Source organism: Balaenoptera musculus, chromosome 2, assembly GCF_009873245.2.
Source record: "Balaenoptera musculus isolate JJ_BM4_2016_0621 chromosome 2, mBalMus1.pri.v3, whole genome shotgun sequence".
In the NCBI taxonomy this organism is placed as follows: Eukaryota; Metazoa; Chordata; class Mammalia; order Artiodactyla; family Balaenopteridae; genus Balaenoptera; species Balaenoptera musculus.
Genome location: NC_045786.1, coordinates 158775977 through 158848065, shown reverse-complemented (window position 1 = coordinate 158848065; position 72089 = coordinate 158775977).

Sequence of the window (72089 nt, the reverse complement as noted above, 5' to 3'; positions counted from 1 at the left end):
CTAATCAAAACTTTTTCAACATATATACCACCCTTCACATCTAGATTTCTATCTGCTTATTCTCTGGTTCAATACACCTTTTCTCATTCCTCATATTATGTCCATGAAGTCAATTTTATTCAATAATAACTGGAGCATATATTAGAATCATGGACAAAAAATAGCGCCATAATATTTTTAACAAAATCTTTTTTGAAGCATAGCATACATACCAAAAAGTGCAGGAATCATAAGCATATAGACTTCTTTAATTTTCACAAAGCAAACACGGTCATGTAAACAGCACCCTGATCGAGATACTGTCATATTTTTACACCTGTAAACATATTCTATTTATATTTAACTTTGTAAGTTGAACTGCATTTCATGATCACATCAGAGTGTTCTTGAAGAGAATTGACAAAGACCTAAATTGTGTGAATAATCAAGCCTGCATTCAGCTTCTGATTACTAACTATATCATTCAGAAGCTTTCATTTGAGGCTGAACAACAACGAAAAAATGGATTAAAATCCATTATGAACCTAGTTTTTTCACATTTCCACTCCCTCCTTCAATAAATAATTATATTAGGTAATCACAATCCTATCAAGTTCCTATCCAGAAATATTTATTTAGAGCCTGGACATATGTGGTGCTGTGCTAGTAACTATAATTTTATAGTACACATTTGACTCTTGACCTCTTTATTATAATTTCTTAACTCTGCAGACCTCAGATAATCAAAATATTGAATATTATCTGAAAGTTATTAATTAGATACTGATTGCCTTTTCAGAAGAGTCATCACCAAAATTTTTACTATGTCTAGTTTTCAATTAAATTTATTTCAGTAAGTTCATGTCTCTCTGCCTTCTGAACTACCTTAAGATTTGCTATTAATAACAAGTTGATTAATTCCCTACCCATGCTAGAGAAAAGATCTTCCTCTGTACCACTCATCTCTTCTACCCATGAAGTAGAAGTAAAGTTTTATGATATTCGGATCATCTCCATGAATCAGAAGGTATCGCTGGATTATGACAATTAATGCCACAGGGCACACATGTAGAGGAACTACACTTAAGCTGCATGCATACACCTCCAGAACATCCTGTTTAAATAACAAGTTTTACTTAGAGAGGCAGCTAAGCTGATCGCCCTCACAAAGGGAAATTTCCCTTTTATCAGTATTGTCAGTTTTTTGCAGTGCATTTATTTATTCATGCATCTGTCATATATATGTCTGGATTATAGGGGGGTCTTAATTAAGGTTTAATGAACCATCATACTACCATTCTGCTTTGCAGAGAAAGTGAGTCTTGCTTACCCTCTTCCTCAATGATAACTCCAAGTAAAAGTACCAAGATACCCATGGCTTTCATGATCTACATGTTGAATGATACTGCTCACCCAAATTGTAACTGTATTTCTCCCAGATTTTTATTCTATGCTATGCACTATCATATTGATTATTTTATTTCCCCATTACAAAATCTTGGAGATGAAGGTTAAGGTGTATTTGAAGTATCTGATGTAAATATCACTCTGATTGAGTGTGCCAGCTGTTTCCCAGTCCTAGGACTTTGCAGATGTGGAAATATTTCCCTGGAAACCAATTAGCCCCTTTAACTCAAAAGCCTAAAATTTTTTCTGATACCATTCTTATGCTCCCAAAGAACTGTGAATATCTGTATACATTATAAGCATTATTTCAATTAAGAAAAAATTAGAACTATTTAGACACAACAACATCACATTGACAGCAGGAAACGTATCCTGCCTACACTCAACAGGCCAGTGTTTAATACATTGTCATCTGTTTTTAATACACTTGTTCACCTCTCAGGCTATACAAGAGGACTCCTTTATCTGAATCAATCTCTCTCCTTCCATAGACTGATCTCAATACTTTTCTACTTTATGTCTGTTTATGTGTGTCAATCCCTCTTCACTAGATTGAAAGCTCTCTAGTGATAGAGATTTCAGCCAATTCATGTAGAAATCCCCTTCTCTATGACGTCCATCTATAATCAACAGGTGTTCATTCAATTAATGCTGCATCTATATTCTTTCACCCTTACATTTTATTTCAGGTCGAGTGGGCAGATATATATCTTCTACTGAAAATGATGAATATAGAGTAAGAATGGTTCCAGAGGAAATGAAAGTTATAGAAAATAATATTTTATTTCCAGGACTACATGGATAGTGTGGGATAATACTGAATATTTTAAAATTATCAGATGGATTAAATTTTGTTTGACACTAAGATGGTAAGACATTATTAATACTAGTGTTTTAATTTAACTTATTAAGGAATAGATTTTTAAAGGGTTAAGACTGAAAGTTATGTATCAATCTCAATATCTCATTAGGGGGCAGTCTAAAGGAAAATAGGATTAAAGGATCACCATACATTGTCTAAAATTCAAACTTTAAGTCACAATGGTAAGCAAGGTTAGTGGTCAGTGTCAAGAATATAACAGTGTTTGTTAATGGCATTCAGCACCTCTGATGCATTTATATTCTTCAAAAGAAGATGAATGAGTGATGCAGAAACAAACAAACAAACAAAAACTAGCCACAGAGTCACTGTGAAAATAATCTATTACTACTGTCAATATAAAGTCAGGTCACTGTGTAAAACAGCATATCAATTTTAAAACTAAAATTGGCCTTATTTTGTATGGAATGCCCAACAAATGTCCAGGATCTGATACGAGTAAATGAAAAGTCAGGAAGCACTAAGCCATTGCGACCAAATCTCCTCCACCATAATTTTCAAGACTTCTTCACTGTTTCCAAAGTGACTTTATAGTGTTGTCTTTTATCGCCGAAGAGTATGTTTCTGTCTTGCTAGGAAAAAAAAAAAATAGTATGTTAAGCCCATTTATTAAATGACTTTCACTTTAAAACTAATGATATGTCACTTTCAGAAAAATTATAATAACAAATCATTATATAATTAGAGGTTAGGAGGTATGAAATCAGGTATTTATTTTGTTGCTTTCTTGATGAAGTAATTATACATAGGCTGTAAAAAAAGCAAATCAAAATTACAAAATATTTATAGTGCATAGAATGTTTCATAAGTGTATTACAAAACAGCAGAGTGCACTGAAAAATATCACAATTCTTTCAAAACTTCTTTCCAATTATGAATATTGTGAGGATCTGTACTGTCTTCTCCCTTACATTCAGTTACTATGTCATGGAGGGGATATATTTAAAGAACAAAATGTAAAAATTTAAATGAGACTGTGGACTGCAACTTCTTCCACATAAAACTATTATAATTTAAAAATTCATTGACTTACAATTCTATCATTTTGGAGAGCTTATATGCAAAAAACAACTTGAGCCACAAAAAAAGCTAAACAACATAGATAAAATAATAAGATACAAGTCCTCAAATACACAGCTGAGCCCTGGGAACAAAAAACTCAAACATGAGAGTTACCAGAAGCAATGAGTCTTAAGCTGCTCTGTGATTGATTGCTGTCTTCAGTAATCAGGGAGTTTGAAGTACTAGGACCATGTACACATAGGATATCAGGCTTGGGTCTCAAGATGATGGATGGTAAAATAAAATCTCTGAGAATTCGTGGCTATGAATTTAGTGTACATGAGCCCCCTATGAAATTAATATAAAATACTCCTGGACTAATCACTATGTAGTGTTACTTTGCAGCAGCAAAAATATGTAAAATGTCTTCAAAACAGTACAACTTCTGAGGAGCAGATGGAAGGTCTAAGATGCAAGAAAGAATGGTGGTCAAAAAAAGTGGTAAATATGTAGTTAATTATGGAGGAATATTAATGGTACAGAAGAAGAACACTTCATTAGTCTAAAAAAAGTTTTAAATATACAATAAGTAATTATTAATTGGGAGAACAAGAAATAGTTGCTAAAATGTTCTCAGTTTCTGGTACTATACAAGAGAAAGTAAAGATAATTTTGGCTTTGATACGTTAAATATGCCTTTCATAAGCCATAGAGGAGTGAAAAACAGAATGATAAAAATAATCAAGTTAGAAAGGAAACACAATAGAAAACAGGTGGGACTCATAACATAAGATCATAAAATAGCTAGCTAGTGGGAATTTGTGGTATAGAACAGGGAGCTCAGGTCTGTGCCCTGTGATGACCTAGACTGGTGGGATGGGGAGGATGGGAGGGAGGTCCAAGAGGGACGGGATATTTGTATACATATAGCTGATTCACTTTGTTGTACGGCAGAAATTAACACAACATTATAAAGCAATTATATTCTGATAAAAAAAAAATTAAAAAAATTAAATATATCATTAATTCCATTAAATGTAAATGAGCAGCATATATATATATATATATATATATATATATATATATATATATATAACAAAGACTGAGATAATCAACTGCATTTAAAAAAATCAACTATTACAAGCTATTCACAAGAAACACAGTCTAATCTTAAATATACAGAAAAGTTAAAAGTAAAAAGATAATGAAAGATAAAAAACACACTTTACAATATAGAAAATATTTAAAACTAAATCAAAATGAAAATACACAAATTTATGGGATGTATTAATAGCTACAGCAGGATAAGAGAGAGAGAGACATGTCATTGTTTATACTACAAATAATAAATACAGCAAATTGAAAGTTCAATATCTCCAATGATATTTCCTGTATTAAAGGATCCCAGCACATTTTTGGCTGGCATAGCCTAAAATCAAATTCAAAGTTCTATTTGTTATATGCTAATTTGAAATCACATTCTCACCAGGCCTCTTAAGTAAAGCTTCAGATATTAACCAGAAAAATAAAAAAGAAAATTGGACTATAAGAAATAAAAGTTGCATACAGTTGAGAATGTAGTTGCATGACAGAGAATCTGAACCCTAAAGCCAAGCTAAGTGATGCTGGCCAGAAGACGCAGCCTGTCCATCTCTGCCTGATGAGACTCTCCCTGCCTCACCTAAATGACCTTTTACTGGGAAGTCAAATGTCCTCAGGTCACTTCCCCATTGCCTCCAGACATATAACAAGAGCTATATCTCACTTGAGGTGGAAAGTAAGATCTCAAAGTCTAACTTCAAAGAAGAAAGCTTAATAACTGGAACAATTACAAAATTTTACTAATTTATATTGGCAAATATATGGAGAAAATATATGGGAATATATTCTGAGGCTGCCAGACCAGGAATAATGAATCACGTCTGATCAGACTGAATGTATCAATAACAATGCATTTCCAGAGACAGTTTTATGTACCAGCTCAAACAACTGGGATTGGCTCTAACTGGTTACTCGGTTGATTACTGTCTTTTGATCTCAAAGATGTCCTATGCTGAGTAAAGATGAACAGGAAAAATTTTTTTTTAAGATACTAGGGAAAGAAGGTGGTTGGAGAGTATTTAACAAATAACAAATAATAAAGTGGTATGACAAATAACCACTTTCCAGTCTATGAAATTATCCAGCATGAGCAACATCTAATTTGACCTTTATCTTTAATTGACCTATCACTTTTGATAGTTTTGAGTATTTCTATTTTGAAACATTTCCCTTGTAGTTTTCATGATGGAATGGTTTGAAGAGTGTATATAAGAGGTAAAGATAGCAAATAAAAACAATTTCAAGAAGTGTGGCTCTGGATGAGGTTGTGAACAATGGTTAGCAGAGAGATATATGTTTGTGTTCAGTACAAATCTTCAAATTCTGTATAGGTGAAGAAATAGCATTTGACATTTAGAATATACTCAATAATTATGGATTAAATTAATGAAAAAGTTAACAGAAGTAGTGCTTTTTTCACAGGTTGTAAAGAATCATAATTGGTAAAAATGATTTGACTCCTTCATATTAAGCTTTGACATTTAATTAAAAGGAATTGGCTCTAACTGGTTACTTGGTTGATTACAAGTAACCAAGTAAAGTAAAGGAGTGTAATATTCTCCAATTTCCTAGTGTCCAGTCTGATCTTGGAGCTTGGTTCATTTCATTCATGGAGCTCATTGATATTAGTATATTATAACAAACTATCTGGAGAGGTTATCTCTACCGAAGAATTAGAATCCCACCTGAAAAATTCCTCTAATTGTGAAAATTGGTTACCTTTTACTTGATTAAAAAAATATATCATGATACTTCCTTAAACAAAAACAACAACAAAAGAGTGACTTCATTTTAACAATGCAAAAAGTCTTTTCCAATTCAAGGTGAAATGTGAGAGCATATGAAATATAATTCTTTCTTCATCTGTGAATCATTTATTTAAATTCATAAATTTCTTGATATGGATACCATTAAAAACCTTAGGCTAAACTGCAAAAGGCAATAACTTGAAAAAATACTTCATTGTTGGAGATTTTAAATTTACACCATCTTGGGTTAGGGTTAGTTATCATAGTTAAAATTCAATTTGTAATATTTAGGCATCAATTTGCTCTACAATGCTAAAAAGCAAAAGCTAAGATGCAAAGTCAAGAGGCTGAAAAGTGGAAATGAATTTATAATGAGTAGTTATGTTCCATCTGGAAATGGCATAAATAAAAATGAATGAATTGAATGGCCTTTCTTATCTGCATAAAGACTAACAAGAAACAGAGTGCTTTAAATTACTTCCATTTTAATAAATTGTATAACCCGAGAAGTTTGCATTTCAGAGCCCTCCATTTTATAAGATCACACCATGAGACTTATTTTATTCAGATATTATATTACTCATCTTGAATAAAGCACAGTCTGGGAACTCAGTTATAGCTCAAATGAACATTAATAGTACCTTTAAGTATATACTTATAAATTGCCATATTCACATGTCTTTCAAATAACTACACTCATGTTATTTGGTAGGTGCACATGGAGAATGCTACCAGTAATCATTTGTGTTTGCAATTGTTTTTTGTGCAAAAACTCAGAGCAGAATATGATATATAAACTGCTGTTAGGTTATCAGATTGAGCAGACATAGCCATTTTTATGTGTATCTGACAGTAAAACAACTATGAATAAAAACTAAACTAGTTTGAATTAAGGATGTGAGGGCAAAATAATCAATCAACTAAATTTACTGGTGATAATTCTTGGGAGATAACTATTCAGTCAATATAATCAACATAGCCATTCTGATAGTTTTACATGCAGAAAATAGCATACGCTACCACTTAAAACAATATATAAAGAACACGTAAAGATTATTGTGACTTTGCAAAAAGGCAAAAAATCTGCTTTTAAAGCAGCTTGTATTAACCAAATAAAAAACTGTCAATTTTTTTATAAGCCTCAAAGCTGAATACACATTGAAAAATTTTTATGGAAAAATGTCAGAAATTACAAGTTTAACGATTCTGATTAGGGATATTTCTACTTTCTCAAATTGTGTTCGAATTACTACAAAGATGAAAGAGAAGGAATAAGACGGGAAGGAGGAGAAGGAAATCTATACATGCCCAGGAAAAATAGAAGGACCATGAATTATGGGGGATTTCTCTAAGAAAGAATGCCTATAGGATTAGTTTGATAGAGAGGCCACAGGTAAGAAACTATTACCCAAGCAGACACAACAATGGGTTTCTCCAGAGGTGAGCATTTCTGTCCATTGGGGAAACTTTCAAGCCCAGAGGGAAGAGGCACAGGAAGCATAATTAAACCATAAGGAATTATCAAAACATTTAATTAAAGACTTTCTATGAAACAATTTTAATATTACGTCCCAACTTACAGAGATTCTTAAAAACTGATATCAAGAACTCAAGCAACTTGTATTCAACAATGAAAAAAGTTGTGAGTAAACAGTCGTGTGACTTATGTTTATATAGAATGCTTTGCACTTGTTACAAACTGAGGAACACCAACATGGTTAATAGTAATAAGGATAAAGTTAGCCTTATCTGGGCAGTTGTATTAACTGTAACGGGAAATATACACAGTAAAATGTAAATATCACATTTAACATTTACAACTGCCTAATGATGAAGTTGCTAGAGAATCTCTCCATTCACAGATATTGCAATGTTAAGTAACTCTCTCTAAATCAAATAGCTGGTTAAATAAAGAAGTCAGGATTTGAATGCAGCATTCTGATTCTGGAGCTGGACACAGAGCCATTCACTATACTTCAATAACTTTGAAAGATATAGTTGATATACTATTAAAGGGGAAAAAATCAATTTACAACACAGTTAATATAGTATGAATACATTCTCATGAAACAAAATTAAAAAGTGGTAGGTATGAGCATACCTATCATGGTTAATGTAATGAAGGAACTAAATTTTAAATTTAATTTAAATTAAATTAAATTTAATTTAAATTTGAATAGCTACATGGGGCTATTGGCTACCATAGTGCAGAACACAGATCTAAAGACTAATGATGACAAAATTTCATGTAATAAACAAGTTAACATTGAAATTCAGAAAAATTCATGACCTTAAATGCATACATAACTAAGTAAGAAAGAATTAAAGTAAATGAATTATTGTATTGATATTTACCTAGTGTTCAAAAACACCACATTAATTAATGGAATATATTAGTTAAAGTGAAAGCAGAAATTGATAAAATTGAAAATGAAGCAATAATAGAGCTAATAAATAAAGATAATAATTATCTGGGAATTCCCTTGTGGCCTAGTAGCTAGGATTCCCGGCTTTCACTGCCATGGCTGGGGGTTCACTCCCTGGTCAGGAACTAAGATCCCGAAAAATGCATGGTGAGGCCAAAATAATCATAATCATAACCATAATCTGATTTAACAGAAAAGCAGTAAAAGAAATAAAGAACTAGAAAATCTATTCATTAAAAATGGAGAAATCACAAAAAACAGTGATAAGAATAAACATAAATATGAATGCAGGGTATCATAAAATAATTATGAGTACTTTATTCAACTCTGGCAAATATATTGGGAATACTGGATGAAATTGTTAATATATGGAGAAAACATAAATTATTATTTTTGATGCAGAGACATTTACCAAATCTAAATATATCATAGGCCTTAAGAGAAACTGAGTTGTCAAAAACCTTTCCCTTTTCTCTTAACTTTCCCCACATTATTTAAAAGCAATAAACTCAGTAAAATTTCACAGATAAATTAAACTGTCAATGAAACAAAAGTTCACTTCTATACTGTTTAAGAACATAGTGAAAACTTCTAAATTCTTTTTATAAAAATATTATATATAATAATTTAGGGATAAATTGATCGGTTCAAATACAATCATCCTAATTCTCCATGGGCATTAATATTTTGTTTCATAAATATCATGACAGTTAATTCTCAAATTGTTTATATTATGCATAGGGATTTGATTACTTCTGCATATTTCTCTAACGTAGAGATACTTTTATTTGATTTATCTTATGTCTTAAATAATATCAATTTTAAAAAATATTTATTCCTCTTGGAAGCTGTGGTGAAAAGAGCCAAACCTGGGGAAGAAATAAAATTATATTATATTTCAGTAGAACAGGAAATGACCAGTTCACACTGGAAAGTAGTTTGTAAGCAAAGGCTCCATTGCTTTGACACTTCAGGAGAGTCTGTATATCACATTAAACCTTAGAGCAGCATGCACCGCCTGGGGTCTATGGAGCATAGCTTTTTATATAATTGGAGAAGCAACTGTACTGTATCACATATGTCAGTGGAGTGTTACAAGTTGCAATAGAAACTATTTCTTGGTGAAATTAAGAGAAGAGAATATAGTTGGCTGTGTAGCTTTCTGGAAAATTTTGTGGTTAGCAGGCTAGTTTTGCAATCAGCTTGGTTAGCAAGTTTGGAATATTTGTATTTTTTTTTATTTTAAAGACGGAGAAATATAATATTTGAAATGTTTTTACAAATAGTAATGTCAGCTAAAATGACTTTTCCCAACAGTAATGGTGATAGGATCCTGTTCTTTTCTAATTCTTATTTTAAAAAGAATACCCTGTGTTTCTCCATGAAGTAAATAGGAATTACAGAAATAAAAGAGATCTATTTTATTAAAGAATATCTTTAGTACTGTTTTAATTATGTTTTGGGGGAAACATGGATTTTATGAAATGCACTGTAACATTTATTAAAATTATAAATGTGTATATAAACATTTTGTTTGTATTTACTGTGTATATTTTTCTTTCTTTTTTTGTTACGGAGAAATTTAGGGGTTTTTTTGTTTTGTTTTGTTGTTTTAATTATTTATTTATTTTTGGCTGTGTTGGGTCTTCGTTTCTGTGCGAGGGCTTTCTCTAGTTGCGGCAAGTGGGGGCCACTCTTCATCGCGGTGCGTGGGCCTCTCACTATCGCGGCCTCTCTTGTTGCGGAGCACAGGCTCCAGACGCGCAGGCTCAGTAGCTGTGGCTCACGGGCCCAGTTGCTCCGCGGCATGTGGGATCTTCCCAGACCAGGGCTCGAACCCGTGTCCCCTGCATTGGCAGGCAGATTCTCAACCACTGTGCCACCAAGGAAGCCCCAAAATTTAGGGTTTTAATAGACTTATTTACATTACATAAATCCTTGCATGCCCAGAGTATTATTTAATGAACTTCTAAGATTGAGGGGCCATTTTTAGACAATTCCTTAAGCAGATATCATATTGGTTAAGACTTTGGTTTCTGGCTTCATATTTCCTAGGTTGGTATTCTGGTTCCTTCCCTTCACTAGTCATGTAAATTTAATCAAGTTGCTAATCCTTATAATGCCACAATTTTTTTTTATCTGTTAAAATAGATACAATAATATCTCACGTTTGTTGTAAAGATTTTAAATGAAATATGTGTAAAACACTTAAAAAGATGCTTGGAATGTAGTAAGCTCTATCATGTGTTCTTATATTATCAATTTTGGTAACCAGGATTATGTTTTTATCATTTGTAACAGCTTGAACCTCATATCTGTTGAATATTATTGGTATATGAAATAAAATCCAAACCAAATTTGTAGAAATTACTTTTCTCGAGAGACCAAGTACATACCTTTGGCTCAAAGGGAGTGAGATAAGTCAGGTGGGGCAGGTAGCAAGTGATTACACATCCCATTGTCTTCTAGCTCAGCCCTTAATAATAAAGTAAGGAAGGTACAATAATTCATTAATTAATTAGAAAAAAGAACTTTTCAACAAGAGATCTAATGATTCATCAGGGTCCCCTGTAATGAAAGACAGTACCTTCAAAATGCACATATGCTTGCAAGCAAGCACACCACACGTGTACTCACAAACACATGCAAAGACTGTTGCAAACCCTGGCTGACACAAGCAATGATGGTGTTCTTTGATTGACCCTAACACTAGTGGCATGTTCAGTGGTATATGGACTGCATATTTGTGCCCCCCAAATTCATATGTTGAAACCTAACCCCCAATAAGATGGTACTAGGGGGTAGGGCCATTGGGAGGTAATTAGTTCATGAGAGTGGAGCTCCCATGATGGAATCAGTGCTCTTAGAAGAAAAGAACTAACTCTCCCCCTCATCACTGTGTAAGGATGCAAGAAGATAGCTGTGTCTGTCAGCCAAAAAGAGGACCTCCAAGAGACCTCAACCATGCTGGCACCCTGACCCAGAGTCCAAGAATGTAATAAAATATATATTTGTTGTTTAAACTACCTAGTCTATGATAACTTGTTATGGTAGCCCAAGATGACTATGATAAGGGCAGAGTTTGTTTGTTTGTAAGTTTCTGATTTGGGCTGGAATGAACAGAAGTAGGAAATAAACAAGGGAGTGCCAGTAAAGGCAGAAGCATAAGTTAGCCTAAAGACTTATCAGATAATCCTAGAATTATTGGAAAGAATTGAGAGAAGAGGGAAATTTCACAAGCAAAACTATAGCTGTACATTTTTTTCACAGTGATTTTTAGCTCACTTTTATTCCTGAAAGTTTATTTGACTCAGGAAAAATGAGTCATATTTGTACTTATAGTATATACATCTGTGTATGAATGTACTTGTCTGCTACTCCTAAACTGAACTAATGCTTCACTTGCACGCACTCCTGACAGCTAATACAGGACACCTTGGGAGCTGAAGATCTATTGCACTTGACATTTAGCTTTTAGTTGGCCTAACATTTGGGTTCCAAGTACTACCTTTATTCTTGGCACTCACTTTGAATCCCATCATTCATTCCAAAGCACAATCTTAAGAGATGCAACATGAACTCATATCTCTAGAGACTTTCCTTCATAAAGAATGGGGGAGGAGGTAAAACTCATCACTCTCTGCAGGTCTAATAAAATGGAGAGCTTGAGGAATCCTCTCCAACTTTACTTCAAATAAAGTTGTTCAGATGCTCCCTGTGACCTATGGTTTTTATTACAAACAATACCAGAAAATTTAGCATGGATTTTCCCCTGAATTTCTAGCTAAGGGGAAAAATATACATATACTTGCACACATACTGCACACACACACAAACACACTCACATTATACTGGGATTAAATTTTTCTCTTTGCTACTACTTTCCAGTAGTACTTTGCAAATTTGCTGGACTACAGTAGGCATTTAGTGGACAATTATGAAGCATTTGATGTGCAAAATATCAACGGTGGTACACACTGTGATCAAACAAATGCACCCTACATTCTTAAAGAATTATGAGTCCTTAAAATCCTAGTGACGTTTTTCATTTGACCAATAAAGAAAAACATGAAGAAGAAAACTTCCACTTTCAACACAGTGGCAATAAAGTACAAAATAATCAATGGATTTGACCCAGGGATGAAAATGTGAATCACCTAGACCACTCTCACTTTTTCTACTACAACACAAAATTATTTTCTTGGATAAAGGCAGTTATCCTATCGCATACTCAAATCAATATCAACTGTGTGGTTGAGAATCCTCTGGCTAGAATTATATATCAGAGATGCTAAAAGCAAGACAGAAGCATTTTTATTTCATTTCCTTGACTTCTCTACTCTCTTTTAGTTTATGAATAATAGCCAAGACATTGGGATTTTCCTCAAAACTTTAGCACTGAGACAATCTTTAAATGCAGTTTATGATCTCATATTATTCTTAAAATATGCTGGCTTTTTAAAAAACTCAACTTTTGCCCAACTCAGTCATCTATTCTGAGATAAAAATCCAACAGAGAATCCACAATTAAGTGAATTTTTCTTGGTTAGTGATATAAAATTTCAGGAAAGCTGTGAAGAAATATTCCTGGTAAATTTATTTGAAAATTATTCAATCAATGATAAGTATATCTATGGTGTTATATTTATATTTCTGATTTATAAATATTTTAAAGACAAAAGAGATCACTGAATTTCAACAATAAGCATTTCTCATTTTTTAAATTTTAAATGCTAGAGAGATAGAGTAACACAAGGCTTTATTATGTCATTCCCTCAGGCTACCAAAAAAAAAAATAGCAAAACACTAGAAAGACAAATACAGATTTGTATCTATTGCTCATTATTAGGGACCACTGAGAATATGTGTGAATGATTTTGATAACCTCAAATAAATAGGAAAAAAGAAAGCCCTACTGGCCATTTCGTGAAACTCTCTTTCCAGAATTGTGAAATGCAGAGAACATTGTCAGGAACATGCACATACTGACTCTTATTTCATTTTATTTTTTATTTCCACTGCAAAGGAAGTGATTTCACCAAGGCTAAGTTTTATTTAGGAATCTGCCAAACATTTTAAATTTATGTGTTAAATGCATGTGTTGTTTTTATAAGTCTTCCTTGGCCATGGTACACTACGTGCAAGTATCTCTGATAGCTACAGGTCCCATTAGATATCCAAGAGTCAATAAAAACCTTTCCAGGCTTAACATGCCTTTGATTTATATGTCTTCATCTCTCCCACTAGATTTTGGTGGCCTTGACTACACACACAAAAACTTAGAGAGAGAGAGAAGGAGAGAGGAGAGAGAGAAAGAAAATAGGGGGAGAAGGGAGTTCAGGGAGAAAGAATGTATATGTATCTGAGTCTATGTTTGCGAGGTAGAAAATTTCTTGTCACCAATTTGTAATCCAACTGAAATGGTGGAACAATAAGTCAATTAAATAATTCAAAAGCAAATAAAAAATTCTAATATTAGCTCAGGAAAATATTGTGTCTTTAACAATGTAATCAAATAATACTTATGGGAGATTTTCCATGTAACATAATGGAATGAGTTGGTATGCTCCAAATCTACCCTGGCTCTGCCACAAACACATATAAGGAAAAATTTTAAAAAATAAATTAATAATAGCTGAGATAAAGTCAAACAGATGGAGGTGGAAGTGAAGGGAAAGAAGAAGGAGAAAGAAAGGGGAGGATAAAAGGGAAGAGAAGAAAAGAGAAATATCTAAGTCTTAAGATGAAAAAAAAGGAATCAAACCTGGAATCATTAGCAAGTATCTTGGTTTGACATTACTAAAAGGCACTAAGTCTGGAATTTTAACACCCATACTGTCATTAAAAGCAAGCGGTTTAGCCAAAACGGAACTGAAAAGTTGGAATTTATTTTCCTTCACACACCCAGATTATGCATATAGTTCCAACAAGCTGTAAGAAAATAGACCTAAAAATACCACTTAATGGCCTAGAGAGTCAGAGAGAGTTTGCCAAAAAAGAATGTCTGTGTGAAAATGTGTATAGGGTTGAGGGGGGAGGGTGTGTGTTGTTTCCTGACATTGAAAAACTAAGCCCACATCTCTATTCAGAACAGTGTCTGAATTTATACAATCTGTGTGCTCATGGGCATCATTTGAGTTAAAATAAACACATAAAAGATAGATAGATAGATAGATAGATGATAAAGCTGACGTGAAACTGTTGATATTTCTTGGGCCTAGGAAGAAACAACAAATAAACATTGGGTAAAGTCATGGAAGGTAGATGACTTTAGATGGGTAGATGTAACCACAATGAAAAAAAGGCAAACCAGGCAGAAGATGAGCTCACAATATATTAAAAAAAGGACAATAAATTTAAGTAAAAATGATCAGATTAAATCAACAGAAAAATTTGTTTTCCAAGGACAAGAAATAATAGAAAATCTGAAAAATTTGGAAGATATGCCAAAGTAATATGGTTCAAATGATTATGAATAAATAGTATATATGAAAAGGGGTCAAATGTAATTTATATAAATTAAAATATAGTCTTTATTATTAAAAATTCAATGGAAGGTTAAAAATAGCATATCAAACACAACTCTGTGTGAATTAGTTAATTAGAATCTGGATTTGTGTAAATATTTGTATATACAACACAGTTAAAAACAGATGGAAGATATGAAAAAATAAATGAATAGACCTGGGGATAAATTACATGATTCAAAGTTTGTCTTATAGTAATATTAGAATGAGAGCATAGAGAGAATGGTGAAGAAGCAATACTCAGGAAATATACAAAGATGAAATTTCAAGAAATGATAAATCTCATAACCTGAGATGAAATAAACATACCAATTCAAGAACTACACCAAAAGCATAACCACATCTAGACACTTTGGAATGGAACTAAAGATACCAAAAACTAAAAAGAAAATATTAAATAACACCAAAGAGAAAAGTAGATGATAACTGAACTATATCCATCTTTTTCAAAAAAATTTGAGGTCAAGAATCTAGTTATTTTCAACCTAACCCAAAATGAGGGGGTTTGCTTTTATTATTCATAACTGAAAAATATACCAATTCTCAACTTCAGAAAGAGCGAAATTAAATTCAGAGATAATGAAAAAAATATAAAAAGCAGTTTGGAACAACAGTTACATAATAAACATAAGTAATTATTGACAGTGATATACGTAATAAAAATAATGATTAATTTTGGATGGGTAAAGAATACAAAGCATGTCCTGCATTCCCAGGTAGAACTTCTGGACAGTAGAGCTAGGATGGGGAAGAACAAAGCAGTCTTGGGCTAAAAAATTCCATAGTCCCCAGTGGATTTACTGAGACTCAGTTCTTTTCCTTAAACTCATGCCTCTCATTTATTGTATGATTTTGGTCAATTTCCAGTCTTTAAATGGACTTATTCTCGACAGTTTTTCCAGGTTTTATCATTGTTTTGAGGGAGAGAATTTGTCAATTTCTTCAATTTGCCGTTCCAGAAATCCCACATTGTTCTTTTAAAGCTACTGTGGATTAAGATTGCTTTTCTCTCTCTCTTTTTTCTTGGTATGAAATAGAAGTGTTATTTGAAATTTCTCAATTATATTTGAATCCCAGCTGTTATCTACATTGTAGCACCTACACTGACAATAAATATATTTAATTTAATCTAATAAAAAGGTATTAAGTTCATTTCTCCCATATACCTTGTATATAGAAAAGTATTCAAACTCTTTTGACTGAATTTCAAGGTTCCTTCACAATTGTTTTTTGCTTAAACGTCCAATTTCCTTTAATAAAAAATGCAGAGGGGGCTTCTATATAAATATGTACAAGATCATTCTTTATCATACTATTTGAAAATTGTAATATGAGATAGTTATCACAGTTCTTAGATGAAAACTGGAGAACATTCACTAGCTGTTTTAATTTTCTAGTGAAATTTCTATCTTTAAAAAATGCCATAGGGAAAAAAAAATGCCATAGGAACTGGAGAGAAGTGTGTCTTTAATAACATAATTCATTAATCAAATGTTAATTTTTGCTAATGTGGGTAGAGAGAGATCATATTATGATACTATGGCATATGTTTGATATATACAAGCAGGAGTGCAGCACAGTTCTGCCTGAAACTCTATGCTTTGTTGACTAAAATAATCGCAAAAAGCCTGGTAGTGACTTAATAAAGATTGATGTCACCTTGATGTATGCGGTGTCACTCAAATTGATTTACACTGTCTTCTTTCTCAAATTTATTTATTTTTTCTTAAATAGATTCTTATGCTATTATCAGAATATGTAATATGCAGACTTGTAGGAATTAGAACCCAGAATGGTTTCAGTAAATGGCTAAGAATTTTACAACTAATGGTACTGTCAAGTTCACTTTTCAGGCTCAGTTATGACACTCATCCAGTTATGCGGTCATCCAGTTCTTCATGCCTTTATTGGATTATGTATAACTTTTAAGATATAAATTGAATAAAATTTCATATTTAAAATTAAACACTGAAATATCTGGTGTATTTCAGGGCATATAAAATAAGATGAATCATTCTGGAAGGCATTTTGTCTCTAGTATTTTTCTCAAAGCCTCCTGAACTTATCAGAAAACAGCTTCCTAAACCCCTACTACCATCCCTCTTCTGAGGTTGTCTTTCCATATTGAAAACATGTCAGCTTTGCTACCATCTCCAATAGACTTCCTTATTAATCTGGCAATACTATCAATAATAGCTAACAGTTGTTTTTGAAAGAATTTCAGCTTCAAAATTATTTATTCAAAGATAAAAAGGGTTAATGTGGCTATTTTGTGTAAAGTATAATTTTAGACTCTTTCACATGTTAAATTCCTTATTTCTCATTTTCTTCACTAAAGTAGATTCTCTATTATAAGTGCAGAAACTGACAGATAAAAAGTTTAATAGCTATGTGAGGTCTAATAAATTTTGCAATTGAAATTTTATTCATGTTTATCAGATTGCTATCTCATACTCTCCCTGTATTCATGTTGCCTAATAAGAATTAGTTAAACATCTATTATGTCCAAATCGATATGCCAAACTTTTCTGGGTTTTTTTTTTTGTTTGTTTGTTTTATGGGTAGAGATTTCTTACTACATCATTTAGATAAAAATTCAGATAAAACAGGATTTGAGGTGCATTTTGCCCAGTTTCCACATTGGGAGCTACTTCAAGGAGGCAGCCCTGAGAGACCACTGTAGTATTGAGATCATCTGGAAACAGTATTCCAGCTTTTAAGTAAAATGCTGATTTGTCATTAAATGGAACATCCTGCATTTCAAAAAACTGAATAAAATGAACATTCGAGCCAGTTAATTAGGGCATGGAGGACAGTTCAATACAAGAACATTCTTTGGAAGTACTGCATTTTTATTCGATTATGAACAAGATTCATTTTCATTTAATTTGCCAACATGCCTCTCAGTGTTTTATTCTTAGATAAACAAGTGACTACAGACATGTTAAGCCAATTACTCTCATTCTGTCCCTAAATTGGCATTAATACGGTAGCCGGATGGAAATGGTCTCATGCATGCTGACATATAAACAATGACCAATGATGCAAAAAATAGTGCTATATCCATACCTCTTTGTTTCTGTGCTTGAGACCAAGGGACTTGATCAATCCTATGCTGCATGTTGTTTTTCCTCTTCGGAACCCACTTGTCAGCACACTTTTACAAACAGGAACCTCAGCTTCATATCTTTCAGCTCTGTTGGAGGCTGAGTTATGGCACAAATGTAACAAAAACTTTTTAATAATTCTGCATTTGTCCTGGATTTCCACTAGACGTGTTTAATGCTTGGGACAGCATGCTAACTGTAGTGTATTGTGACTTTTTGTGTGCGAGGAGAGAGTCTTCATATTGGATATATTCTATCAACAGGCCATGTCCTTAAGGAACTTAATGGTCAAGTACTTGATGATAATTCTTTCACAGCCCTAAAAGCTTAAGACTAAAATTTCAGCACTGAAGTTACGAACTCAAGCCCTGAAGTTAGAAAGATCTCGAATTTAGTCACAACTGTTCCACTTAATAGATGTGTTAATTTGGACATATTATTTAAATGTCACCTAAGGTTTATCATATATAAATGAGGATTAACCACATTTTTATAGGGTTGTTATAAGAATTAAATGAGATAACTCAGTCTGTGTCATCAAGTTAACCTTCATGTTCTCTCTACTCTTACCTAAAACTTTGCATACAGCAATTAGAATTTTGTCTTGTACTTGGCTTTAAGTTCCTTCTTGATATAATTGACCATGGGATTCAGCTGCCTCTACTCAAGGAGTGCTTTGAGTCTGTGCCTCATTTTCACATATTTTTCTCCCTGAAACTGTTCCCATGTTGCCTCCCCAGTATTACTAAAGATTCCATTTCTGCTTCTCTTGGCCTTCACAGGTGCTGTTCCCATGAGTATTCCTCAGTATATGCAAATCAGCATTTCAGAGTTTGCTACCTTGGGAAACTACCTAAGACAGTCCCCATCTTTTTGGTTAAACTCTTTCATAACAGCTATCTGCCTGCTCAGGTGTATATTTTTTATTACTTATATTTATTACTGACTTTGTGGGTCCTTAAAAACAGATCTTATGTTTCAGGACGTCTATCAATTAAAGTACCTATTACCAATCATTCCTAATATTTGTTCAAGCCTTCTGACCCAAGCATTGTTCTAAATGATTTATAATTTTATTGCCTCATTTAATTCCCATGATGATTCTATGAGGTGAGTGCTATTATTATCCCCATTTTTCAGATGAGAATGTTGATGCCTAGTAAGTAGAGGGGCCAGGATTTACAATTTAAACCTCACCTCTCTGAGTCCTAAGGTCACACTCTTCACCACTTTGAACCCCTATGACCATGAAGCTGACTGCTCCCCTCTCTGGATTCCTGCAGACTTCCCATTTCCAGACACCATGAGTCTCTTCCAGATCACTGGCTGAAATACTCTTCAATGTATAATTAATACTTCTGTGCTTCTCTGCAGAATCTGGCTGAGGCTGGAATTTTAACTCACTTGACGTCTTCTCCTTCACTCTCCTGATTCCACAACCTTATGGGTCTCTCCTAAGAGAACTTCCTGAGTAAATCACTTGCATACAATCCTCACCTCAGGCTTCACTTCTGCAAACATAGGCTAAGAACAAACGGTTAATTATTAGAGGGGATTTTGAGGGAAATTAGAAGACATTAATCCCAGAATTGTGAACTTCCTGTTGGTTAGTGATAAGCATCTCTAGAGATGCAAGTATTGGCTGTATATTGGTACCTGAGGACATTGACAAAAAATTGACACAGTGGAAGAAACCCAAGAGAAACAAATAATTGTTGAGCATTTCAAAAGGTTCATATGAGGTTGAATATTATGTATATAATGGGAGTTCATCTAATTTCACAATTTTATTACACTGTGCTCAGCAGCTTAACAAAAAGTTTCAACAACAGAAAAAAAATCTCAGTAGGTAAACAGCAGAGAATCTGCCTGTCAATTGGCATCTTGAAGACGTAGCAACAAGGAGATTTTTATTTTCCAAACTAAAATTTGATAAAGTCCCTTTACATATACTTTATTTAATTTTCACTGAAGCAGCAAACAAAAGTGGAAAAAGCCAAAGTATATTCAAGAGATAGTGTATAGACTTATTTATTGGAAAAAAATGGTTTGGATGGGGAAATGTTGGAAGATAAAGATAGAAAATGTGGCTGATTCCTGATTCCAGAGGATCATGCATGCCCACTTAAGGAGTTTTTCATTTTCTTTGAATTTTTATAAAATTCATTTCAGTATGGAAATGACAATGAAGAAGGAAGATTATTTGTGGGCTGTGTATATTTAGGGATATTGGTTAAGGGACCTCTTTAGTAATTTCAGTGGAAAATAGTAAAGGCTTCTTTTACACTAGTGTTACATGGGTAAGAAAGATAAGAGGGTTCTATTTTGAAGAAAGACAATTATAAAACTAAACAAAAATCCCAATTAAAGATATATGCTTACTTAACATTAGAAATACTACTGAATACCTCTTATGGAAAGGTCTCCAGGAGTACAAAAAAATTATCAGAAAAAAAATTTTTTTATTTGTCAAGGAGATTACAACCTAGTTGGGGAAAGGAAGGAAAGCTATAAATATAATTTAATATTAAATTATATATTTTATTTGTAAGTTTTGCTCTTTCACTGTTATTGTTTTTTCCTCTCCCCCTTTCTGCTTACACAAACTTATGGGTCTCTCCTGAGAGTGTTTTCTTAGTATACCACTTGCACACAATCCTCATTTCAGCCTCTGCTTTTGGCAAACACAAGCTTAGCATATTAGATAAAGGTTTTGAGGGAAAGAGAGGACGTGAATTGTGAGGAAAATATCAGACATCATATGATTTCAACTATAAATATTTTAAGAGATAATGATATTCACTTATCCTTATCACACGTAAGATAAATTAACAATACATTTTAACAACATCAAATATCCACTCTGTTCACATTTCCATTGCCTCCTTATGTTTATGAGTTTTTATTTGTTTGAATCAGGGTCCACATAAAATCCACACAATGTAACCAGTCAATGTTTCTTTAAGTCTCTTTTTTAAGTTCTGCTTAATTTATTTATCCTGTGATTTACTTGTTGAAAATACTCAGTTGTTTGTTCTGTAAATTTCCCCCAGTCTGCATTTTGTTGATTACCTTCCCATGGTGCAGATTAATTAATATGTTCCTCTGTAAACTGGGTAGCTGTTTATAGAGGCTTGATGAGATTCAGTTTTCTTTCTTTTGGCAAGACTACTTCATTGGTAGGTAGTATGTTCTTCCATTGGGAAACACATAATGTCTGATTATGTCTTTTTTTTTTTTAATTAACGGTTCCTGATGATTGGTACCTAGATTAATTAGTTCAAAAAAAAGTTTCAAAATGATAACTCCTAATTTTATAGTGTTTTCTTCATTTATCAGATGGAAATTTCTATAAAGGGAAAATTCCCTTCATCTCATATGTGGTTCACTAGTTTTATAGTTAGTATCAAAAAGTCAATGTAAATGCCTGATTCTTCATTTATCAGTTTCAAAATAATGAGCTTGTTCCCTAGTATCTCTCAATGATGACCAGTTTCTTTGCTCATTTTGTTTTCATTATGAATTCATGTATATAATCATATTTAATGTGTTTTACTCCTTATTTATTATTCTTTTTAATGTACAAATTGTCTCATCCTTGGTCAATGGGATCATCTTCAACTACTTTTTGATAGCATGGTTAATTTTTGGTATGGTAGGATACTCAAGGTACATTTCCTGCCCCAGAATTGGAACTGGCTCTCTTCCCCGGTTCCACTTAACTTTTAACCCTTTTATGAGTTGCTCGCATCCTGCTAAAGATTAAAAATCTCCTCTTAAAGATGACTGATGACCTTACGGCTTTTAAGCCAGTGTCTCTCCCTTAGTCATTCTCTGGGGTTTCCTTTAAATTTTCTCTTCTTTTGGTACCTCTTAGTGTTGACACTTCTCTTTCTTTTTTCTTATTCTCTCCTTATTCTTCTCCTTTTCACTGTTTTTTGTTACTTTTTCTCTTCTAGCTGATTAAACAGAAGTTATATACACACATAAACATATGTGAGATTATATATATATACAAAAGATTATGTCTTAGGATATATGTGTGTGTGTGTGTGTATCTTAAAAGAAATACAATAGTAATTGATGGCATCTCTGGTGGTTATTAAAGGGAGTCATTCCTTTAACAAATGCGTTATATGTATTGAGAACATAATATATATGACACTTTTAGGTGCTACAATAAATCAATGAATAAAACAGAAAAAGTTTCTGTTTCTGTTTCAAGAGATAGAGGATTAAACAAAATAAATACACACACACATATATATACATGCTTGTACATTGGAAGTTGATAATTTCTATACAGATAATTTTAGTTGGAGAAATGGATTTTGAGTACCAGTGAGGCCTGTAGTGTTAGTGATTGAAGCCCAGAGACCTCTCTGAGAAGCTGACGCCTTAACCTTAGTCCTGAGGAGGTACAGAAGCCTATATATACCTATTTAAGAAATACATGCCACAGAGAGGGAGCTGCAAGTGCAAAGGCCCTGAGGAAGACCTGTGCCTTGTATGTTGGAGACATAGTGAGAAGCCACCTGTGATGGGAGGGAAAGGACTCAAGAAAGGGAAGTAGGATTTAAGGTCAAAACAATAAGGAGTGGGGAAAGCAGAACATATAGCACCTTATAAGCCATGAGAACTTTGGCTTTCACGGAGTGAGTGGGAACTATTTGAGTTTGTTGAGAAGAAGAGTGATGTAACTTAACAAATTGAAGGGATATCTTGGGCTGACATATGGCAAGTAGATTGTAAAGGGGCAAGAGGAGTAGCAGGGGAACTTGTTAGGAGGTTATTGCAATAATCTCGGCCAAAGACCAGAGCGTGAGCAGTGCTGCTGGTAAGAAGTGAATAGATGTGCCTAACTGAGAACCCACTCCCTGCCAACACCAGCACCTGGCACATGGCCTGATGTGCCAGTGGGAGCCAATTACACTGCGTCCAGGAGGCACTACATTTTAGATAATTTTATTCTTTCCAATTAACCCATTCTTGCCTCCTCCAGCAAGCTGTATTCTGATGAATGAAAACATGCCCATCATCGCTTGTTTTGGCCACCACACTGCATTCATCTTTTAAACACACCAGAAGACAATTCTGCTCGTGCCATATGAATGCTGCAATCTGCAGGCATAACTCTTTTTTGCTGCAGCCCCCACGTCCTACATGGTGGCCAGCCAGCTCAGCTTGCCATCCATGTCTACACTCAAGATTGTCTATCCATCCTTCCTCCTCCATCCTCTCAACCCATAGTAACTTCTCCCACATCTTATTCCTCATCTTTGATATTTCCAATCTGTTCCTGTGTTGGGCTTTGCATTAGAACCTGCCAAATTATTATCATTCATTCAACCAGCTCATTCTGTAATTCAGAAAAAGTGGTTCACAATTAGACAAAAGTTCAGAGTAAAACACAAGCTATATCATGAAGATCAGGGCATGTGATGACCTTTATTATTCAGTCTCCTTGACCTTGGCTTAAGAGTCCTGGAATTGAAACAGTTTGATGGGAATCCTAGAAAAGAATTCCCTGAAGAGAAACAACAAACTAATAAACAAAGGCTTTTTGCCCTAAGATGATTACTAACAGGTTGCAAAAGTGTCTATTATCACCCAAGAATGAATGTCATTAATTCAAAATAAGATGAAGAAGAATAAAACTAGGAGTTGTCAAGAATGCTTTTTATCTGAAGTTAACGGTTAATATCTTAAATAAATAAATAAATCCATACAACATGTAATATAATAAATTACACATATACACACATATAGTCACATACATTAAGGTAAAGTATACTAAATATTGTCATCAAACAGCCCACATTCAAGAGTTTTATTAACCAACTACCATAAGCCCACTCTATCTCTAATGTAGACAGAATGGAAATGAGGACTTGCATATACACTTGTGTACCTTAAGCCCATATCTAAGTCCATAGATCTTGAAAGTTGTACTCAGCTTCAGAAAATCCCAGATCCCTACTCATTTTATTTTAGTTTATTTTTTTCATTTTCCTGACTAATAATATATAGGGAAGGAAAGAATGCTACGTATTGTGATAACCAGGCCTGGGTCAGTAAAGAGAGGGGAACAGAGGGAAGGTTGCTGAGAGGGACATAGCTGAATAGGGTAATACAAAGGTCAGCTCAAGGGAACTTGCAAAAAGTCAATCATTTCAAGCCGGTGTTATTCAGTCTGCCCTCTGTCTCATTGGTTTCTGTTTTTGTGAAAGAAGTGGGTGTCTGATGTAGTCTGAGTACCATTTCCTGTTTCTTCCATAGAGGGCGTCTTGAAGTTTGGAGAGCTTAATCATGGTCCAGAGAAGTGGTTGAGAATGCAGTGGCAGCAGAACAACAGGGCCAAGTAATTTGGGTTAAATCCCTTGATGAAAGAGACTCTCACAATGATGGCTGTTTTTCCAAGTATTAGATCATGATCTAAACAACACATTTGTGAGACGATGATGGCCAGTCCACCTTGTTGCACTTTTAGTACAGCCAACTCCTCAGTACCATATAGTATAGATAACATTTGTTTAGTTAAAGAAAGAGCTACTTGATTCATACTGGCTTACTCTAAAAAGAGTAAGATATAAAGGAGGTTCTTGGATTCAGAAATCAGTGGCAGGAGTGTATCTTGGCTTCAGAACCAGTAAATTCAAGGATTCAAACAACATTAGGACTTTTCTTTATCTTTCTCTACTCCTTTCCATATACCTCTTTCTTCAGCCCCTTGCATCTGTAGAACATCTTCCTCATTTCAGTTTATGAAGCAGAAAACATAGCTGTTGTTGGCTCCATTATCGCACATCTTATGATTCAAGTACCCTAGGAATTAGTGTTCTAGCTCTCTTGGGTCCAAGTGAGAAATCTTGACAAAGTGTTTCACAGGTTTCAGCTTAGGCTTGGTTCCCAATCACTGAAACAGCCATTTGGGGTATTTCAGTGATACTGTTGTCCAGGGTATTCTTATTATCAGCCAAGCGAACCATGTGTCTTCCTAGAAGATAGATCAACTCTGGCCAAGAAAAAAAAGGCATGTTGTGGGAGTTCCCTGCCTACCTAGTGGTTAGGATTCCGGACTTTCATTGCTGTGGCCCAGGTTCAATCCCTGGTTGGGGAACTGAGATCCCACAAGCCATGTGGCATGGCCAAAAAAGAAAAAAAAAAAAGAGAGAGAGAGAGAAAATTGAAAAAAAAACAAAAAAAAGGCGTGGTATGACATGTCTGCTCCTGCAGCAATAATGAAATTGGGGGAGGGAAATATAATTCTTAGAAAAAGAGGTGCTAGAGGTAGATTAAAATAAATACATATCCTGTATTTTCCCCTGTGTCCATGTTCTCTTCCCCTTTGCATATTACATATTATAGCCTCCCAATATCTCTTTGTATATGTACAATTGTCACTATACCTTCCCTACATATACACTTAGCCATGCTGTCAACCTGAATAATTGGAAAATTTTATGTACAGAAGAATTTGGAATGATTTGATGCCATTGTAGTACAACCTATCCTTTATTCTTTTTACATATAGAAAAGAACTAACTGTACTTCAAAAAACTTATGTAAAAATTGTTTGTAATAATTTTTTGTTAAAAAAATTGTTTGTAATATCAAGTTATCCTAACTTGATAATAATTGGTTTAAGCAGAGAGTCAAACAATAGACAAATGGGATGCCTCTTCAGAAAAATAAATAAAACAAGGGCTATAGAGAGTAACTTACCATTTTTATTACTGTTAGATATACTAAAATGTACGTTAGTGCTCTTTAACATATCAGTATTGGCTGGACATCTCTTTCCGCTAAAATTAGTTTTCCAAGGACAGGCACTACAGCATTATTGAAAGTTGCTTTTTTAACATGGATTCTCCTCCAAAATAATTTTATAGTTGCTAAGCAGTTCAATTGCCAAACTGCATACTAAAATATACCTAATGTGAATACTGGCAAGAAACAAGAGTAGGCAAAGATGAGGAAGAAACACAATGATTTATACTCAGTTGGAAAAAGAATTGATAGCTGGCAAAGTGAGTATGATGTAAAGCTACACCATCACCAGCAAAAAATTGTTGCAAGACTATTTTCTGTGTATAGCATTTTCATCGTGCCATCTCGGGAAAGCTTTTAGCAGCAATATATATGAATTTTACCCTGGCAATTAGCACAGTTATGATGGGCTCATTCAGGCCAAGAACTGGCTCAGGTGTGCTATTTTGAGGCTGAGATGTTTCCATGTTTACAACTGTATTTACAATATAGAGGAACACCCAATATTTCTACTAAGTCATAGATAACACAACAAATTCCCTGGGGATGAGGCATAAAATTATGCAAAACTCTGTATAAGGTTGGCAACTACATGTCACCTTCTGGCTGATCCTTACTTCCAAGAGTCATTAATAGATTGCTTCCCCTTGGTTCCGTTAATTGTGGAAGTCTGAGGCATCGATTGTTTTGGGGGAAGACGTAATGGAATGTTTTATGACCCAAAAAGGGCAGATCTAATCAAATCCCCTTTGGTTAGCAGAACAGGTCCCTAAGAAGGAGGTACACCAATTTCTATGAGTGAGAGAGTGACAAAATACAAAACGGAAATGATAGCAAGAGAAGAGGAGTCCAGACTGGTGGTGACTGGTGATTCAGGGTCAGACCAGGATCTATGGTTTCATAGAAGAGGCTGGATATGGTCCTGAATGTTGCTGATGATGAAGCCCTTCTGGAGATAGACACACTAGTGCCGTTGGTTGAGTTTGTGGTTTGATAGATAATACATGTGTATCAATATGTTCACCGTAGCTGAAAGAGTGGATCAGGGAATTTGAGTGTGCAAATGAGAAACTTAAGAAAATATCACTGCATGTTCTATGCACAGATCCCTAGTATTTTAAAAATCAGAAGTTTTTGAGAAAAAAAATATAAACTTTGGAGTAGAAGATTAAGATTTATGCACTGCTCTTACAAACTCATGGCAATTGGACAAATTACAGTTGACATTCAAACAATGTGGGAAGTGGGGAGGGTTAGGAGCACCAACTCTCTGCCCAGTGGAAAATCTGCCTATAACTTTACCGTCAGTCCTCTGAATCTGAGGTTTCTCATCTGCGGATCAAACCAACCCTGGGTCATGAGGTACTCTAGTAATTATTTACTGAAAAAAATCCCTAGGTAAGTGGACCTGCAAAGTTCAAACCCAAGTTGTTTAAGGGTCAACTATACTTAAACGTTTTGCCTTAATCTAACCCATTAGTTTATAGTGAGGTTCAAATTTGCTGTCATAGGACCACATAGGAATATAAAAGTACTCAGTACAATGGATTGTGAATTTTTGTTTATCTGTCTCTAGGCTGTAAACTGTATGAATAAGGATTTACCTAATTTATTTTTGAGCTCCAAAGCGCAGTAGCCTCTCATTGGTTATTGAATAAATGAAAGTGCCTTCTCAATAGCAAAGAACAGCACTCATCCTTAATATACAAATTTAATTAAATCATGGTCAGTTAATTTGTTGGTGGTTTAGTAATGTGCTTGTCAAGAAAGGCTTGCTGAGCCTCAGGGCATTATTACAAATATTCAATATTTCTGTATTATTGATTCTTGGTTGCATTAGATAAGAAAATTACAGGAAAGAATGATAGATAAGCTAAACTTTCTTGTTTTATCCTACAAAGGAAGTGGACCTTAATTTTTCTGTTTTGAGGGGAAATAAGCATTTTACATCATAAGATACTTTAAAACAGAGTTCAAATATGTAGTGTTCTTCTTGTGAACAAATAGTATCAAGCTTTGCTTTTTTTTTTAATTAATTAATTAATTTATTTATTTATTTTTGGCTGTGTCGGGTCTTCATTTCTGTGCGAGGGCTTTCTCTAGTTGCAGCAAGCAGGGACCACTCTTCATCGCAGTGTGCGGGCCTCTCACTACCGTGGCCTCTCTTGTTGTGGAGCACAGGCTCCAGACGTGCAGGCTCAGTAGTTGTGGCTCATGGGCCTAGTTGCTCCGTGGCATGTGGGATCCTCCCAGACCAGGGCTCGAACCCGTGTCCCCTGCATTAGCAGGAAGATTCTCAACCACTGCGCCACCAGGGAAGCCCTCAAGCTTTGCTTTTAAAACTTAAATTTGTATTATAATATTGATTTAGCATACATTGAACATAGAAGTGTCAGAGATAATGAATTTATCAAGAAAATCTGCTTTTCTCCCAATCTTCCCATCTCTGTCTATGATACCGTTATTCCGGCAACACTCAGGATCTTCTACTTCTGAAATCATCTTTCCTCCATCTTCCCAAATTTATTCATCCTTATCCCCAGTTGGGTAAAACTATTTCCAGGCTTTTAATTATGTAAAATAACATGAGTTAAGTTTAAGTTATTATTTTTTTCGCTCTCTCTTCTTCCTTCCTTCTCTCCTTTCCTCTGTAGAGAAGGAAAAATTATTTTTCCTCTACTCTTCCAGGCTCTTGGCTGATACACCCTTTGTAATAAAAGACAGATTAACAAGAGAAAAGCAAACAGAAGTTTAATAACAAGTATACGTCCTATATACATGGGAGATACACAAGAAAACTGAGTAACACCCCAAGATGGCCCAAGCCACCACCTTATACCATCTTCAGCAAAAAACAAAAGATATTGAGGGGAAGGAGAAAGTCAGTTATAAGAAGTTACCAGTAAAAGCACTGTAAACAAGGATATGGTTGTTATGCAGCTTTAAGTCTTGCCTTCTCTGTTGATAGGAGTTTCTAGAGATTTAGCTATCCATCTTCCTAGTTCAGAGAGGGGGACACCATTACAAATAAAGATTTACTTTAAAAATTAAATTTTTTCTTACAAAAGAGTAACTTCTACTCAGTTTTCAGAGCTTTTCCTAGGTCTGATTTTTTTTTTTTTATTAAAAATAACCAACTAAAAATAATCAATATGCAAAAGAGGCGTATATTGGGGTGGTATATTCTTCTCCCCTTCACTTCCCTCCCTCTCTTTCTTCTTTCTTCTTGTTTCCATCCTCTTTTCATTTCTTTCTTCCTCTCTTATAGCTGAAAGCATCCTAAATTACTTTGCCTTCAATAATTCTGTATTGTTGGGGAGAAATAATTTTTCCCAGCCCTCTAAATGTTCTTTCCATTGGTCTAATAATCAGATTGACAGGAGAAAATCATCCTCATCAGTTTATTTAGTCCCATGGAATTATTCTTGTTCTGTTTGAACCTAGTTTTTCATTAGTTTTGGAAATTTTAACCCAGTTCATTTTTATAATCTTAAAGATATCAGAAACTTGCATTTGTCATAAGTCCCTTCTGTGAATCTCTCTGAAGATGAAATATATTTGAAACTGCATCAGAGTAAACAATAACTGTAAAGAGATTTAAAAATGGCCATGGTTAAAGATCTGATAACAGTTTATTGTAATTCAATCGGCAAGGAAATTTCATTATTTCTGTGACATACAATATTTTAAAATAATAACTAGACTATGACTGGTAACATTATACCAAGACACACCAGATTTCTAGGAATTTCATGTTATTTCTGAAACACTTACATTAATAACATAGATTGACACCAATATAATCTAAGAAGGATTTAGCATCAGTATTTGACAATACCTCCACATAATTTAACATACCAAATAAGCCTAATTAATATACCATCTCTCTTTTTATAAGGTGAGTGAGCAAATCTTTTGAAATGCTTTAGGGTCCCTCTGAAAAATCCCAAAGTTAGCTAGAGAGCAAAAGGACTTAATTAGGAATTTGATTTGGGGATGTTTGTCAAAAATATCAAAAGTTTTAGATACTTGACTAAATAGGATCATAGATCATTATGAAACAATACTTAATTATATATCTGACCAAAGTGACAATAAAAGATTTCAAAGGCAAATACAAAAGGTTGCATAGTTATAAGCAAAACTTAGCTCTTTTAATACTAAGAAGATTCAGTTTCCCAAAGTAATCAAAGACCTAATAAAGACAAAATTATTTTGATAAAGCACAAAATCTTTCCTTTCTAGGCAGATTACTTAAAAGACAAAAAAAAAAAAGAGAAAGAAATAGTCACTATCTCTTAGCAGAAGCACACCAAGAGTCCAATAACACTTGTGCTTTAAACAGATGAACAAAAATTAAGTTCTGGTTTCACATAAGTCCACTATTGATATTAAAGCTTAATTTCATAATGCTTATGATAAGTTCATCAAATTTTAGTCAGCTTAACCACCCAAGACTTTCTCTCTCCCTCTCTCTCTTTTTCAGCAAAAACACATGTCCTTTTTCATAACTTCTCTTAGCAAACAAAACATCCTACTTTTTTTGCATGAGCTGTTTCCCCTATTATTTCCCCTTAATTTCATACATCAGTAAGAATTCTTAATTCTTAGAAACCTTAATTTCCAGAGAAAACTAAGAAATTAGTAATTGTAAACTGTCTGCTACACATTAGATTTGCAAATTTATGAATACATTTCATAATTTCCAGAAACATTTGCCCTTTTTAATATTACACTCTTACAATGTGGCACAAAACATGTTTACTAAGAGATGCAAATTTATTTTTAGTTTCCCGGTAATAGAAAGCCAAAAGAAAATAAACCTGTGTTCAGAAATCAATATTTCTGTTACATTAATTAATTAATTAATATTTTACTTAATTTAGTAAAACACTAAAGGTGTAAGTTACCAAAGAGATTTGGTAAACTATTTAATTAGACATATCATGAAACAATCATTGCTAAAAAGTTTACCTAAAAACTCTTATTTCATTTACATCTATTTGATTAATTTGTTCTTCTGTTTATTTATTTATTTTTTATTTGTATCTTTTTTTTTAAAACATCTTTATTGGAGTATAATTGCTTTACAATGGTGTGTTAGCTTCTACTGTATAACAAAGTGAATCAGCTATACATATACAGACATCGTCATATCTCCTCCCTCTTGCATCTCCCTCCCACCCTCCTTATCCCACCCCTCTAGGTGGACACAAAGCACCGAGTTATCTTTCTGAGCTATGTGGCTGCTTCCCACTAGCTATCTGTTTTACATCTGGTAGTGTATATATGTCCATGCCACTCTCTCACTTCATCCCAGCTTACCCTTCCCCCTCCCAGAGTCCTCAAGGCCATTCGCTACATTTTTTTTTTTTTTTTTAGATTTCATATATATGTGTTAGCATACAGTATTTGTTTTTCTCATTCTGACATACTTCACTCTGTATGACAGACTCTAGGTCCATCCACCTCACTACAAATAACTCAATTTTGTTTCTTTGTATGGCTGAGTAATATTCCATTGTATATATGTGCCACATCTTCTTTATCAATTCATCTGCTGATGGACACTTAGGTTGCCTCCATGTCCTGGCTATTGTAAATAGAGCTGCAATGAACATTGGGGTTCATGTGTCTTTTTGAATTATGGTTTTTTCAGGGTGTATGCCCAGTAGTGGGATTGTTGGTCATATGGTAGTTCTATGTTTAGTTTTTTAAGGAACCTCCATACTGTTCTCCATAGTGGCTGTATCAATTTACATTCCCACCAACAGTGCAAGAGGATACCATTTTCTCCAAACCCTCTCAGGCATTTATTGTTTGTAAATTTTTTGATGATGGCCATTCTGACTGGTGTGAGGTGATACCTCACTGTAGTTTTGACTTGCATTTCTCTAATGATTAGTGATGTTGAATATCCTTTCATTTGTTTGTTGGCAATCTGTATGTCTTCTTTAGAGAAATATGAATTTAGTTCTTCTGCCCATTTTTGGATTGGGTTGTTTCTTTTTTTGATATTGAGCTGCATGAACTGCTTGTATATTTTGGAGATTAATCCTTTGTCAGTTGCTTTGTTTGCAAATATTTCCTCCGATTCTGAGGGATGTCTTTTCATCTTGTTTATGTTTTCCTTTACTGTGCAAAAGCTTTTAAGTTTCATTAGGTTCCATTTGTTTATTTTTTTTTTCATTTCCATTTCTCTATTAGATGGGTCAAAAAGGATCTTGCTGTGATTTATGTCAAAGAGTGTTCTACCAATGTTTTCATCTAAGAGTTTTATAGTGTTTGGCCTTACATTTAGGTCTTTAATCCATTTTGAGTTTATTTTTGTGTATGGCATTAGGGAGTGTTCTAAATTCATTCTTTTACATGGAGCTGTCCAGTTTTCCCAGCACCAATTATTGAAGAGACTGTCTTTTCTCCATTGTATATTCTTATCTCCTTTATCAAAGATAAGGTGCCATATGTGCTTCAGTTTATCTCTGGGCTTTCTATCCTGTTCCATTGATCTATATTTCTGTTTTTGTGCCAGTATTATATTGTCTTGATTGCTGTAGCTTTGTATATAGTCTGAGGTCAGGGAACCTGATTCCTCCAGCTCCATTTTTCTTTCTCAAGATTGCTTCGTCTATTCGGGGTCTTTTGTGTTTCCATACAAATTGTGAATTTTTTTGTTCTAGTTCTGTGAAAACTGCCATTGGTAGTTTGATAGGGATTGCATTGAATCTGTAGATTGCTTTGGGTAGTAGAGTCATTTTCACAATGTTGATTCTTCCAATCCAAGAACATGGTATATGTCTCCATCTGCTTGTATCATTTTTAATTTCTTTCATCAATATCTTATAGTTTTCTGCATTCAGGTCTTTTGCCTCCTTAGGTAGGTTTATTCCTAGGTATTTTATTCTTTTCGTTGCAAAGGTAAATGGGAGTTTTTCCTTAATTTCTCTTTCAGATTTTTCAATCTTAGTGTATAGGAATGCAAGAGATTTCTGTGCATTAATTTTGTATACTGCTACTTTACCCAATTCATTGATTAGCTCTAGTAGTTTTCTGGTGGCATCTTTAGGATTCTCAATGTATAGTATCATGTCATCTGCAAACAGTGACAACTTTATTTCTTCTTTTCCATTTTGGATTTCTTTTTTTTCTTTTTCTTCTCTGATTGTTGTGACTAAAACTTCCAAAACTATGTTAAATTATAGTGGTGAGAGTGGACAACCTTGTCTTGTTCCTGATCTTAGAGGAAATGGTTTCAGTATTTCACCATTGAGAATGATGTTGGCTGTGGGTTTGTCATATATGGCCTTTATTATGTTGAGGTAAGTTCCCTCTATGCCTATTTTCTGGAGGGTTTTTATCAAAAATGGGTGTTAAATTTTGTTGAGAACTTTTTCTGTATCTATTGAAATGATCATATGGTTTCACTTCTTCAATTTGTTAATATGGTTTATCACATTGTTTGATTTGCATGTATTGAAGAATCTTTACATTCCTGGTGTAAACCCTACTTGATCATAGTGTATGATCCTTTAATGTGCTGTTGGATTCTGTTTGCTAGTGTTTTATTGAGGATTTTTACATCTATGTTCATCAGTGATATTGGCCTGTAGTTTTCTTTTTTTGTGACATCTTTCTCTGGTTTTGGTATCCAGGTGATGGTGGCATCCTAGAATGAGTTTGGGAGTGTTCCTCCCTCTGCTATATTTTGGAAGAGTTTGAGAAGGATAGATGTTAACTCTTCTCTAAGTGTTTGATAGAATTCGCCTGTGAAGCCATGTGGTCCTGGGCTTCTGTTTGTTGGAAGATTTTTAATCACAGTCTCAATTTCAGTGCTTGTGATTGGTCTGTGTATATTTTCTATTTCTTCCTGGATCAGTCTCAGAAGGTTGTGCTTTTCTACAAATTTGTCCATTTCTTCCAGGTTGTCCATTTTATTGGCTTATAGCTGCTTGTAGTAATCTTTCATGATCCTTTGTATTTCTGCAGAGTCAGTTGTTACTTCCCCTTTTTCATTTCTAATTCTATTGATTTGAATCTTCTCTGTTTTTTTCTTGATGAGTCTGGCTAATGGTTTAACAATTTTGTTTAACTTCTCAAAGAACAAGCTTTTAGTTTTATTGATCTTTGCTATTGTTTCCCTCATTTCTTTTTCACTTATTTCTGATCTGATCATTATGATTTCTTTCCTTCTGCTAACTTTGAGGCTTTTTTGTTCTTCTTTTTTCCAATTGAATTAGGTGTAAGGTTACGTTGTTTATTTGAGATGTTTCTTGTATCTTGAGGTAGGATTGTATTGCTATAAGCCTCCCTCTTAGAACTGCTTTTGCTGCATCCCATAGGTTTTGACTCGTCCTGTTTTCATAGTCATTTATTTCTAGGTATTTTTTGATTTCCTCTTTGATTTCTTCAGTGATCTCTTATTTAGTAATGTTTTGTTTAGCTTCCATGTGTTGGTATTTTTTGCAGTTTTTTTTTCCTGTAATTGATATCTAGTCCCATAGTGTTGTGGTTGGAAAAGATATTCGATATGATTTCAATTTTCTTAAATTTACCAAGGCTTGATTTCTGGTCCAAGACATGATGTATCCTAGAGAATGTTCCATGAGCACTTGAGAAGAAAGTGTATTCTGTTGTTTTTGGATGGAATGTCCTATAAATATGAATTAAGTCCATCTTGTTAATGCATCATTTACAGCTTGTGTTTCCTTATTTATTTTCATTTTAGATGATCTGTCCATTGGTGAAAGTGGGGTGTTAAAGTCCCCTACTATCAGTGTGTTACTCTCGATTTCCCCTTTTATGGCTGTTAGCATTTGCCTTATGTATTGAGGTGCTCCTATGTTGGGTGCATAAATATTTACAATTGTTATATCCTCTTCTTGGATTGATCCCTTGATCATTATGTAGTATCCTTCTTTGTTCCTTGTAATAGTCTTTATTTTAAAGTCTATATTGTCTGACATGAGATTGCTCCTCCAGTTTCTTTTGATTTCCATTTGCATGGAATACCTTTTTCCATCCCCTCACTTTCAGTCTGTGTCCCTAGGTCTGAAGTGGGTCTCTTGTAGACAGCATATATACAGGTCTTGTTTTTCCATCCATTCAGCCAGTCTATGTCTTTTGGTTGGAGCACTTAATCCATTTACATATAAGGTAATTGTCGATATGTATGTTCCTAATACCATTTTCCTAATTGTTTTGGGTTTGTTATTGTAGGCCTTTTTGGTCTGTTGTGTATCCTGCCTAGAGAAGGTCCTTTAGCATTTGTTGTAAAGCTGGTTTGGTGGTGCTGAATTCTCTTAACTTTTGCTTGTCTGTAAAGGTTTTAATTTCTCCATTAAATCTGAATGAGATCCTTGCTGGGTAGAGTAATCTTTGTTGTAGGTTTTTCCCTTTCATCACTTTAAATATGTCTTGTCACTCCCTTCTGGCTTGCAGAGTTTCTGCTGAAAAATCAGCTCTTAACCTTATGGGGATTCCCTTGTATGTTATTTCTTGTTTTTCCCTTGCTGCTTTTAATATATTTTTCTTTGTATGTAATTTTTGATAGTTTGATTAATATGTGTCTTGGCGTGTTTCTCCTTGGATTTATCCTGTATGGGACTCTCTGCACTTCCTGGACTTAATTAACTATTTCCTTTCCCATATTAGGGAAGTTTTCAACTATAATCTCTTCAAATATTTTCTCCGACCATTTTTTTTTTTTCTCTTCATCTTCTGGGACCCCTATAATTCGAATGCTGGTGCAGTTAATGTTGTCCCAGAGGTCTCTGAGAATGTCCTCAATTCTTTTCATTCTTTTTTCTTTATTCTGCTCTTTGATAGTTACTTCCACTATTCTATCTTACAGGTCACTTTTCTGTTCTTCCTCAGTTATTCTGCTATTGATTCCTTCTAGAGAATTTTAAATTTCATTTATTGTGTTGTTTATCATTGTTTGTTTGCTCTTTTGATCTTCTAGGTCCTTTTTAAACATTTCTTGTATTTTCTCCATTCTACTGCCAAGATTTTGGATGATCTTTACTATCATTACTCTGAATTCTTTTTCAGGTAGACTGCTTATTTCCTCTTCATTTGTTTCGTCTGGAGGATTTTTACCTTTCTCCTTCATCTGCTGTGTATTTCTCTGTCTTCTCATTTTGCTTCACTTACTGTGTTTGGGCTCTCCTTTTCACAGGCTACAGGTTCATAGTTTCCATTGTTTTTGGCATCTGCCCCCAGTGGGTAAGGTTGGTTCAGTGGGTTTTGTAGGCTTCCGGGTAGAGGTGACTGGTGCCTGTGTTCTGGTGGATGAGGCTGAATTTTGTCTTTCTGGTGGGCAGGACCATGTGGAGTGGTGTGTTTTGGTGTGTCTGTGTACTTATTATGAGTTTAGGCAGCCTCTCTGCTAATGGGTGGGGTGTTGTTCTTGTCTTGCTAATTGTTTGGCATAGGGTGTCCAGCACTGTAGCTTGCTGGTTGTTGAGTGGAGCTGGGTTTTCACGTTGAGATGGAGATCTCTGGGAGATCTTTTTGCCATTTGACATTACATGGAGCTGGGAGGTCTCTGGTGGACCAATGTCCTGAACTCAGCTCTCCCACCTCAGAGGCTCAGGCCTGTCACCTGGCCAGAGCACCAAGACCTGTCAGCCACATGGCTCAGAAGAAAAGGGAGAAAAAGAAAGAAAGAAAAAATAAATAAATAAATAAAATAAAATAAAGTTATTAAAATAGAAAATAAAAAAATATTATTAAAAATAAAAAAAATTAACAAGTAATAAAAGAGAAAAACAGAAACAAAAAGAAAGAAGAGAGCACCCAAACCAAAAAAGAAATCCACTAATGATAACAAGCTCTAAAAACTATATTAAAAAACAACAACAACAACAACAAAACCAAAATAAACAGACAGACAGAACCCTAGGACAAATGGTAAAAGCAAAGCTCTGCAGAGGAAATCACATGTAGAATCATACACATACACACTCATAAAAAGAGAAAAAGGCAAAAAAATATATATATATATAAATGAATCGAGCAACCAAATCAATTAGCAAATCTACCAATGATAATCAGCTCTAAATACTAAACTAAGATAAACATAAAGCCAGAAACAAATTAAATACAGAAAGCAAACCCCAAGTCTCCAGTTGCTCCCAAAGTACACCACCTCAATTTTGGGATGATTTGTTGTCTATTCAGGTATTCCACAGTTGCAGTGTACATCAAGTTGATTTTGGAGATTTAATCTCTGCTCCTGAGGCTGCTGGGAAAATTTCCCTTTGTCTTCTTTGTTCGCACAGCTCCCGGGATTCAGCTTTGGATTTGACCCCGCTTCTGCGTGTAGGTCGCCTGAGGGCATTTGTTCCCCACCCAGACAGGACAAGTTTAAAGTAGCAGCTGATTCAGGGGCTCTGGCTCACTCAGGCCGAGGGGATGGAGGGGTACGGAATGTGGGGCGAGCCTGTGGCGGCAGAGGCTGGCGTGACTTTGCACCAGCCTGAGGCATGCCATGTGTTGTCCCAGGGAAGTTGTCCCTGGATCATGGTATCCTGGCAGTGGCGGCTGCACAGGCTCCTGGGAGGGGAAGTGTGGATAGTGACCTGTGCTTGCACACAGGCTTCTTGGTGGCTCCAGCAGCAGCCTTAGCCTTTCATGACCATCCCTGATGTACAAGCTGATAGCCGCGGCTCGCGCCAGTCTCTGAAGCTCAACTTAGGTGGTGCTCTGAATCCCCTCTCCCCTCTCCTGTGTGGAAACCTTTCCTCCTTCACAGCTCCATCCCAGAGGAGCAGGTCCTGTCCCTATTCTTTTGTCTCTGTTTTTTCTTTTTTATTTTGCCCTAGCCAGGTACGTGGGGTGTTTCTTGCCTTTTGGGAAGTCTGAGGTGTTCTGCCAGTGTTCAGTAGGTGTTCGTAGGAGTTGTTCCACATGTAGATGCATATTTGATGTATTTGTGGGGAGGAAGGAGATCTCCACATCTTACTCCTCTGCCATCTTGAAGGTCCCTCTGTTCTTATGTTTAGATTACCTATAAATACTTTCTTCAACACAGGCAATGTCAATCACCATTCCAAGTTATTTTTCTGGCTGGCAAATTTTGTAATAGTTATAACATGAGCTTATTTGACTTTTAGTAAACCTGGAGGTAGAATAATGGTATTATACTTAATGAGGGTAACTCTAAAGATATGTCTGTATTAATTAAACCAACAAACTTAAACTAGCTTTTACATATATACATACATATATATGTATATATATATACACACATACTTTGTTTAAGCTAGTTAAATAGAGCTCTTTACAAATTAATTTTGGCAATTCCATGTAGAGGTAGAAAAATAGCATATCTTTAATGTACATACATAAATATATGTTAAACATACAGACAGCAAAACAGGGATCTTATAGTTTTCATTTTTAAAAAAATTGGGGGAGAGGGCATGAATGAGGTATAAGAATAGAAAACACACTAGTTATAAATAACAGTTGGGGTCTGCTCAGATGGCTAAAACTGTTTCTACCAATATTTGTGGAGAAGGCACTTAAGATTTATGTTTGTCCTTGAATAAGATTTTGGGCTAGTGTGCTTCTGTAGCAATTTGTATTTTTTAAAAGGCCACTTTTTCCTTTTTTTCTTTCAGTCTTCGAATTGTGGATAGTCTAGAAAATCCACACAGGATTCCCGGAGATGTTACAAGCCTTTTCCAGAAATGCATTGTTCATTTTGCAAAGCTCTATAAGGACAGTTGCCTTTAATTCCTCAAAGAACTGGGTTGTAGCCTAAATGACTTCATAGGTTGATCCATCCATCTAACTATATCATTCTCAATTTGCTTCTTTTCCTCTGGGTACGTAGTTTCATTTTAACTTAAGGGAGAAGGCCTAAAAAAAATTTTATTCTATCTATATGGTCTCAGGTCTCCACTATGGTCCTGAATTCAGTCAGACCAGGGGCCTCCCATCTTATTTTCTGCTCTTTTTATTTATCCACTAATCTCAGGAAGTAATCCATTTACAAAAACTTTAGAGGATCCTCCCTGGTTTCAAGAAATTCTTTAACTATAGTCCTTAGCTTGGCCTTTGACCAAGGAGGGAAAGGTATCTGAAGAAGATTTTCCATAGACTCAGGTGGTCTTATTTTAAAAGGTAATTGTTTAATGATCTCTTCAGAGTGAAAAGGCAATTCAGACAAAGAATCAGTAGACTGAGTACTCAGGAAAATCAGGATAGAGGAAAGCAGTAAGAGTCACATCAGTTCCAGTGATCTCCATTTTATGTATCTTCTGTGTCTTCAACTTTTCGTTAGCCTTTTACAACAGATCTTTCAATGAAGATATTTTGGAATTTTGAAGCCTTCTAGAAGCTCCTGCATATCAATTAAAATAGGTATCCCGTATGTGTGTTTGATTCGGAAGGCTTTGCTTTTGAGATTACTTTTTAAGAGATCTTATCTAATTGGAACACTTCTCATAATAGACACTGTAATTTTAGGCTGTAATTCCCCTGAGTACTGGTAGCAGTTTGATAGGTCCCTAGCTGTAAATAGAGTTCAACCCACATTTCTGCCTGGCCATATTTTGGAACCCCCAACCTGATGGTTACAAACTGAGTTCTCAGGTCACAAAATAAACTTGGTAGGATTCTGCCATCTTTTTGGTAAATATTTATAGCTTCTAGGATTCACAGTTCTTAGATATAAAATAAGCAGGTATACTGGAAGATGGCACAATTAACTCTTTAGATTTTTAAAAGGGGAAATTTATGCTCGATGTGGAGTTTAATTTCTGTTCATTCATTTTGTTAAGAGAGTTCTTAAAGCTAGCTCTTATAGTTTTTTGTGTTCACTATTTAACTTTGTCTTTCAGTAAGGCAATTGTTTAGGATGAAAATTCTCTAAAAATGTTTCCTTTTCAAATATGGTCAATTCAAAGGATCCATTGTTTGGCCATTGATGAGTAAGATCTATTAATCTCAGTAGCAACTCAAAGGAATAACCTTTTCATGGAAAGATCTAGAGGTAACTTTCCAGGCTGAGAATAAATCTTTATCATGGACACAAGAGGTGTCTCTGGCGTGGGTGCAGATGATGTTGCTCCCAGGATCCAAAGATTCATTTCCAAATACAGTCTAAGAAAGTATCTAAAAAGTGCCCTGTTTTTAAACAGCTGTTCCAAAACACAGGAAATCATGTCCTCTCCCCACCCTGTCTCTTGAACAGAATAAGGTGACTAATAAGCCAAAAGTTTACCCATTTGTTAGATTCCCTAAGCTTAGATCCATAGCTTATTTAGTTGCCCATCATATACATACTCTGACTGGCAGAGACCAGAGAGAATTTTTTCACTGGTCAGAAAGTAGACCATCTCTGGGAGGAAAAAGATCAGTGAAGCACATGGGTACTCATACCAAGTAACCAGAGTCACTAAGACAAAAAACTAGTTCCACAAATGTTTTTCTCCTGCTAATCTAAATTTAGAAAAGAAAAAAGAGGTTTTTACCACTCTGCTTCCACCAGACTAGAGATCTAGGAATTTGACTTGATAAGAATTCTTATTCCTGGCAAGCTTTTGCCAGAGGGCCCAGGATCTTTCTGCTATAGCAGCTTTGGGGTGAGCAGTGTCCAGCCGGTGAGGTCTCCTGTCTGGCTCACCAAAAATGCTGAGGAGAAAGAATAAATGTGCTTTCCATTGGTCTAATAATCAAATCGACATGAGACAGATTAACTTTTCATTCTGAAAATACCCCCAAATTAAATTTTTCTAGGTAGTTGAGGGAGGGATAGAAGGTTTTCTTGAGCCCACAGGGTCTCAATCACCTTTTGTTCAAAATAATCCATGTGCCAAAGTGGCACATTTTAGGGAGGCTTATTATAAACCCCTTCAGCATCAATCAATGTATATTTATCAAGTCTCTTCTCTAAGCCTCCCTAACTCTTCCATGTAATATTAAGGATTCTGAAAAGACAAAGAAGAAAGGTTTCTTACCTTACTATGTTAATCCTTCTTTTGTATCACCAAAGTCCAACTTTTGCCTTTAGTGCATTGTGTGTTTGTATAGGATGAACATTTTTGATTCCTTTTTACTTTACAGAAATCCTAATAAGTCTGGTGAATTGCATTCCCATTTACAGATAAGGAGCACGAGGCCAAGATGCTTTAAGTGTCATTCCTAAGGCCACAACAATCATTAATGGTAGATTAGAAACTAATGTAAAACTTTTCATTGGCTTCCACCATGTAAAAGCTTTAGGAATTGGAATTAAGGTAGCTTGACATAAAGATCAATATAGAGAATGTGTGTGAATAGGTGTTTTGTATTGTTTTAGAGCAATATCCAGCTGTTAATGGTCATTGCTGTGACTGCAGTCCTCATTAATTTTCCACTCTCTAACTCAATGTATAGTATATATGACCATGAATGCCATGTTTCATGAATCAGTCCACATTTTTAAAAATACGCTTTTCCCCTAGTCTGTTTGTTCCTGCTAGTCATCAGACTTGGCATCTTCTTCTTCTGGTCCAACAAAGCACGAGCATAGGTAAAATTTTTAATCAATATCTGTGGATTAGCTGTTTGAATCAAGAAAACCTGCTTGGTTAAAAATCTCCCCCAGGTCACACAACTAGCACACAGACACATATCTGTCAGACTCCAATTCCCATCATGTTTTCTTTTGCAGAGAATAGTATATAAAGGTATCTAGAAATTAATCTTTTTGCATAATGATGGAAAATCCTTGCAGATGTTAATTACTCAGTTTAGCTAGAAATCCCTCTACGACATGCCCCAAAAAACCCTGTACACACATCTATAACAAAATGCAGAAATAGAAGTCTCAATAGAAAGAATGTGTTGATGTGTGGGAATGGTCTTCCCATTCCTTTTTTACCTCCTACCAGTTCCATTAAATTTCTGTTCTTCACTTAAGCCTCCCCTAACTCACCTAAACTAGGCTGCATTATCAGATAAATATCTGTATAATATGTTGGCATGCCATGATGCTGATCACAGCTTATTGAATTTATTTAATGTTTATCTTTGCTGCTAAACTTTATACTTTTAAAGGCACAGAATGTATTTGCTCTCTTTGCTATTGTCACCCAGTGCTTAGCCCAGTTTTCAGTACATAATAAATGCTCAGTAGAAATTTGGTAAATGAATGGAGAGCTGACCAAAAGGGAAGCAAGCACTACTTCCTCTCTTCTTCCAGTTAATCACTCCACCAACACCAAACGCACACACACACATAATATATACCCATATTCATAAAGCACATGCAGCTATTAAAGGTAAAACTTGGTCTTTGGTGATATAAAGGGATTAAGAGTCTTTTATATTCAAGCTATTCCTTCTGTCTGTATATTTAAAATATGAAAGTGTAGCAAATTTTGACACAATTATGGTTGAAGAATAGGGGTGTTGTTATGTCAATGTGCACTTGAAATATCAATATCACAGAATCTCTCTAGCATTATTTCTTATGGATGTACTACAGGGATTTGGAAATATAATGCAGAAAAATTTATAACCCAACACTTCATTTATTGAGAAACATCTCCTATGTTTTATTGCCATGGTACTACATTTGCTGTAATTGCCTAATATAACCTTAAATATACTTAATTGACTTTTGCTACCCTCTTTCCACTGGCAAAACTGTGACATAATTATAAAATACAAACATAGATAGCAGAAAGGAAAGTTTGCTTAAGAATGTGTTATTTTACTTACTAAATAAAATAACACATTTATTAATTCTACCTCTTCTGCATCTTAAGTATAATATATGTGTTCTGAATAACAAAATTATAAAATAATAAAATAAAATGTTTGTTTCATATAGGATGGTGTGGTATAGTAAGAAACATATTTGGTCTTTGTCCCAGGTTCCTGGCCTAAAGCTCCTAATACCCTTGGAATATCCTGAGTGAGGAGCGTCTTTTGTTATTCATCATGAGTCCCTTTCAATCACACCTGAGTTCAAGCTAATGAGGTGACTTACAGTGGGGCCACTAGATAGCCTTAGGATGGGGCTGGTCACCAGAAAGACCATGGGGTTAGAGGACTGGAACTTTCAGCCCCACCCACTTACATCTTCAGGGAAAGGGGAATGGGTTGGAGATTAAAGTTCTATGAACACTATTGAACAAGGTGAATTGATGAGCTTCTAGACTGGTGAACCCATTCTTATGCCAAAGGGTGGTGCATCTCAGTTCCATGAAGACAGAAGATCTTGCTCTCAGGACCCTTCCAGACCTTGCCCTATGAATCTCTTCATCTGACTGTTTATTTGTATCCTTTATCATATCCTTTGTAATAAGTTGGTAAATATAAGTAAATGTTTCTCTGAAGTCTGTAAGCCACTTTAGCAGATGAATTGAACCCAAGGAGGGGGGTTGTGGGAACCACTGATTTACAGTAGTTTGTTGGAAACTCAGGTAACAACCTGGACTTGCAACTGGCATCTGAAGTGAGAGCTGTCTTGTGGGACTTAGCCCTAAACCTGTGAAATATGACTCTATCTCCAGATAAATAGCATCAGAATTGAGGTAAATTCATGGGACACCCAGTCAATGTACACAGAGAATTAAAGAATTGCTAGGTACTATTGGAAAACACAAAGCAGAGATGGCTATGCCATAATGGATGCTCAAGATTTTGTTTAGGCTATTGATGGACTTATTTAACACCCATGCTTACAACATCATAAGAAAATACTGTTTATCATATATTGTGCATTTTTCTACACCTAGCAACTTTTCTCCAAAACTATAGAACAAATATCAATATTATTCCCATTTTGCAGATGAGTAATCCTAGCTCAAATATTGCTTTAACAACTTACACCTAGTTACACAGCTAGCATGTGAACGAGCTGGCACACAATGCAGGTTCATCAGACTCCAGTGTTCATGCTCTGAGTCACTCCCATCATCCTGAACCTTACACACATGCAGTTCCCTGCAGTTTGCCTTTTCTCCTATTCTATGAAACTTTTTCTTTGTAATTTAATTAAATCTCCTAAAATATTTCTCCAAAAGATTGAAAGAACTAAAGCGAATCAGGAGAGTTCCTTCTAATTCTTATAGAGTAAGAGATGAAAATTTCCTAATCCTGACTTCTAACATCTCTAAGTCTAGACCAGGCACACTGTGGCAGAGGTTTTTTTAGCTCACTGAATATCCAAGAGCTATCCTACACCTTCCAGCATCTCGTGGTTGGTCCAGGTCATGTGTCTAGCTCTGGTCAGGGGTCTGTGAATGGAAGTTACCATAATTTTGAGGCAGTAAAATGTTTTGGGGTAACCCCCTAGCTCTCTCTTCTCCTCATTCAGTCATGCTGGAAATCATGCTTCTAGATGGCAGAGCCATAAAGTGGAAGAATAATGAATCCCGTAGTCAATACTTAGAGTTTACCTGGAAATCCATGGGATCTGTAGTAGAATTATATAGATGGAAATAAATTTTGGTTTATTCAGCTTAATCTGGTTCATGCAGGCATAGGAAAGAGGTCATAAATATATAGTGATTGATCCAAAATCTTGAAGTTAAAGTTAATTAGTTAGTATGCTTTTAGTTTTGGGTATCGGAAAATCTTAGTATAAATTATTTTAACCATGTGATATTTATTTTCTCATATAGAGATGTATTCTGGAGGTGGATTATTCTAGGACAGTAGCTTAGCAATGTGTTAGCAATGACTACAGCAGGTCCAAGCATCATATTGTGAACTTTAATATCCAAGGTTAGGGAGAGGTATGTTTTATTCTCATGGCTCAGTTTTAAGGGAACAAAACTTTTCTATTATCATTTATTAACCTCCCCCCACCCAAATCTTTATATCTAAGGGTCCAGTGTTGTATCAAATTCTCCTGCCTAAACAAATTACTATAATTAAGTTAGATTTACTGAAATTGGTTCCCTAGTCTAACCAACAGTCATTATCTAGAGCTAAGAGATTTCATGAAAGGAATGGTCACCCAATTTCTGAATAAACTCAGAGTTCTGCTAGCAAAAAAAAAGTAAGTAATGGCTACTGAGTAGACGACAGTATCTGACAATAGGAAAGCTATTCAGACAGTGAGGTAAAATGATTTCTCAACATTATGCAATGCACTGAGCGGGGACCAGAATTTGCCACCCCAAAATATGTCTCTTTGGCATAAGGATTATTTTAGACTGATTATTTTTAAGAAAACAGCAGACAGTAAAAGCATTGAAAACAAAGTAGAAGTTACCCTTTTGTAAGCAATATTTAACATTTATAAGGGAAATCTCTGTTGGTAAGGGTGTCTCCTTCTCTGTGCCAGGAATGGAAGGATGACTAAATCTCTAGAAATTTATTGATGGAAAAGGCAAAACCTTCAATCTGCATAACAACCTTACTATGCTTTCTCTGATAACCTCCCATAACTGGCCTCCCTTTCCCTGCAACATCTTCTGTCTTTAGCTGGAGAAGGTATTTAATGGGATGGCTTAGGCCATTTCAGGGAGTTACTCAGTTTTCTTTGTTATCTCCCATATGTACAGGAGGTATACATTTTATTAAACTTATTTTTTTCTCCAGTTTATCTGTCTTTTATTACAGTGGTGTCACAGCAAGAACTTAGAAGAGTGTGAGGAAAATGTTTTCTCCCCTTCACACCCAAATTCGAATTTAATTTTAAATTCAAAATATGGTTAATATTAATTTCTTCTTAAATTTTCTATTTTTTCCAGCTGTTCAAAGTTTTATAGCAGTTCCAAAAAAATTATCACTGAGTTTATTAACCCAACGTAGAGTAAAAGTGCTTCTAATGAGAGTAAAACTTTCTCATAAATGCTCAACTATTAATTTAGGCTTTTTTTTTTTTTTTTTTTTTTTTTTTAAATCACAAATTGGCCTGCTATTGGGCTGCTGGCTTAAAAACATTATTATTTTTAGTTTCTCTATTTGAAACTATTTATGTTGGCATCAGGTAGACAATACCAAATTTGGAAATACTTACTTTTGAATATTAGAGCATGTGGATATTTTTAGGCAAGGACCAATTCTCGGTCAAAAACAGATGTTTCTTACTCACCAGTAGGCTGCCACATTAACCCAACTTGGCCAAAGAAGATACTTTGTATTTAATGAAAATACTGTTTGTTTAATGCAAACTCAAGTTCCATTACATATTATGACCATGAAAAGAGAAGTTAACCCACGGAAACGTTAATATAATTGTAAAGGTTGGTCAGGAACTGAAGTAAACTATTCTGTTTTGGGGCTCCAAGTTTCATCACTTTCTGAGATGATTTGTAAGAGAATCCACTATAAAAGTCCCCAGTGTGTATGCTTTTTAAGAATTTGTATTAGAATCTCCACCTTTCTGAAGCGTGAGTTTAAATGACTGGCGCTGATGTGCACATAGGATCCGATGGGTTTTTGGCCCTTCGGAATCACCGGAGCGAGGAGTTGAATGATGTGTGAAATGAAAAACTCAACCCAAAGCTCGCAGGGAGTTCAGAGAGGACTGTGGGTCGTCAGGGCAGGGCCTGGTTAGCGTGATGATGAGACTCACACAGCTGTAGAATCAAAGCTCCCTGAGTTTCAGGGCGGGGACCGCAAGGCCTGCGCTTTCATGAGCTGTTTTATGCCCCGTCTTTGTCTCAGTACATCTTTCTTATCTCTCGGCTACTCAAGAGTTGTGACAATTAATAGTCTCTATTTCAAAGTGAAGCATTAAGGTGAGAAAATTTCCTGAATCACTTGAGCCGAATAACTCAACTTTACCTCCATTTTCAAGAGATATTAAGACGGAAAAAAAAAAAAAAAAAAGAATTGGGGGATGGAGTTGAACTTTAGGAATACTAATTTCAGTCCTTTACATATTATGTGGAGGCCTAAGGCATAGATTTAGAAGAATTACATCCTGATCTTCACTAACCCATGCAAAAAAAAAATAAAATAAATAATAAAATAAACACACACATACACACCCTATGCATAACAATAATAATAAAACACATATGTATAATAAATGAGGTAAGTAAAATGTATTACAGTGTCTGAGCTGTTTGTAAAATGTTAAGCTCTTGGATCAACTTGACATAAATATGAAGTGAAAAGCTTTCCAGGATTGACTGACTGATTATGGAGGGATAGGGGTTTGAGGAGAACAAAAAAATGAGTCATGGTAGACCAGCAAACCAAAATACCTGACTTCAGTGTTACTGGTATCTTTTAGTCTCCTAAACTCTCTTCATTAGTTCTGACTTGTAACAGTAAAAGTAGAAACTAATATGTGTTTGTTTCAGTCTTTCCCCAATATGGAGCACATACAGTCATGCAAGATTTTCCTTGGTGCATAGATGATCTGATTTTTAATTGTGACAGTTACACATTTTGGGGGGTATGTACTTGGGAAAAATAGAATTCTGGCACCAACATGTCATTGCTTGAACATTATTACTCAGGAGGAGACAAAGTCAGGAGGTGTACCCTATGACAAAATATGTGAGAGTGGTACCTACCTAATGTGACAAATCTAGGAAGGACTGAGATACGACAGTGGGAAGAACTTAAGGGGTTTTAAGTAGAGAAGTATCATGATTTTCTTTACGTTTTTGTAAGACTTAATAACATGTTTAGCATTCCTTTCAAGAGTTTCCCTGTCTCTAGTCTGCATATAGCAACAAGGTCACACCACTGCTAACCCTGGTTCTATGTCATTTTATTCACAACTGCCATTACCATAATAGCAACCATTTTTTAAGTGTATACCATGTGCAAAGCACTGAATTAAATGCTTTAATTGCACTATTTCACTGAATCCTTAAAACAACTCTGTAGTAGACACTATAATTATTCCCATTTTCCAGATGAGGAGACTGAAGCTTAATGATGCTACTTTTTTAATCTCACTCCTCTTAGCAGGCTATTTTGTCTTCTGATATTTCCACTTCCCTACCTGTATTTCCTATACATTAATAATACGAATAAGAATATCATAATAATAGCTAATATTTATTGACCACAACTATGTTTAGGGCACAGATTTAAGTGGTTATGTAGATTAACTTATTTAATACTCACAAAAAACCCTGTAGCAGATGCTAATATTATCCTTGCTTTACAGATGAGAAATGGAAGTGGAGAGAGGTAAAACAACTTCTCCAGTATCACATAGCTATGCAACAGAAGAACTGGGTTTTGATGGCAGGCATTCTAGCCACCCCAGCTTCCCAACCCAGGCTCAAGGAACAGTATTTGTACTCACCTTCAGTTTCAGCTGCAGGGTAGGATAAAGACACTAGAATCAAGGTAAATCAGTTACTCCCCATTGGACACTTGCCTGTGAGGCTTAGACAGAGTTGTTAAGCTCTTGGATCTCTGTTTCTGTTCCATGTGTCTGTTCTACATACTAAATTTGCTCACAGGAAAGAGGGAAGGAAAAGAAAGAAGAAGAGGGGTAAAGACAGAAGAAAGTAAGAAGGAAAGAGAAATGAAGCAGAGACAGTTAAATTGATCTTAGTCTCCACTTATGCTTCAAGTCTGGAATGTATTTGGAGACTTAAAAAATTAAAAGTTTCAAAGAGCTTCTTGTCTAGGTTGGCCTCAGTGTTCTGAGAAATTCTAAATCAATGGTGAGCTCTGTCACAGAAGCTCTAAAGACAAATCTGCTTAATGAACTGAACTCTTCAATTACAAAATATCTAGAAGCAAAATTATGTTCACATTGTACTTTAAAAACACTCCATTCTCAAATCCAGCCATCAGTTTAATCCCATGAATATAAATAAAAACCGACATGACTAAACCCTCTTCAATCAAAATTATTAATATAGTTCCAAAGGCATATAGTTATTTTGTAAAGTGTTTTCCAAAATCTTCCTTGTCTAAAGTACTTAATATTTTATCCTCACAATTTTCTCTATCCTCTACTATGGTAAAATAGTATAATATTCAAAATATTCATAATGCAAAATATGTGATGAATTTAACATGGTGCTATAGAATAATTAATATCTAGTTTAAAATTTTCAGAGATTAAGGATGACAACCTAAATCGTTTGCATGTGCGTTCTTTACATAGTTACGTATGAGCAATTCCATACTCTGCTTTCAGTTTGACAAAAAGACACTGGCTCTTCCATTCAGCCACCATTCACCTCTAGTAAATCAACCAGTAATGCAGCATTCAGCTCCACTTCCTCAGCTGTGCTGTTTCTATATTTCATGAAAAATAACATTTGATGTTAAGTACTGACTTTTAAATTATTAAATACCCAAAAATATAGTGATAACCACTGATAAAAGTTATTTAAAAATAAATTATAATGCTTTTAGTCTGTGGTAAATGGTGTTATGAGCTAATAAAACAGAAAGCAACTTCTTTCATTTAAGGCTTCAGGCAACCTGGCTATGTTTTACCTTAGGCTGTTTGGAAATAGCTGTTATTAAAAATTGGATCACAGTAGTAAACTATATGGGAAAAGAATCTGAAAAAGAATAGGTGTATGCATATGTATAACTGAATCACTTTGCTGTACACCTGAAATTAATACAACATTGTAAATCAATTATACTCCAATATAAAATAAACATTAAAAAAAAATCTGATCAGTTCAATTGCTTGAAGTGTACATGTAGGATACATCCACTGATATTAGGATACGGAAGTCCTAAGGAATAGATGATATGCTTAATTATTTTGCAAACACACATTGAGCTTTCAGGAAACACATGATAAGGAGGTACACAAAAATAAGCACTACAATTTTTAAAACAAGAAGAACAATGATAGCAAGAGTTACTAGAACAGAAGACAGCCACTGTGTTATTCATGCTTTCCCTGACTTTAATTTTATAACTTAGAGAGAAACTTGTAATTAATATGTAATCCATTTTAAAGATGAGAAAACTGAGGCTAAGAGAGTTCATGGTTTTTATTCAATATTATTCAGCTAATAAGTATTAGAGCTATGATTCCAATTCATATCTGCCTGCTTCTAGGGTCTGTTCTCTGAACTGCTAGGCTTTGCTTTTCTAGCAGCACCACGACAGGCCTGGTGAAGATGCAGAGAGCAGAAAATATGACCCTTGTAAGGATTTTGCATCACTGATAGCCAGTCATGAATTACACACATGGGAAACACAGGAAAATATAATAATTTGTTCTTTATTTGCTATAAATATGAGAGTGCAGATAAAGAACATAGCAGTTAAGTTCAATGTGAAAAGCTTTATTTTGTTTTTTAAATTTTATTAAAGTATAGTTAATTTACAATGTTGTGTTAATTTTTGCTGTACAGAAAAGTGACTCAGTTATACACACACACACAGATACACACACACACACACATATATATTCTTTTCCATTATGGCTTATCACAGGATATTGAATATAGTTCCCTGTGCTCTACAGTAGTGAAAAGCTTTATTGTTCACAGCATTTGCTTCCTCTCAGTTCCTGGACATGGTGGCATTTGGGCAGGTGGAGGATGGGAGGAAACCATCACTAACTAGGAAAAGAGTCTTAAACAAGATATAAAATAAAATGGACACTTTTATACTCTCTTAGAGTTCAAACAATATGTCCATGTTTAACATTTCTTGTACCTTTCACTCCATTCCTGGAGGTTAGGTGAGCTGGAGATAACCATTTTGATTTTAAAGAAAAAATTTTGAGGTTCAGTGAGGCCCAATTAGCGGAAGAGGCAAGACTGAAACTGAACTTTTCTGCTGACCAGCAGTCTTGCTAAGATATTATCATCTAAGGTGGTAGAATAAGCATGTCATGTGTGGTGAGGGGTAGGAGATGGGGAAAAGTGGGTAAAGGAATAAGATTAAATGAAGTTTCTTTGATGGGAATAGAAGAGATAAATGTAGATATAAGAATGTAGTCTGATAGGTGTTGAAGAATACATTTATGAGTTGAAAGGTGGTTGAAATGGCAAGAGGGAAACAGTGTGGTTTGTGGAGGATAATAGACAATATCCCACAATGAACTTTGGTGTCAAACCTGGGATAAACATGGTAAGCTATTTAATGTCTCCAGCCCTGAGTTTACATATGTTTAATGTGAGAATATTAACACATCACCAGAGCTTTGATGGTGACAATAAAGAATAAATGTGAAAAAGTATGTGAGACGCACACAGAAAGCTCTCTGGGAAGAGCAGTGATTGTGATTATAACTCTGAACACAGTGAAATAGAAACTGTGTTTGAAGTTGTTGAACCAGGAAGTAATGTAGGAAAGAAAACATTAAGACCTTGAGACAAGGGGAAAACATAACATGGCACCACTCTAACATATAAAATTCTACTCTCCTCCATAATATCCTTTACTGGTTTCCCATTATATTTGTGTTAAAATGATCAAACAAGGAGGCATTAGACTGAAGTGGCTCTAATGCTTTGGTCTACATGAGCAAACCTAAACCTAAGCCAGAGTCAATTCCTGTAAATTCCTCAAGGTTAAGAAGAAAACCAATTACAAACAGCCAACAGGCTTTCCTAAATAATGCAACCTTAAGCTACAGCCAATCAAATAATTTCCTTCTTTCGATTCTCTGTCTTCTCTATGAAAACCTTGCCCCAGTCTTCCATGGGTAGAGTGCTAACGACTTCTAGTTTGTTGCTGCAGATTGGAATCGGTGTTTTCTCAAATAAATCTAACATTTTAATGTGCGTCACTTTATCTTTTAACACTAGAATAAAATTCAAAATCTATAGCCTGTGCTACAAACAGCCACATAATGCAGCTTCTGCGTTCTCCTCGAGCATTATCTCGCCAGGATTTCCTCTTGCTCTTTGATCACCAGCCACAGTGGGATTCTTTGATTTCCTGCTTTTCAGTCTACCTGGAATATTCTTTCCCCAACTGCTCACCTGGTCTCAACTTAAGTGTTTCTTCTTCAAATAATACCGCCCAGACCTGCTATTGTCCTCATTAATTAATGATTAAAACTTGCAATTATATACTTATTTGTATGTTTGTAGTCAAGCAATTGAATAGAGAAGCATCGATTAACGTGAACTGAGCTTCTCTGAAGCTCTGGGTGCTCTAGAGATCATGAAGAAGGTAAATATGGAGACCTGCAGAGGGAAAAGAACTATTTATGTAACACTTCAAGATATCAGTACCAGAGATGCCAGACATGGCAGTGAGTGATTCATTGCCAAATGAAGGGGAAAAGAAAGCATCTCTATGTGTTGGAGTTGGAGAAGGCATGAGACTCTTGGCTCTTCTAGGAACTGTCAGAGAAACCATCAAAGGATTTATCATTTTAAAACTCTGGTGGTCTAAAGATGCTACAATTGTTCTCTAAGCTGAAACAGGAAGCTATGCTTTAAACTCTTCAGTCCTCTGGATTAATGGTGTATGTGCATCTGTGAGTGTATGTGTGTGTCCTTCTTGTTCTTTTGTGTGTACTTTTGTGTTGCTGTGTTTTGTTTTCCCTTTTTTTTTTTTTTTTTTTGGTGAGAGTAAGTGGGGTGTGTGACAACAGAGATGCTGTTTTGAAAGGAATGGGAAATGTGCCACTTGATGTATGTCATTTTTTTGCATGTCACTTCAGCCTTCCATCTCAGGTCTCCTTCACGGCAACATCACTAAATCGTGAAGAGTTAGACTGTCAGAAGGTTTTTATGTCTAACTAAGAATTTCTCTTATAAATAACCCATTTGTTGGAGAAGACAATCATCTTAAGCACAAAATAATCTAGAAAAAATGCTTACTAAGTAAAATCAAAATAATTTTTGACCCCATGTGATATGCCAAGGCATATTGTTTATTATTTATATACTTTCATTGGATAGATGGCCTACTTATGCCTTGTACAATGTGGGTGTACAATAGAACTGACAAGTTCGTATTATTCCAGAGATGTAGCAAACCTGAACATCTTTATGAAATTTGAAGAAATATTTTCTCTAAAGCTGGAGAGATAGTAGTTTGTTTCATCAGTTTCAACAGCTTTAGCTTTTTAGTTTTGTTTTCTTTTGTTTTTTCTTGACAAAATCTACAAATGTAGAAAACAAGTATCCCACTGTGCCTATGGGTCTGGTGTAATCACTAAAAAATAGCAAACATGTCTCCAATTAACTACCAGAAAGAAAAAAGTTGCATCTTGGAATGTCAAGACAAAAGAAGTCTGAAATCTGCCAACTTTTATAAGATCCATGAAATAAGGAACAAGTATAATCTTGAAACTCCATTGCCTGAGGAATTCTTTCTCCATCAACCATAACATTGTTTTTTGGAGACTATCAAGTTAGGTGTAGATTTAGGACTAGAAAATTGAAGTCATGTTCAAGCAGACAAAGGGACATTTCCTGACTCTGTTTTTGTCCAGGGCAAGAATTTAATTATCACCTCTTTACATAGGCCCTCCTCAACCACCTATTCTAAGTCAGAAACACCATTTAACCTCAGTTATCTCCATCATAGGACATTGTTCTTTCCATTATTTATTGTGCTCAAATTATATTATTTATATATTTATTTATTTGGTTATTGATTGTCTCCTCATTTCTCCCAGCAAGGACATTATGAGGTTATGAACCTTGTTGATCTTATTTACTTGTGTATCCCTAACTCATAAAGATATTTTCATGTAGTTCACTATAAATATTTACATGGAGCCCACCATGAAAATAATATAAGGAACGCAAAGATAATGGTTATGGCATGATAACATGTTAATTATCTGCTCAGGATTTATTTGATTTTTTCCTCCTGTAGGTTAAAACATTTTGTAATACCCTTTAGTAAAATATATAGTGATTAAAACATTCAAAGTCAAAAAATGCTATATTTCATTTATTGAAGGACTGTGTTGATTATCTTATTTTTCATCAAAATTACGGTACTGTTCTTCCTCAAATCACAATTTGATGGAGTAACTGTTAATACCAAGAAGATTTTATCTTTGGAGGGAGAGCAATCTCTTAATCTTATTTATAATCATTCATTTATGCTGTTATTCAGTCATTCATTCATTCCCGTATTAACATTTCTTGAGTGGTTAGTGTCTGTCATTGTCTTACCAGGTTCTATGACAGATAGGTCCCTCCTTCTAGGGAATCAGAATTTCATAGGCAGAGAGGCCAGAAAACCAACATATACCAGAGCAATGTGGAACTGGAGTTGTGCACAGTGAACTATGAGAGCACAAGACCCTCACCTGGCATAAGTAGTCAAGGAAAGCCTAGCAGAAAAGAATGGACAGCCGAAAGTAAGGATTAGGTCTGGCTGAAGAGGTCATCTGAATGGCAAACAGGGAAAATCAACTTACTGGTATGACTGGGCAGGATATATTTAGGAATGAAACTGGAGGGGTAGGCAAGAGTCAAATTACAGTAGGACTTTCATGCCCTGCATGCTACAGTTACCATACAATTAACACTCCCTATCGTCCAATAAGACTGAAGCTGTAAGGATGGCCCCAGTTGTACCACATGAAGCAACATCCTACAGGAAGACCTGCTGGCTGTGTGAGAAGCTGTGTCTGTCCAGGTGACAGTGCCGTCTGGTAGTAAGAGGGCCAACATGTCCTCACCTTTACAGATCAGAAACTCGATTTATTCAGCTCATCCAGAGTTCTGGTTACTTTAGGATGGCCTAATTCACAAGAGACAGATTATACTGGGTCTAAATATAAAAGAACACATGCATCCACTTGTCAGTCTATTTTCTCCTGGGCATGAAGCCTACAAACAGAACAAAAGAGTTGGAAAATTTTACTGATAAAGACATTAAAATAAGTTAGCATAACAAATCCATTCATCTATGGGGAAAAAAACCAGAGTATAAAATTAATTATGTGCAAGGTCAAAGTCATTTCAGAGGACTAAAAATAATTGCATGTACCTTGCTCTTGGAATCTCCTTTTCTAAATTTCTAGATCACATACCATTTTTCCTTAAAGATTCTTTAGATTGCAGTAAACTTGATTAGACTTAGAGTTCTTAAGTTTCTATAAGGGCATACATTTCCAAAATAAAAGTTAATCAGATTATAAATGTAACATAAATCCTTCCAAATATTTACTAAAAATAAAAACATGAAGGTGGAATCACTTTTTCCTCTAACCTCTATTGATACTTATTGGAAATCTTTGCATCTTTTGATATATGTAATGTACACATAAACATATATTGCTTTATAAACCTCTTTTTGATTTAATGATAGATCATTAACATCTAGTGGCATCGATTAATATGCCTCATATTTTGTGTACAGCTATGCCCATACTTTATATATTCAAACCTTTTTGGTAGAAATTTAGATTATGTCTACCATAATTTTTTCCTTTATTTATAAGTTTACCAGAAGAAATATCCTTGCATATGTATATATGTTCTTTTTTCTTATTTTTATCATAGAATACATTCTTAAAAATGGAATTGATATGTCAAAGATATGCATATTTTGAAAATTTGGATTAAATATAAACATTACTTCTTTCCAGAATTTAACTTTTAAGCAGTAATTGTACCACACTTTGATCAAAATTATATTAGTTATTTTTGTCAATTTTTGTCACTTTGATAGGCAAATATATTGCATGTTTACATATATATATTTGATTACTAGTGAAGCTGTAATTCTTACTAATTCTTACAATTCTCACTAATTGTTTGCTTTACTTTTTTAACTGTACCCACCCTTATATTTCTTTCCTATATTTATATTGAGATGTTAGCTTTTGTTATCTTGATTTGTTGAACTCTGTTAATGCAACTGACACTGAGCACTGTGATGTACCAGACACTCTTCTAGGCATCTACGCTTTAGGAGTGAGCAGAAATGACAAAACAAATGACAACAAAAATAAATAGATAATTCATTAAGTAAATGCTCTTTTTTTCCACTGAGGCTCAAACACTTGCTAAATGTTTTTTTCCCAACTTTTCCAGTGATATATATATATATATATATATACATATACACATATATGTATACACATTTTTTTTTTTCTATTTTTTGGCCACACCACGCAGTATGCAGGATCTTAGTTCCCCAACCAGTGGAAGCCCAGTGTCTTAACCACTGGACCGCCAGGGAAGTCCCTCTAGTGCTTTATATTTACAAACCACTTCTTAAGCTAAATGCCTCTAAAATATTTCTGATTCTGATCTGAACATGATCTCATTCTGATTATTTTTCCTTTTTCAGAGAGTGATCTCACTTTCTGATTCTGGGTCCTTCCATTGGATCGACATATATATATGTGTATTGTAATGCAGAAGAAGAAAGATTGTCAGACATCCATAGGGTACAGTTGAGGAAAGCCTGGATACTGAAGCCAAGTTTTCCCTTACCTAACCCTGGGTATGCTTTTATCACCATTACAGTGAGGAGTGACCACTGTGCTCTGAGCAAAGAGGGGCAGCACCAGCAATATCTGTAGGACAGGATAAGCCGTGGAGATGAGGGCATTTGCTTGTCTTTGCTGTGACTGTTCTGTTTTAATCTAACTTGTAAGAGCAGAATCTTGTTGACAAACAAACAAGAAAAAGGAAGATAAGAGGATCTTAGCTCTGATATTCCATCTATTTGGAGACTTGAGAAATAGGACAGCCTGCATAGACAAGGATCTTAGCTAACCCTATCATATGTGCATTTTCCAGGGAGACATGATAAGTGGCTTCGCTATGGTAATAGATAACCAGAGTTTCCATCAAGACACTCTTCAGTGGTAGTGTATATATGTCCATATATACACTACCAAATGTAAAATAGATAGCTAGTGGGAAGCAGTCACATAGCACAGGGAGATCAGCTAGGTGCTTTGTGACCAGCTAGAAGGGTGGGATAGGGAGGATAGGAGGGAGGGAGACGCAAAAGGGAAGAGATATGGGGATATATGTATATGTATAACTAATTCACTTTGTTATAAAGCAGAAACTAACACACCATTGTAAAGCAATTATACTCCAATAAAAATGGTAAAAAAACAAAAAGACACTCTTTAGACCTTCATCACAAATTTAATTTGAATCTTTTATGCCCATGAAATTTCAATATTTACTCTCCCACCCCACATTTTTTCCTTATTTTTGATTGCCTCTGCCCTTGCTCTTTCAAACAAGATCTAAATGGAAAGTGTCAGAATATTATATCAAAAGCCATTTAGATTGTTTTTGAATGGAGTGCAGATAAGCGTCCAAACTTCTGAGAGCTTGGTCTACCCTATTATGTCTTTCAACATGCCCTCAGGAAGCAGTTCTCTCGGGCTGTGACAAATGTTTCTCATGGCTGCAACTTGCAAATGAGTCTCAACACCAAGAGGTGTGGTGTAATTGACAACCTTAGGGATAAACATAAAGAATTTCAAGTAAACTGTTATCACCAAGGTTGATATTTGCTCTCTGCTCTGTTCCAGCCCTTGCTGAATAATTAACTGAATACATCAGTTCAAGACCTGCATCATTTTGTGGGGAAGAGAGTCTGAAAACTAATCTCATAGCAGAGTCAATGTTATTCTTTTGTGTAGGTTTGTATCATCAACTATTCAAAAACACTAAAAAGGATCTTTCAAGTGATTGTTTAAAAAACAAGTGAAATTGAAAAACCTTCTCTAGGATTAGTCTTTGCATTTTCTGTTCAAATAAGGTAAATGGACGGTCTCTTGTGCCTAATTCAAGCCATTTTTTTTAAAATTAAGGGGCATTTACATATATTGACTATCTTGTCTGTGATTTGCATATTTACATAGTACTTCAGGGAGCTTCAGAGGTTTTGTAAATATTAAGTCTTTTAAAGGTCACTAAACTCAACAGTCCTAAGAGAGAAGTAAGAACTGTTTCTAAGGTACTTACTTGAGAGTTACTCAGGATCAAACCATCTCCATCATTTCTGGGAACAAATGTCTATGATTGCATGGTGTTGAGCAGAGTTTTTTACAGCTGGACCACAGAAACAGGAATTCATGAGATCTGTATCATTACCAAAAAACCAGATGTGGGGTTCAGCCATGAATGTACCCACTCTTTGTTCTGAAAAATTGGTTGACACTAGATACTACTAGAAAAATTTCAGCTCCTGTCTCCGTCAAAGAACATATCAGTGGACCCTGGCGGTGAGATAAACCACTGGGAGCTCATGTAAAGGGCTCAGCTCTTAATAAGTACAATCTTGTCTCCCTCCCCAGTGCTTCTTGGGGCCAAGGTTATGATAAGCCATGCTAGCTTGTGAACTGTCTCTGAGGACGCACTCTAAGTAATCATCAAATGAAAGCAGATCATCCTCAAGTCAAGTGCTAACATTTAGCTTTCTACCTTTGAGACCCTTCTAGTATTTTCAAAACAAAAACATGAGCTTTCTGGTTTTTGCTGCAAGGATTTAAAGCCTTTAAAAAGTCTACACGAAAAAGGGGATGTAACAGCAAATTTTGCCTTGATCAAAAGTGATTTAATTATTTTGAAGTATTCATTCATTCATTCACCATTTCTTTATTCATTTTCCATTAGTTTATTCAATCTGTGAGCACTAGAGGCAGGAGCTGTTAGGTTCTAAGAAGGATAAGAAGCATAACATAAAATCTTCCCCTCTGAGAGCTGACACTCTAACCTTATATGAGAAATAGGAAAGAAACTAGCTAAAATGCAAGGTGTTATTTGCTGCAAAGTTTAAAGAAGTGGTCCCATGTAGAATTTAAGGGCTATGACTTTCTCTCTGGTCACCCTGGGCAAGTCATTTAATCTCTTAAAAAGCTTCTCTTCTTTATCCATTCATCTGTCAATGGACATTTAGGTTGCTTCCATGTCCTGACCATTGTAAATAGTGGTGCAATGAACATTGGGATGCATGTGTCTTTTTGAATTATGGTTTTCTCAGGGTATATGGTACATATATACAATGGAATATTACTCAGCCATAAAAAGGAACGAAATTGGGTCATTTGTAAAGATGTGGATGGACCTAGAGTCTGTCATACAGAGTGAAGTAAGTCAGAAAGAGAAAAACAAATATCATATATTAACACATGTATGTGGAGTCTAGAAAAATGGTGCAGATGAACCTATTTGCAAGGCAGGAATAGAGATGCAGATGTAGGGAACGGACCTGTGGACACAGGAGGGAGGAGGGGGGCATGAACTGGGAGACTGGGATTGATGTATGTGCACTGCCATGTGTAAGACAGATAGCCAGTGGGAACCTGCTGTATAGTGCAAGGAGCTCAGCGTGGTGCTCTGTGATGACCTAGATGGATGGGATAGGGTTGGGGTGGGAGGGAAGTCCGAGAGGGAGGGGATATATGTATACATATAGCTGATTCACTTCATTGTACAGCAGAAACTAACACAACACTGTAAAGCAACTATACCCGCGCCCCCCAAGAGAAACCTTTCCTTCTCTGAATATAAGGGAATAACAAGAGCATCAACCTCACCTTGTGGTTGTAAGAATTATATGAAATAATATCTGTAGTGCAATTAAACTATCATTAGGAAATTCTCAACAAATCTTAGTTGTTTTCATTGCTATTATTCTTTTAAAAGCAAAGTGTTCTTCAGATACAGCACATGTAGCTACCAAGTCTTCATGAGGGAATAGGAAAGCACACAAAGTGGTATAATTTGGTGTGAAATGCAGCCGCTTACTAGTTTCTTGCATATGTAGAAATTTTCTTTTTAGAAAGTCTAAACCTTAAATTTTTAACCACTTCCTGGCCTTTACATAATGAAATGCAGAAAAGGAAGCAATCATTTTTGGTTAAAGTAAGGCTTCACTCAATTTTGGGTATAAAATCACCATTAGGGAAATTTTTTCTCTTTCTTTTTTTCTGGCAAATTGTAATGGGACAATAAATAATTGACTACATTTATTTTTAGAAAATAAAGTGTATACTTTAGTCTTTTTCAGAAAAGAACGGGAACTTACACATGGAGTTAACACATTGCCATCAACCCTAGATTATCCCTTTGCTGGAGTTTCTTTTGAATTTAAACATACATACGTTACACTCCAGCTACCAGAGGTCTATTTCAGCTGGATGTTTATAACTGGAAGTTTACCAACATGTCTATACGTCAATGCCCAGAAATTTGACTATGATAATACAGTTGTGATATCTTTATAATAATGAATGAAGATGTTTAAGAGTATGAAAAAGTCATTTTTTGAGAATTATTGAACCCCAGTCTTTAATGAGTATTATGATTATACATTTATATGTATAAGAGTGTTGGAGGATCGCAGTTTCTGTTGTCAGACTTGAATTCTTTTTTACAAAGGTCAGGTACAACTTTTAACCAGGAGAGCTAAGAGAATACTTCCATTACAATCTGAAGTGTCTTCCGTGCATCTCACAATATTCCTGAAGGAAGATGTATCCCTCCTGCTTTGATGCCCTGCCTTTGCCTCTACACTTATTCTATGTAAAGGCTGCAAGTACCTATTCTTCATTAATTGTGAAAAACATTGTATCTCTGCAATGTCTGTAAAACTCTCATGTTACTTGAGTGGTTATTAAACTGATTCCATTTTGACACCTTTTTTTAGCAACTCCAGTCTATCTGTGGGATTAGTGTTTTCAAATGTAGAAAACGCACCAGATCTATTTAAATCTTCTCTTGGTGCAAAGGTTCATTCCCTGCCTGCCTAGTTTTTTTTGTGTGTGTGTGAAAATAGATCCCTAATTTTTACACAAATAAGAATCCCATGATAATCCCTAAGCAACACCATCAAACATGCCCATTGCAGCAGGACAGTAGAAGACTTAGAGTTTAACCCTGCTGTAGGGGTATTTTGAGGGGTTGCATTTATACTACACTACTATGCAATTGTTACATAGACTGGAAATTGCTCTATTTCACATTAATCATAAATTCTCAACTATCTCATCAACCCACAGAATTCAGTAATGATGCTTTTATGATTCTACTGCTAAGGTAATAAAATATTTTCTCATGTTTTTAGGAACTGATTCTGAAGATGTTTTGCAAAGAGGGATTTCCAAAATAGTTTGAGAATTGGGGAGCATCGCAGAAAACTTCTAATAAACATAGAGGTGAAAACGTCATTCATCTGGAAAATTGTTTTCAAAATCAAACACATTTGTTTGTATCCAAATTTTGTATAATGAATGGGGTATTTGATAAATGTTCCTTTCATTAAGTAAATGAATATTACATGAGAAACCATAATCCCAACTCAGTGGTATGTACAACCCAGAGATAATGTCCATCCCCTTCTCTTCTAGAGACTTCCTCTCCCTGTTTCTTCAATTGCCTACCCAGGAATTTTCCACAAAGCTTGCTGTTGATAAACCTCTCGTATCAGACTCTGGATGACTAGAATTACCTTCTTGTAGGCTGATTCCCAACCGTGTGGTCTTATTTCATTATAATTATCCTCATAGCCCTGGCTACAGGGTTCTGCTTAGTTTTCCAGAGTTACAATTCCCTCTTGACTATGATTAAACTGTCTTTGGATTCATGGGCCTGGAAAATTTAAACAGTCCAATTTAATGAAAAACAATTTTCATAGCCATCTGGCAATGGTCTCTTTCTAGAAGTTAACTTTTTGCATATTAAACTTCTAAAAGAAATAATTAAATCACTTTTCATAATAGCCCACGTGGAGAGAGTCTGCTCTTTCTGCTCCCACCAGCTCACTGATTTGTGTATCTGTTACACTTCTTCAGTAGTTTTAGGGAGAAACAGATCATTTACATAAATTATAATCGATGGAGGTCTGAGTGCTGAGCATTTTGGAATAGCCCCTTGGGTAAGTTAGGTAGTTAGAGACTAAGAAATTAATCTTATCTGCTTGGATTCTTTCATCAAGGCAAGATTTAAATCAATTAATTATAATTTAGGAAATTTTCAAAGCTAAAGAGCTTTCAGAATAAAAATCGTGTTTGGGCAATTACAAAGAAATTTCTTTCTATAGAAAGATAACCTCACAAAATGCCATTTTTCAGGTTCCTTAAGTTGTTTATAAACTTTTAAATTTTGTGTTGATTTTAAGTATCAAGAACAATGCCAAAATTGTGAAAAAGATTTAACTATTTGTTGATTACAGCAATTGAGATTTCTAGGAGTGATAACTCAGAGTCTCTCAGAAACAAAGTAGATAATTTTGAATCCTTGAAGACTGAGTATAGTTTGTATAACTGTTAAATAATGTTTATGCTTTCCTGATGATTTCTGAAAGATCAAAACAAAACAAAAAACCACAACTGACCTTAAAATATGATTTTTATGTAAATTATTAGTTGAGGGAGCTGGTTCATTATATCCCCTTACATATTTGACTGGGTCTTCTATGAAAGTGTGTTACACAAACAGATAAATAAAAATTCCAAAAAATTGTAGCCACTCAAATATCCCTTACTGGCAAACTTATCAGATGGTCAGGCCAGGTGGGAATAATGTTTGTTACATAGTAAAGTTGATCTGCATCTCTGCTATAATAATATCAAGAGAGATTGGTGGGTCAAGTAACAATGTTTAAATTAAAGTATAGGTGTAGATCCTTTGTACATAACCCTTTGAATATCATTCCATGGAATTAAGAATACTGTTAAATTTTTCATTCAAAAGACTATGGAGCGTATGTAAACAAAAAAATCACTTGCTTTATCACCCAAATCTTGAAAACTTTAGGAGAAGGGAATGCATTCCATGAAGGCCAAATTTATTTTATCACTATTCTAAAGTTCTAACATTGGAGGTATTTGCAAAGCAAAACATTCACAGGTAGCCAATATCCACAGTAATGATACTGATAAGTCTAAATCTCAAGGTACATTTGGAATCTTAATTTAAAGCAATACTAATAAAATATTTGATTGAGCTGATAAAACACTAGCTGTTTAAGTAATTAAGCTGGTGCAATCAACAAATAACTGTTTAAAGAGTTAATTGCCTTTTACAAAAGAAACTAAATCTACAATTTTATAATATTCTGAAGGAACTATTTTTTGTTCTTTTACTTTTCTTTTTTTTTTTTGGCTTTCACTCTTACCAGGCTGGTGTTGCTTGGGACGCCAAAGAGGACTTCATTCTCTTCCTGCTGTTTATCACTTCCCTGAAATCATAATCCTCTTTGTGTAACTATAATCATCTCCACAGGAATTAATTGTGATGTCACAGAAGATTATGACATTAAGTGGGAAACAGGCATCAGTAAACTGAACTCTATTAAGAGCAAAGATTTTGTTCTTATAAAAATATATGTTGTACCTACGTCACACACTTGTTCAAGTTGAATAAGAGTTAATAAATAGCTACGACTGTTAGATTTCTTTACCTTGAATTTTTCAGACAATTTAAGGATCAAACCTTAGTGATTCATTAATTAAAGTCAGATTGGTTCTTGGCCATTATATCAAAAGCATAATATATTCTTTCCATTCTATTATTAACTGGTGTCTATCATATAATTAGTTGTACCAAAAATAAAATGAAATGACATATCCATCAGCAGTTCTGAAACTTAGCCGCATATTAGAATCATCTGGGAAGCTTGACACACTTCTGATGCCTTTGCTCCACCCCAGAGCATCTGATTTAATTTGCCTGGAATGCAGCCTGAACATCCAGAATTTTAAAAGCTCCCAGGTCATTCTCCTGGGCAGTGGGGGTTGAGGACCAGTGTTCTGTATCACTGTGCTCACAGCAGAAAATTGTCATGGGAAACATTTATGTCATCTCTTGTGGACTCGTCAGTTAGAATTTTTAGAGAGAACCATATTTTCCAAGCATGATTTTATCATCTGAGCATATCTCCAGTTTGTATCTCAGAATTTAATTTCTTGAAAAAAAAAAAGGCACACCAGAAGCAAGAAGAACTACAGTCCTGCAGCCTGTGGAACAAAAACCACATTCAGAGAAAGATAGACAAGATGAAAAAGCAGTGGGCTATGTACCATATGAAGGAACAAGATAAACCCCCGGAAAAACAACTAAATGAACTGGAGATAGGCAAGCTTCCAGAAAAAGAATTCAGAATAATGATAGTGAAGATGATCCAGAACCCCCGAAAAAGAATGAAGGCAAAGATGAAGATGCAAGAAATGTTTTAAAAAGCCCTAGAAGATTTAAAGAACAAACAAACAGAGATGAACAATACAAAACTGAAATGAAAAATACGCTAGAAGGAATCAGTAGCAGAATAATTGAGGCAGAAGAATGGATAAGTGACCTGGAAGACAGAATGGTGGAATTCACTGCTGCAGAACAGAATAAAGAAAAAATAATGAAAAGAAATGAAGACAGCTTAAGAGACCTCTGGGACAACATTAAATGCAACAGCATTTGCATTATAGGGGCCCTAGAAGGAGAAGAGAGAGAGAAAGGACCAGAGAAAATATTTGAAGAGATTATAATCGAAAACTTTCCTAACATGAGAAAGGAAATAGCCACTCAAGTCCAGGAAGTGCAGAGAGTCCCATACAGGATAAACCCAAGGAGAAACACGCTGAGACACATAGTAATCAAACTGGCAAAAATTAAAGAAAAGAAAAATTATTGAAAGCAGCAAGGGAAAAATGACAAATAACATACAAGGGAACTCCCATAAGGTTAACAGCTGATTTATCAGCAGAAACTCTACAAGCCAGAAAGGAGTAGCATGATATATACTTGAAGTGATGAAAGGGAAGAACCTACAACCAACATTACTCTACCCGGCAAGGATCTCATTCAGATACAATGGAGAAATCAAAAGCTTTACAGACAAGCAAAAGCTAAGGGGATTCATCACCACCAAACCAGTGCTACAACAAATGCTAAAGGAACTTCTCTAAGTGGGAAACACAAGAGAAGAAAAGGACCTACAAAAACAAACCCAAAACAATTAAGAAAATTGGCATAGGAAAATACATATCGAAAATTACCTTAAACGTGAAAGGATTAAATGCTCCAGCCAAAAGACACAGACTTGCTGAATGGATACAAAAACAAGATCCATATGTATGCTGTCTACAAGAGACCCACTTCAGACCTAGGGACACATACAGACTGAAAGTGAGGGGATGGAAAAAGATATTCCATGCAAATGGAAATGAAAAGAAAGCTGGAGTAACAATACTCATATCAGATAAAATAGTCTTTAAAATAAAGAATGTTATAAGAGACAAGGAAGGACACTACATAATGATCAAGGGATCAATCCAAGAAGAACATATAACAATTATAAATATATATGCACCCAACATAGGAACACCTCAATACATAAGGCAACAGCTAACAGCTATAAAATAGGAAATTGACAGTAACACAAAAATAGTGGGGGACTTCAACACCTCACTTACACCAATGGACAGATCATCAAAACAGAAAATTAATAAGAAAACACAAGCTTTAAATGACACAACAGACCAGATAGATTTAACTGATATTTATAGAACATTCCATCCAAAAACTGCAGATTACACTTCTCAAGTGCGCACAGAACATTCTCCAGGATAGATCATGTCTTGGGTCACAAATCAGGCCTCAGTAAATTTAAGAAAATTGAAATCATAGGAAGTATCTTTTCTGACCACAACACTATGGGATTAGAAATCAATTACAGGGGGAAAAATGTAAAAAACACAAACACATGGAGGCTAAACAATATGTTACTAAATAAGCAAGAGATCACTGAAGAAATCAAAGAGGAAATCAAAAAATACCTAGAGACAAATGACAATGAAAATACGACGATCCAAAACCTATGGGATGCAGGAAAAGCAGTTCTAAGAGGGAAGTTTATAGCTATACAAGCCTACCTCAAGAAACAAGAAAAATCTCAAATAAACAATCTAACCTTACACCTAAAGGAACAAGAGAAAGAAGAACAAACAAAACCCAAAGTTAGCAGAAGGAAAGAAATCATAAAGATCAAAGTTAGCAGAAATAAATGCAATAGAAACAAAGAAAACAATAGCAAAGATCAATAAAACTAAAAGCTGGTTCTTTGAGAAGATAAACAAATTTGATAAACCATTAGCCAGACTTAACAAAAAAAGAGGAAGAGGACTCAAATGAATAAAATTAGAAATGAAAAAGGAGAAGTTACAACAGACATGGCAGAAATACAAAGCATCCTAAGAGACTACTATAAGCAACTCCATGCCAATAAAATGGACAACCTGGAAGAAATGGACAAATTCTCAAAAAGGTATAACCTTCCAAGAATGAACCAGGAAGAAATAGAAAATGTGATGAGACCAATCACAAGGAATGAAATTGAAACTGTGATTAAAAATCTTCCAACAAACAAAAGTCCAGGACTAGATGGCTTCACAGGTGAATTCTATCAAACATTTAGAGAAAAGCTAACACCCATCCTTCTCAAACTCTTCCAAAAAATTGCAGAGAAAGGAACATTCCCAAAATCATTCTATGAGGCCACCAACACCCTCATACCAAAACCAGACAAAGATACTACAAAAAAAGGAAATTACAGACCAATATCACTGATGAATATAGATGCAAAAATCCTCAACAAAATACTAGCAAACAGAATCCAACAACACATTAAAAGGATCATACACCACGATCAAGTGGGATTTATCCCAGGGATGCAAGGATTCTTCAATATACGTAATTCAATCAATGTGATACACCATATTAACAAATTGAAGAATAAAAACCATATGATCATCTCCATAGATGCAGAAAAAGCTTTTGACAAAATTCAACACCCATTTATGAAAAAAACTCTCCAGAAAGTGGGCATAGATGGAACATACCTCAACATAATAAAGGCTGTATATGAGAAACCCACAGCAAACATCATTCTCAACGGTGAAAAACTGAAAGCATTTCCTCTAAGATCAGGTACAAGAGAAGGATGTCCAATCTCACCACTATTATTTAACATAGTTTTGGAAGTCCTAACCATGGCAATCAGAGAAGAAAAAGAAATAAAAGGAATACAAATTGGAAAAGAAGAAGTAAAACTGTCACTGTTTGCAGATGACATGATACTATACATAGAGAATCCTAAAGATGCCACCAGAAAACTACTAGAGCTAATCAATGAATTTGGTAAAGTTGCAGGACAGAAAATTAATGTACAGAAATCTCTTGCATTCCTATACACTAATGATGAAAAATCTGAAAGACAAATTAAGGAAACCCTCCCATTTACCACTGCAACAAAAAAAATAAAATACGTAGGAATAAACCTACCTAGGGAGACAAAAGACCTGTATGCAGAAAACTATAAGACACTGATGGAAGAAATTAAAGATGACACCAACAGATGGAGAGATATACCATGTTCTTGGTTTGGAAGAATGAATATTGTGAAAATGACTATACTACCCAAAGCAAGCTACAGATTCAATGCAATCCCTATCACATTACCAATGGCATTTTTTACAGAACTAGAACAAAAAATCGTAAAATTTGTATGGAGACACAAAAGACCCTGAATAGCCAAAGCAGTCTTGAGGGAAAAAAACAGAGCTGGAGGAATCTGACTCCCTGACTTCAGACTATACTACAAAGCTACAGTAATCAAGACAATATGGTACTGGCACAAAAACAGAAACATAGATCAATGGAACAAGATAGAAAGCCCAGAGATAAACCCATGCACCTATGGTCAACTAATCTATGACAAAGGAGGCAAGGATATACAATGGAGAAAAGACAGCCTCTTCAATAAGTGGTGCTGGGAAAACTAGACAGCTATATGTAAAAGAATGAAATTAGAATACTCCCTAACACCATACACAAAAATAAACTCAAAATGGATTAGATACCTAAATGTAAGACCCGACACTCTAAAACTCTTAGAAGAAAACAGGAAAAACACTCTTTGACATAAGTCACAGCAAGAGCTTTTTTGATCCATCTCCTAGAGTAATGGAAATGAAAACAAAAATAAACAAATGGGACCTAATGAAACTTAAAAGCTTTTGCACAGCAAAGGAAACCATAAGCAAGACAAAAAGACAGCCCTCAGAATGGGAGAAAATATTTGCAAACGAATCAACAGACAAAGGATTAATCTCCAAAATACATAAACAGCTCATGCAGCTCAATATTAAAAAAACAAACAACCCAATCCAAAAATGGGCAGAAGACCTAAATAGACATTTCTCCAAAGAAGACGTACAGATGGCCAAGAAGCACATGAAAAGCTGCTCAACATCACTAATTATTAGAGAAATGCAATTCAATACTACAATGAGGTATCACCTCACACCTGTTTGAATGGGCATCATCAGAAAATCTACAAACAACAAATGCTGGAGAGGGTGTGGAGAAAAAGGAACCCTCTTGCACTGTTGGTGGGAATGTAAATTGATACAGACACTATGGAAAACAGTGTGGAGATTCCTTAAAAAACTAAAAACAGATTTACCATATGATCCAGCAATCCTACTACTGAGCATATACCCAGAGAAAACCGTAATTCCAAAAGACACATGCACCCCAATATTCATTGCAGCACTATTTACAATAGCCAGGTCATGGAAGCAACCTAAATGCCCGTCATCAGATGAATGGATAAAGAAGATGTGGTACATATATACAATGGAATGTTACTCAGCCATAAAAAGGAACGAAATTGGGTCATTTGTAGAGACGTGGATTCATCTAGAGACTGTCATACAGAGTGAAGTAATTCAGAAACAGAAAAACAAATATTGTATATTAACGCATATATGTGGAACCTAGAAAAATGGTACAGATGAACTGGTTTGCAGGGCAGAAATTGAGACACAGTTGTAGAGAACAAATGTGTGGACACCAAGGGGGGAACGCGGCGAGGGGTTGGGGGTGGTGGTGTGATGAATTGGGCAATTGGGATTGACATGTATACACTGATGTGTATAAAATTGATGACTAATAAGAACCTGCTGTATAAAAAAATAAATAAAATAAAATTCAAAACTTAAAAAAAAAAGGCACACCATTTTATGGCGAATGTAGTGGGAGAAGAAGCTGATATATGATCTTGAGACATGAAAGTAAAAGCTTGCTAATTACCCAGGAAGAGTGGCAGAGCAGCAAAGCATAACATGCTATGATACTCCTGGGAAAAGATGGTTTTCCCAAAAAGTGTCTTTCAACCCAACAACTGCAGAACTGGGTGGGCTTGTTTGTGAGCATTTGTGGGACACTCCCTAGGGACTTCCAAAAATACATGAGACACAGGAGGTTTTAGAAGGGATTTGTGAGATGAGAGCTGGGTTCACCCTTTTATTTATCATAGTTCATTTAATCATCTTCAGTGTCTACCATATAAAAGATATTTGAAAATATGGGAAACTGAAAAGAAATGTAAGGAACATTTCTTGTGCTATCCCTCAAAAGTGAATATGATAGAAGCACTAATCATCAGGGAAATGCAAATCAAAACCACAATGAGATATCACCTCACACCTGTCAGAATCACTATCAACAAAAAGAACACAAATAACAAATGTTGGCAAGGATGTGGAGAAAAAGGAACCCTCATATACTGTTGATGGGAATGTAAACTGGTGCAGCTACTGTGGAAAACAGTATGGAGGTTTCTCAAAAAACTAAAAATTGAAGTACAGTATGACTTAGCAATTTCACTCCTGGGTATATATGCAAAAACAAAAACATAAACACTAATTCAAAAATACACATGCACCCCAACGTTCATAGCTGCATTATTTACAATTGCCAAGATATGGAAGCAAGCTAACTGCCTATCAACAGATGAATGGATAAAGAAGATGTGGTATATATATACAATGGAATATTACTCAGGCATAGAAAAACAAAATTTTGCCATTTGCAGCAACATGGATGGACTTGGAGGGCATTATGCTAAGTGAAATAAGTCAGACTGGGCAAGACAAATACTATATGATATCACTTATATGTGGAATCTATAAAAATACAGCAAAATAGTGAATAAAACAAAAAAGAAGCAGACACAGGTATAGAGAACAAACTAGTGGTTACCAGTGGTGGGGGGAGCAGAGGGGTGGGGGAGTGGGAGGTACAAACTACTGGGTGTAAAATAGGCTACAGGATGTATTGTACAACACGAGGAATATGACCAATATTTTGTAATAACTGTAAATGGAGTGCAACCTTTAAAAATTGTATAAAAATTTTAGTGAATAGAGGAAACATGAATTACACACTCCACTGTATAACACACATAGGCACATGATAGGCAGAATATTCAAGGCCACAGATAAGCTACGAGAGCCTCTGTATGAATGAGAAAAGTTACCTCCTCTGGGAGGCTGCAACTTCACAGATACAGGGCCCAAGGTCTGAAGTCCAAGTCACTCTCTAATCTAGGTGACTTCATGAAGTTCACTGCAGCTTGACCTATAGGTGCAGACCTGGAAAAGACAGGGATACAGGCAATTAAATAATCTCAGAGTTCCTAATAGGGGGAAATACTTTCCAAACCCTTGGGAACTCTGTCCAAGTCTATACCCCTCTACCAAATTCAGGTAGGGTGGGGATATTCAGGAAGCCCACTTTAGAACGCATGAGATCTGTAACAGAAAACTTGATAACACTCTCTCTGTACCATATTTCCAGCTGATATTTTGAGCTGCAACCATCAGAGACCAACTGAATTAAGCTACTTATGTAGGAATGATTTATTTTGCAATGAATATGGATCAAGCTTGCCTTACCACTAAATGCTAGAATCTGAATCAAATACATTTATTTTCCTAAATGCAGCAGTGGAAACTTTGTGCTGTCGTTGTTGTTTTAACTAATTTAAAATATAGCAGTTCATCGGGGCATGTATATATACATTATTGTAGACAGAGAGCTGAATTTTTCTGCACAAAAATTATAAGAGTTTTAGAATTTGGGGGCTCACATCAAGACCAAAGATATGAGTTGAGCCAGAAATGATAAGAGGAAAGGATGAGGATTTAAAAACCTGGAATATTTTTAGTACATGGATACCTTTTGCTGTAATGTACAGCAAAGTAACTATGTTATTACCCACAAAATATGATGACAACTAGACTGCAAGTAGCTGTCTTTGTAAATCATGTTTTGGAGAAATCAAAGCCAAAAATAATGTATTTGATTTTTGAGCCCTTGCAGGATGGAAAATTAGATAGCTAAAAATGTAAAGGAAAACAAGATTGAGAAATTAGCAAAAGTATGAAACTGGATTTGGCGGTGACTATCATAAACCCTATAAGGCTGTTGTCTGGATAAGATAATAGAGTCTAGGTAAAGCACTGACACAACACTTTGCATAGAGACAGCATGCAATAAATGATAATTACCATCACTCTTATTTTATTGTTATTAGCGCCAATGGATGTTTATTGTTATAAATAAATTCCCACTTTATGGAAATTCATTTGAAGGGATATGATATTCCAATTTAGTTAATAGTAAGTTATGGTATGGTTTAATATTCTGGAATATCCTGGACTAATTGGAAGTATATTTAGTATCTAAGAATGCTTGTTTCCAAAAGTATTGAAAAAGGTTCTACCGATTTCTTTTGTTCAAGCTGCTGCTTATCTCCTTTAGCCAAGAAAAATAAAGTTTGATTTCCCTTGAGCTTGGTGTTGTGCTTGCTAATAACAAAACAAACCATACAGAAGAAACTTGTGTAGAAATCTAGATTTCTGAAGCCACCTGTATTTTCCAATGTCAATGATTTTCCTTAAAAGGAATGAAGAAGTCAAGTAAATGAGAGATCTAGAGATGTGGATGGGGGTGAGTCCATTGTTCCAACTTATTCTCCTGGGCAAATAGCTCTGGCAGGGTACACATTACTCTTTGCATTTTCTGCAGATTCCTTTTATTAAACAACTTTTATAATACTACTTTTTTGATATATTGAAACAATAAGGGTAAATCTACATCTACTACAAAGATAAATGACCTCCAAATCTAATCTAGAGAAAAGGCATTTTTTGCCTTCCTAATAACTAGAAAAAGAGCTAGTGATCAGATTTCCTATTAGTGAAAATAAGCACTTTAATAAACTGCTCGGTATCTCCCAGGTGTTGTAAATGGCATCTGCTATTAGAACAGGTCTCAATAATGTAATAGATAGCCATATAAACCCACATACTTTAATGGAGCATAAATTAAACACAGTCTTTTGGATGGCTTTAACATGTAAATGCAGCTTTTTGAAAAATGTTTTAATTTTTCATTTAATGATCTTGCCAGTTTTCTACAATGGAGGATAGTAAACTCTCTATCCCTTCTGACCTTTATAAGATACAATGTAACTAACAAAAT